The sequence below is a fragment of the Melozone crissalis genome, unplaced genomic scaffold (genome assembly GCF_028551555.1).
Source record: "Melozone crissalis strain CALT ecotype California unplaced genomic scaffold, PUWL_Pcris_2 ptg000007l_1, whole genome shotgun sequence".
Lineage (NCBI taxonomy): Eukaryota > Metazoa > Chordata > Aves > Passeriformes > Passerellidae > Melozone > Melozone crissalis.
The window spans coordinates 8,594,378-8,665,081 of NW_026535785.1; the positions used below are offsets into that span (position 1 = coordinate 8,594,378).

A 70,704-nucleotide genomic window follows, 5' to 3' on the forward strand; every position below is an offset into this window, starting at 1 on the left:
TGTGTGCTAGGTAAGATGTTTAGCTATCAACTTTGGACTTGGCCAAGTCCTCAAAGCTGCACTTTGTTGCCTCTGGAGTTCCTACATCCATCTCTGCATAAAGTGCTTCCACTTTATTTAGTGTTTCCACAGACACGAACTGTTTCTGATGGCTCATGGTCCTTTTCATTGCCCATATCCTTCACTTGGGTTATTTTGGGAGTCCTCAGATAGGAGAAATCTTTATGCTGATGTATGCAAGCTAAACATGAAAGGCTGCTCTGGGGGTGAGCTGCAGTATTTCAGGATGATTTCTGCATGTGCCTGTGGGTCCATGAACTGATCAGCACTGGTGGGGTGACTCCTGTAAAAATATTCTGGCTGGGAGCATCAGTTGTAGTAGCAGGGAAATGAAAATTAGTCTGGGCAAAAGAGCAATTAATTTGCTCAATTCCTCCCCCTTCCCCCCTCTCCCCCCACCAGTTTTGTAGTACCCATAAGCACAGACCTTGCATAAGTGGATTGCATTTCACACCTAATGTGCATAATTATATCTTGCAAGCAGTTTATTAATGGATCTATAATCACAGAGTAGCTTGTACATACATAATGCTGGTGTTTGATTATACTGCAGCTGCCATAGATCAATGGATACACAGGAGTCTGGCTTATTAGTGTCTCACACGTGTGAAGTCTAGAGAACAATATAACACCAGTGTCATGCAGTTGCTCATCAAATGCTGCTACCTAGGGGAAAGCAGAGGCTTTAAAGATGTGGTAAAGAAGGGTTATAGAAAGAAGAGTACATAACAGGACTTGGAATTTGAAGAAAGCTTCCTTTCTCAAAAGCATTCCATCTGTAAATCCTTCAGTGGTGTTCTGCCTCAATTATCAATGCACTGTAAACATGCTAGATCTTATTTTGGAAAGGGATCTGTTCTGAGTATTCACTCAGAGAGCAGCATGTCTACAAGCTTGACCATTTCTGTTTTCTGAAGGTGACTCACCCAGAGGACTGATGAGCAGCCTAAGTTCTTGAGAAGCAACAAACCAGGGATCTGCAGGCTGAGCTAAGCCTACTAAAATCTGAGCAGCCTGAACCAGGGTGAAATGCTTTGTGGAGATATCACCAAGATGCCTTTGGGAAGCAGTTGCATTTGGTTCTGCACAAGGAAAAAGGTTCTAGCTTGTTTTGGTGTGTTGTGCTAAAAGCAAATAAAAAAGTTGGGTGAGCTGCAGAATTCCCATGAGGTTGCATCCCATCTCTCACACATTAACCTCAGCTTTCCTCTCATGTCCCCCAGCTACCACCTGCAAAGCTGCCTCTGATCTGTGTTGACTCTCTGGCTGGGGGCCAGTGACTCTGGCCAAACAGGGTAAATAACTGCAAATTATGCTCTAGACTTTCTTGCAGCAAAGACATTATTAGTTTGTGTGCCTCTCCTCCATCCAGTTAGGAACAAAAAAAATAAGAACTTCACTGTCTTGAAGACTCTAATTGTCTTGTTAAATGTTGGGGGCTGAGAGAGGTAGAGAAAGGAAGAACTGCTGCGATTTTATAGCTTTTCTTGATGACAAAACATGTCTAAAATAATTGTTTTCTTTATATGAACATGAAATAATTGGTTCCCTTTGCTGAGAAGGTATTCATTATTCAGAGCAAAAGCTCTTAGCTAGCTTAGTGTAGAGAAACTGGATGAATTCAGAAGAACAACATGATCCTGTGCCACTGTGCTCTATCTCACCCCCTCCTGCTATCCTGTTTCTGCATCAACTAACTGAGGCAACCAGCATGGGCAGTGTCTGATCTCTCACAGACTTTCTGATAATATTGACTCACTTTATTTAAAAGAAAAACTTTGGAAAGATGAAAACTGCAGGATGACAAATGTTAAACAAAGAGCTGCATGGGGGAAAGCAGTCAAACTTGATATTGCTTCCAAAGTCTTGAAAAATATATGCCAAGGTCAAAACACAAAACTTGCTAAGTGATTTTATCTCCTGTTTCTTATTTTAGGGCTTTACAACCACTCATCTTGCTTTTGACCTTGGGTTTGTTTTTTTTTTTTTTGGTTTGTTTTTTTTTGTTTGTTTTTTTTTTTGTTTGTTTTTTTGGGTTTTTTTGTTTGTTTTTTTTTGCAAACTGTTGTTTGGAAAAAGGCACAGTCAGTTTCGGGGCTGAGGAGGTAGAACTGGGTGGTGAAAGATTGTTGGAGGTCAAGAGAGCAGATTTCTACCTTATGAACTTGGCAGCTCTCCTGCAGGCCTACGCTCCTGGTATTGATCTCGCTGTAAGATGAATAGTGATATGGATTTTTTTTTTAAATGTCTTATTTTGGGACCTTTTAAATGTGGCTGACATTCACGAAAATTTCACTTAAGGGTTGATATTAATCTAAATGAATCAAGACAATACACAATATTTTATGTTTTCCAGCTCAGTGTATTTTCTTTTCAGATTGGAAAAACTCTTCTAAAACAGTTCTTTTAATGCTTTTAACTTCTGAATTTACCTGTATGTCTGCAATACAGTAACACAGGAAAAATCAGAAGAAATAGCCTAAACAATTGTCTTCAGTTTTCCTATTGATCAGAAATGTATTCAGTTTCTCATAGCATATTTTCTACATTTAGAAGAAAAGTCTAAAGTTTTCTTCTGTGAAGTCTGTATACAATAAGTTAAGGATTACAGTAACTTCACTCATTTTTTTATTATTTTGCTCATACTTGATTCAAATTATGTCTTCTGGCTCACCTTAGCATTGCTGGCTTCGATTTACATGACTATGTGTAAAGTTAAGATTATAATACTGAGAGGTTAGAAAACCTCATTTCTTTATCAGGAGATCTAATATACTCTAATATTTTAATGTTGGCAATAGGTTTTGTAATACCTTTTTTGGCTCATGCTGCCATCCTTATGATGCTCCATAGCTCCTAAAAACCTGGAGGAATAGTTGTAAGAAAAAAAATCTCAGAATATTGAGTTGGAAGGGACCCACAAGGAACATAGAATCCAACTCTTGCAACTGCACAGGACATCCCCAAGAGACACTCCATGTGCCTGAGAGCATTGCCCAAATGCTTCTTGAACTCTGTCAGGTTTGGTGCTGTGATCACTTTCTTGGGTTTATGTTCCAATGGTCAACCACCCCGTGGGTGAGGAACCTTTTTCTGACACCCAACCTAAACCTCCCCTGACACAACTTCAGGCCATTTCCTTGGGTCCTGTCATTAATTGCCAGAGACAACACACAGGTGCCTGGCCCTCCACTTTCCCTCATGAGGAAGTTGCAGACAGCAAAGAAGAATCGAGGTATAAAGTAGGTATGTATGAAAAAACAGATTTAGAGGCAGGTGATGTGTGTCCTGCAGTGCTCTTGGACTGAATTAGCTCCTGTAAAATGTGTGCTCATGAAGAATCAAGAGTTCAGGCTGCTGTGTTTCTAGCCTGAAAGTGAACTTCTCAAGCGCTGCTGCAGCGAAGCGCTGGGTTTTGGTTTTGCTCTAGACTGACACCACGACTTCAAAGGCACCGAGCCACATCCTGAGGTGGTGATGGCTGCTCCTGCTCCCCTCGGGAACGGCCCCCGCCCCGGGCAGTGCGGCTGGGCGGGCGGAGGGACTGACCGATGGACGCACCGCGCGTGGGGCGGCAGCCGAACAGCGGGCCGGCTCCGCGACCACCCCTGGGCTCCTCCAGCCTTCACGCTGGCCTCGGGGACGGAGGCAGACGAGGAGGTGCGAGGCCAGCGCTGTCCCTTCCGACCTGCCCCATTCTCACCGCCACCCTCGAGGCGGGGGGACGCGGCGCGGCCACCGCCTGCTGCCCACCCGAGCGGGCCGGCGGAGCAGGTGCTGTGAGGGGAGCGCTCCCCATCGCCACCGGGGCGCGGGGGGCGGCCGCTCCCTGCCCGCCGCACTGCTGGGGCTGCTCCCCTCGCAGCGGGGAGGCGGAAAGCGCCCGAGCCGTGGTGTCGGGGGGAGCGGTGTCGGGGGAGAGAGCGCAGCGGCCCCGCTGCGGGCGAACCAGCGCCCGGCCGAGGGACGCTGAGGGGCTCTGAGTCACCCCTCGCCCGCTTCCCGCCTGGCGCGGCGCATGCGCGGCGGCGGCGGCGGAGTTGTGAATGGCGCGGCTGTTCGGGCCGAGTTTACGAGCCGGGAGGAAGTCGGAGGGGAGGGAGCGGGCTGGGGGCGGGAGCGGGCGGCGGCGGTAGCGGCAGCATCGAGCTCCGGCGGCGGCTGCGGCTGCTCTGCGTGCGCCGCGGGAGGAGGAGGGACGGGAGGAGGGAAGGGGGGGCGCCGCCGGCGGGGGCTAACAAAGGGCGAGGCGAGCGCTGGGGCTGGGACAGCGCGGGGCGGGCGGGAGGAGGGAGGGAAGGAAGGAGGGCAGCCGGCGGCGGCGGCCCCACCACCATGCCGCGGGTTGTCCCCGACCAGCGGAGCAAGTTCGAGAACGAGGAGTTCTTCAGGAAGCTGAGCCGCGAGTGCGAGGTAAGGCGGCGGTGGCGGCGGGGCTCCCCCTTCTCTCCCTCCCTCCCTCCGCCCGCCGTGGGTAAAGTTTCCGCGGGCCGCGGAGGGGCCGGGGCAGCCCCGCACCTCCTCTCAGCTGCGGCGGGAGCCGAGCCGGCGGCGCCGGGAGGCGCAGTCAGTGCACTCCGCTGCCCCCTTATCGCCGGGATTGGCCCCTCCTGATTGCGCGCCCTGTTCCCCGCAGATTAAATACACCGGCTTCAGGGACCGGCCGCACGAGGAGAGGCAGGCCCGCTTTCAGAACGCCTGCCGCGACGGCCGCTCCGAGATCGTAAGTGGCGCCGCGCTCCCCTCGGTGCCCGCCGGCACCGGGCCGCGCTCGGCTCGGGAAATAAAAGTTTGGGGGAAGCCGTCGGGGCAGCGAGCGCTGCGCGGTGCCCAAGCCCGAAAGCTCGGGGCCGGGACGGTGCCGGGACGGTGCCTGGGGCCGGTGGGGGCCGCGCCGTGAAGGAGAGTTTTGCTTAAGGAGGGGAATGACATCGGCTGCCTTTCAAACGCCGAGGGAAAGGAGGTTTTGGTGAGCAGGCGGCATTCCTGTCCGCCGTAGGAATAGCGCTGTTCCAGTCGGAGGTGTCGGCCCGCTCCCGAGCGGGGACAGCGGCTGTCCGGAGCGCCGCGGTGACAGGGGAGGAAGGAAAAGCCCCGGCAGTGAGAACGGGCTGCGCTCCTTCCCTGGGCACGTGCTGCAGCTACGAGCTGCTTGTTTCAGTATTCAGCTTCTTTTTCTTCTTCTTTTTTTTTTTTTTTTTTTCTTTCTTTCCGGAAACAGTAGCTTTGAGAAATGAGTAACATTGTTCAGAAGACGCTTGCCTAAAGTCCTGAGTGAGCTGTTTGATGTATTTGTGAACTAAATCAAACGCTTTTAAAATTAGGCTTTGAAACTTGCAACTTCAGCGCCGTTTTTCTCATTCATTAAGGTTAGTTAGTTACAGACTACTGTCGCCCTCTGAAATTAGAAGTGAGGTGAAGTATGGCTCAGAGTAATCAAGAACTGACTATTTCCTGGTTTGCTTTCTGCTCCAGGTTGCTTCTATAGAATTAGTATTCCATAGCCTTGTTAAGTTTGTAACTCTACTATTGAAACGCAGAAGTAACCTCTTTTTCATTTACAGTATGTAGTGAAAGATAAGGTAAAATAGAAAACAAACCCCACTTCCACCAAGTTTGCTTTTATGAACATTCTTTAATTTCACATGGTAGTCAGTTCACAATGAAATTATTCTTACGCACAATGCAATTACTCTTATGCACATCCAAAAATACTTGAATACCAGTTGCTATAACTGATCTCGTTCTTTTGCTTTTGTCAGTAAAAGGATACACACTCAAGAACGCAGTTACCTTTTACTGAATAACTTTATTTTAGCTAAATCTAATCCCTGCTTGTTATCTCTTGTTTTAGAACCTGTAATATTATTTTACAAGAGGCCTCCTGTAGACAGGTTCTTAATTTTACTATTTATTTTGTATTCATTTTTCTTTGTCCCTGTTTGCTTCCTTTAAGAAAACACCAGGGAAACAATGGGTAGGTAAGGAAGATATAGCTTGCTAGCATTGGAAGTTCCTGTACAGGTGAAAGTCCATAATATACCCAAATCCCTGCCTAAAGAACAAAATGGCCATGTAGCTTATAACTAGCTTTCTAATGCAGCCTGTGCAGTTATTTATGTAAATGGGAAATCACTGTAGTTCCACCTTTGTACTTCTGTGCCTGCTGCTGCCCTTTTTTTGCCAGAACTTCATCCCTTGGAAGCAAGCAGTGATGCATGTTCTACATATTTTCACTCTACTTAATTATAAAACGGGCTCTATATTTCTTCATCTGAAACATCTGGTTTTGTTTTGTGAACAGGGCAAGAGTAGTCAGGTTTATTTAGAAACGTTGTGTATGTAATGACTGATGTTAAAAAGAGCTAGTAATTTTACTTTTTTTTTTTTAGTCTTGAATGTTTTTCCAGACATCAAGGATTTATTCTTTTATCTCCAAAGGGAGCCTTTGCAAATGACCTTGCATATTTTGAAGCAGAAAAAAACCCCAGAGAACAGCTCAGGGATTTAATGTAAAACCGGCAGTAAGTTGTTGGTTATGTGTGTCAAATAGCTCTTGATTGAATAAAGGAAATAATTAGCAATATTACTGAGAAGTAAATGTGAAGTGTATTGAATAAGATTTCACATTTACTGGCAATGCTTTGATAACTTAACCTCACATGTTTGGTTTGCTTTGGAAGGTGCTTGTATTTACGTTGTCTGTGTGTGGGTCAGGCCGCCCTTGTACTACCTGATAAGCTTTTCACAAAATTTGTGGCATAAATGTCTGATAGCTTTTCAGACTGAGCTTTAAAAGGCTCTACAGACAAAACTAAAGATTTCTTACTTTGAAGTTTAAAACCAAACTAGTGGTGTGATTTTTAAAAAAAATAAATATTATTTTTTATTTAGTTTGTTTGTTATTTGGTGGAAATTAATGGCTTCCACGTCGTCTTATGTGGTTATTAGCAGGACTGTTCTTGAGTTTTTCAGTATTGACCTATGATTTGATTTGAGATGCATATGGGTACTTTAACTGGATGGTTTTGTCTCTTCAAAGGGAGGGAACAGGCTTCAAAAATCCAGAGAACAAATATCTACATAGCTTTTCATGGTTTAAATGGTGCCTGCCTGACTGTGTGAGGATGTTGAATTTGTGTACTTTTATCTTCTTCTTTTCTCTGATATTTTCCCCCCCATTTTCATGGCCTCTAGCACACATTGGGGGTGGAAGCAGGAAGGCATGGGCACTTCACTGTCTTGCTGGGTTTCCCAGAAAGCAAGTGCAGTTCCTTTGACTCAGTACCCAGAACTGGACTGGTCCATAGGGCTTCAGTGGTCAGCTGGTTTACTCTCAAAGATCTCACTCCTTGATGTTTGAAATGCATAAATTAAGGAGTATAAAACACATATTTACTAGAGATGCTCGGAGGTAGGAAAACCATTCTTGAGCAGACTAAACGGTGAAGACTCAGAGCCACAAATATTTGAAGATGGGTATATTTTCTTTTGTTGATACTAAATAGCATCCCTTGCTAAAGCAAAGGGATAATAGGAGGTAATGAGCCTGATAATGATGGTCTGTAGCTCTGACAGATTTGATGCCTCTTATTTGTGCAAGTGTATCCTTGATGAAACTTCTGTTGCATCGATTAAAATGTTTGTCTTTGCAAACAAATATTAATGCACCAATACAGTATTCTTCTGCCATTACTAGGACTGGTTTGTTAATTTTAATGAATTTGAGAATGTGCTTACAGGAGACAAAACAAGCAAACAAAAACAACAACAGAATTTTTAAAATCTGTTTTTAAGAATAGCCTGGAACCAAAACTGATTGTGGAGCATTAGTCTCTCTTGGTGGAGGGAGGAAGAGCCAAGACAAAGCACTTCTACTTTCAAAATGGGAGGTATTAATCCTGTGACAGTGGTGCAGTCCATGACTGGAACTATCTTAAATAACATGTAGCTGTAGTGTCACAGGTAGCAGTACAGTTATACCATGAAGTGTCTGAATTCTGGGTTGCTTGAAAGAAATCTGCTCGTCAGGAAATTCCGACTGTTAAAGCAGTAGTTGTATAGCTTTTAAGAAAAACTATATCCTAGATTAATGGCCATTTAAATCTAAGTGGTCATGGTAAGAAATACTGTTGTTTGATTGCAAGAAATTGTGTTTAACCCTGGGATTTTGATAGGAGTGATGTGCTGTGAGCCTGTGTGAGTATGCACATGCTTACAGGACAGCATGCTCACCTGTACCAGAGAAAACTATAAATACTGTGAATCTGACTTCTTGCAAAAATAATTTTTTATTTAATGTCCAGGAATGGCTGTACTCATCATCATTTGGAGTTAAGGTATATTAACAAATACAGGGAGTTTATAAAGAAAACTGAATCCCATTTTCATTTGAAATTGTAGAAAATTGTTTGCTTGAAAGCAACGCGTGCTTTTCCTAATGGGTTTAAGCCAGTCCCTTTAATGATTTTACAAAGGGCTGCAGCCCAGAGGAATTCCTACAGTTGCCTTTTCTCACTGACACAGCATCTGCTGGTCTGGTGTCTTAATGTGGCGTGAGGACTTTGTCCTGTGCAGCTTGATTGAACTGTGTATTGATGCTGCATGCCAGCAGATGATAAAATAGGAATATTTATCCTTCAGTTAAGTGTCTCTCTAGATGTAATTAGATTGTGAAAGGAAACAAATCCTTTTCTTTCAAAAACAGTTGTCCTTAGTAATGGGTCTAAGGAGTTAATTTTCCTTCAGCAGTACTTCTTTTAGAGGTAGGCAGCCTCTTTGAAAAGCACGGGCAGTTTTAAACATTGCAGGTACTAAGTTGGTGCAGGTTATCCAAACAGAACCGAAAGGACAGATTCTAATGTCAGCAAAACTGATTTGAAAGAAGTATTGATTCCGTGTTGTATTTTATATCCAAAGCAACCAATGGCAAATGTCAAAATGGAATCAGATGTTTGTAACTTAATACTTAAGAAAAATGATGAGTGCATGTTTTTGACTTTAAGTATTCTCTATGCTGCCTGGCTTAAGACATAAACTGATGTAAAAATAAATGACTGCCTGCATAATTTATGTAATGTCTTGCTCCCTGATCCTGTTTGTATTGATTTTTCTAAAAGGCTTTTGTGGCCACAGGAACCAATCTGTCTCTCCAGTTTTTTCCGGCCAGCTGGCAGGGGGAGCAGCGACAGACACCGACCCGGGAATATGTTGACTTTGAAAGAGAAGGAGGCAAGGTAAGGAGGAAATTGTTGAAACTGAAAGAAATTTTTTTTATTGTGCTTATGGTCCTACTGGTATGGACTGCAAGTATGATGTGGGATTTGTAATGTTTCACACCTCCATGCAGGTAGGTAGTGATGTGAGTGCAAGTGAAAGATGGTAAGATAAAATATTGCTTTGTTTTAAAGCATGCTGATGTTTAGGCAAATGGAAGAATTGGGAAACATGGGCAGTACTGGTGGCTTTGCATTATTTTGAAAAAGAGAAATGTTTGTGCTGTCATTTTATGGTAAAATTTTGGAGAACAGTCTAAATTTGGTGTTGTGTAGGTGCTTCTAAAGAAATTAGACTTTGGCCAACGAATTGTGGTAGACTAATGAAAATTTGCACTTTCAGCAGGTTATTTCATTGTGTCTTTGGATGCCACTTGGTACAGCAAGCAGTCAGTGTGCTCTAAGTGGAATGAATCTTTTTCTCAGTTTCACCATCAGCTACAATACAGAAGCAGCATCACCACTTTCAGAATTGATTTCTGAATCTCTTTTTTCTGAGGTAGTTGTCCCATAGGCTGATATTGAAAGCTCAAATTCCCTAGTGGCAGTGATGGTTACTGTGAAGTTGTGTTAGATTATAGTCAGAAACCTTGCTTAGTCTCATCAGAATAAAGTTACTGAAATCACCTACAGCTGGTTTGGTTTTACAGGAAAAGCATACCTTTAAAATATAGATGCTGTCTCTTATCTGTGCTCCTGTGGGTGCTTTGGGGCTGATCCAAAGATCACTGAATTCAGTAGCAGACTTTCTTCTGAACTTTCTTCAGTGGGTGTATACCAGCACTTAAGCCCTCATAGTTTCTCTGTTTCAGGCTAATTTTTGTGTATTTTTTTTATTTTTAAAAACTTTTAATGGACTACAAAATCCTTCCTTTTGCCTACATTTTTTCTACCTACTCTTGTAACAAGAAACAGCTAATGCTACCAAACCTACCAGGCTGGAGGAAATACTTGAAGCATATTCAGGTTTAATGGCATATTGGGTCTTTTAAATGCTGCTAGGTGGAAGATAAATATTTCCTATAGTGGGAAAACTTGATTGGAAGAAAAAAAAATTCCTGAGGGCAGTTATGGTATGTGGAATTCAAGTTAATGAGTTTTTTTGGAAAAAATTGTTTTCCATTTAGTCCTGTGAGGCTTGCAGAAGTTTGACAAATTGGGGGTGAAGTGAAGTTGGCTGTCTGGGTACTGACTGCTTTGCTAAGGAAACTGAATTGAATCTGGCTCTTACTGAAAAATATTGATTCTGGCTCACAATTGAATGAGGAATTTTTCTTGTAATGTGTAAGAAGACTGAAGTCTCTCTTCTTGCCAGTTCAAAACTAATTTTATTTACTCCTATGATTTTTTTTTAACTTTGTTTTCTCTGAATGAATTCTTAAAGTACTGAACTACTTCATCCATTTTCTTGTGTTGTCTTAATCATGTAAGAGCATGGTAGGTATGCTGGATATTAAAATAGAACACGAGCCTCATTAATGAATGCCACTCCTTCTTTTATGTGTGTTTACAGTAAATTCTAGACTGCTTCACTGAAATGTTTAGAAGAATTCCTATGAATGAGGCTAGAGGTGGACAGGCAGATAAATGGGAATAATGCTATGCTCTGGTATGAACAAATCACAAATTCACTGTTGTAATCAGCCCTCACTTGTGTAAATCACTGTGCTCTGCACAGAATTAAAGTGCTCTGGAAGTCAGCCACTCCCATGGCTGGAGCAGAGGAATGAGCAGTAGGAGAGTGTTTTATGTTATCAGCGGAAACAGTTCAAGCCTTTCATATGAATTGTCTGAGATTGTTCTCTCTAGATTTTTGTCATTTGGCTTAATTAAGAATTTCTTTCACAGGCTTCAGCAGTCTCTTAAAACCATGTGATTTTTGTAGCTCTGTGCAGCATTGTTTTATGAGCTTTGATTCTTGAGGCAGTGCATAATGTGTGTTTGTTCATCACTGGATTTATGCCAGTAAGGCATGTTTTTAATTATATGAATAAAAAAAGGCTAAGGGGGAAGCTGTCAGTTAATAATTATCTTAAGCATTAGTTTGAGATCTAGAATGGAGATAAACTTACCAACATTAGAATATTTTTATTCTGGAATTCTGCTTCGGTGTTTGGCTAAACAATGATGGCCCAAAATAGTTTCTCCAGATTTGAAGTATGTCACTATTGTGCTAGAGCAGTTTTGTAAAGAGATTGACAAAGCTACCAATGCAGCATCTGCTAGAATTGCTGCTTAAATGATTGAATTTTAGAAAGAGCAGCACTCTTGTGAAAGTTGGGATTCTGCAAATACATACTTCATAGGCTTGAGGTTTTTCAATCTGGTATTTCTTAACTGAAGGGATTTTTTTATATGCTTAATTTGCCTTTTAATTTGATGCATCTGATGTTCACAATGGGTGGGTAGGCCTCTGGTGGATACCCTGTCTTCATTAATCCAAAAATTGGATGGCTCACTGTACACTTAATGTTTCTGCTCATTTTAAACTCAAGCTTAACATTTTTTTTGAGATAGCTTTAACATTCTGTGCTGCCTTTGACCTGCAGCAAATTTAATTGTGTATTTGAGCAATTTTTCAGGTTTGTCATAGCAGAAGAAAAAGCAGCACTAAAAATAGGTCCCTAGATCGTAAAAATGATGGAACATTGTATTTCATTGGGATTGTGGGTGTGTGTGGGGTGTGTTAGATGCTGTGTGTGTCCTGGTTCTGAGGAGTTGAAACATACCAAGGCTGTCTGATCATCTGTGTTGTTAGCTAATTTCCAGAGTGTTTTTATTTGTTTTTTGGTCAAGAATAAATGAATTGGTGTTTAGAATTTGAAAGGTAGGCAGTGTAGTAGTCTAATGTATTGCCTGAAATATTAGTTAATTAAACCTTGCAATTAAGTGGAGGGCTTTATTTTCACCTTGGTTTTCTGGTATCATTTATGACTTAGGCTAGTTTTATTGTGATGAGTGAAGTTCTGTAATTTTTATTTCAGTTTTGTACTGATGACGTACGAACTTAAGGCTGAGCTGTGTATGGACTTCAGCACTTCTTAAAATCGAATATTTTTCAAAGTCCCTTTGTTTTGTTAAGGACTGTCTGATCAACTTTCTTTGCATGATTCGTTTTGCATACTTCTTAGACTAAGATAAGTTTTCATTTCTCATTCAAGATGTTTCTATAGCTCCACTCTTTCTTGCTTGAAAGAACATTAGTTCTCAGATACTTTTTTTCCAGTGTTTAAATACCAGTCACTGATGAAGTCTGTGAAGTTGTTTTACTTCCCCTCCTCTTTATAATAAAATTCTCCATCTCATTCTAGTGCAGCTTTACTTCCTGTCTGTTTTTTGGTGGCAGCTGCTCGTAAACCAGAGTCTTCCACACGGGTTTATTTCACTCTAGTACACTATGAACTCTGCAGCTTTGGAGGAAGGCACATCAGACATGGTTTAAATTGATTCAGATTGCCTGCTGTGCCACATGTGATGTGGCTAGAATTTCTACTCATTAACCATTAACTTTGTTCTAGCCATAACTAAAGATTTGCAGTTTTCTTCCTAAAGATGCTGACTTTCTACTTGCACAGGTTTTTGTCAAAACTAGATTTTATTTTGCTCTAAGTTGCTGTAAACTGCTTGGATGAATATTAAAAAAAAGAAAATCTTTGTTATGCTGCAGGTGTTACAGCAGGAACAGAAGTGTAATGAGAAATGGTTGCTATTAAAATACAACACCTATTCAAATGGCAGCCAATAGTACCAGCTTCCCACTTTTCCTGAGCAGCCTTAAACAGTTGTTACCCTCCTGCTCATATCTTTTTGGGTGTGTGATGACCCCAAAACCTTGTGGCTGGGAGAGGTTCTTCTGTGAGGAGCAGCAGGTGGTCGGGAAGGGGCATCAGCTGCTGGGCTGTCTGTGTGCTCAGAGCCTTCGAGGTGCTTTTGCCTGCTCCAGCCAAGGGAAGTGGTGTTGTCCTGATGAAACCCACATCACTGTTCTTGCTTTTGATCTTTCTCAGGCTTTTCTGTGAGCTTTAAACAAGGAGGTCAGTGTGTGGTTATTCTCACAGCAGACAAATGGGTTTGGTGGTGTATCCAGTTTGTACCCAGCCTGGCTAAACAGCTTGATTTTTTTTTTCTTAATTATTTTTCCCCTTGGAGTTGCTTGGTGAGAGTCCTGTAAAGGCTTTGTGAATGAGAAGAATCCACTTTTCTTGATAATCCCCTTAATCAGTTTTCATCCAGGATCATCTATATGGTTTGAGTAAAATGCTGGTTTTCTATAGATGCTTGTTATTCTATTATTCTAGAATTTTTGTGTTTTTGCTTAAAAGTCCTTTAGCTGGCAGAGACTTCTGTTTCTTTTTCTTTCTAGTATTTTTCCCAGCAACATCCTTTATCTATTCTCCTAAACTCATTTTTGCTTTAGAGGAGAGTGAAACTTTTTCTTTTTTTTTTTGTCTAGATACTTGAAAGTGTTCTTCCTTATGAGCTGCTGTTGCATAGACCAGAGCTGTTTAATCCAAACTCTGTCTGAAGCCACAGTCATAGTGTACCTGTGCTTGCTCACTTTACCTCACAGTTAGGAGATACCTCTATGTGCATACAGTTTATACACTGTGAACAGTTAGAACTTGGATTTTGGGAAGGGAAATCTTTAGAGGACGTAGACTGACTGGACACGTTGTCCTGGCAGGCAGCCCCTGGCTGGGTTTGGACAGTTGTTCCTGCAGAGTGATTTATCCTCAGTGCCCTCTGCCACTGCAGCGTGAGTCACCCCAGGCACCTCTCATGTGACAAGGAGCCACAGCGTTTCCCCTGGAATCCTTTCACCCCCCAGTCCTCCAAAATCCTTTTGGGACTGCCCACAGGCTGGTCCCTGTAACAGTGCAGGCAGTGACGATGCCATTTTGAAACAATGCTTGGGAGCAGTGCTTGCAGCACGGCTGTGCAAGCACTTAAAGGCTGCTGTCAGTAAACCTGCTCCTGCTTAGCCTTTATTGTGTGTTCCAGAAGCAGTTATTCAGTCATACTACCTTGCTTCTGCTTAGCTTTTATTATATATTCTAGAAGCAGTTATTCATCATACTACCTTGAACTCTTTCCAGTGGCTTAAATGCACTCGTTTGAGTTGTATAGACAAGATTTCAAATATACCCATGTCATCATCCTAAAGTTTCCAAGAAGAGGAACAAAATTGGAGTTAGTGAGCTAAATTTTTCATTTGGGAAGCAGCTATATATAAGGACAGATGAGTGGTGTGTGGATGAAAGCAATACTTGAGATTTCTGCAGCATAGATGCTGGAAGAAGTCCAGACATTTGGATTGTTGAATTCTCTTGTTTGCATATCAGTCTCCACTTACTAAGGAAAGTTGCTAATGTTATGCTTCTTTCCTCTTCTTAGAAATGAATGAGAAAAGTAAGAGAGTCATTGTTGAGAATGTCTGCTTCTTTCTGAAAATCACTTAATAATTCATATTAAAAATAAGAAAAATTCAATAAGATGATGAAACATTTGCTTCAAGAAACTGTCATTTTCTGAAAGCTACTGAAATGGTTCTTCAAGCTTTATTGTCCAAAGCACAAGTAATGAAATGAGCTCATTAGCTTGCATAATTGCAAGTTTGATGTTACTCTGTTAAGAATAATTTCCAGTCATTGCTAAGGATGTTCTCTGCAGAAGCTGATAGTTTTCTACAGAATAATTATGACACTGTGAAACTTTATTGAATGATGAAAGCTGAATAGTTGTTATAGTATACAAAAGACAAAAAGCTACTGACATTATTTTAAGCCTTGATGCAGCACTACTTGTTGAGCAAATGTTTGAACAGTTTTTTCCAGACTTGAATCCAGCTTAAGGGGAAGGGTGAGGCTGTTGGAGTGCTCAAGAAGGCAATGGAAGCTAAAGGGTAGAGGAAAGAGCTTTTCTTGCCCCTCTCTTGCTTGGGTCAGGGTCAGTTCCTGGATGTTTTTATTACCGGCTTGCCCATATTGTTAAAATCAGGTAACTTCTTTTTTGTGTAGTTGAGTATATTTGCATTATGTGTTTTGAATTTTCAGTCCAAAAGAGGATTAGCAGGCTGTTTATTTGCACCGAGGCAGCATGGTGGGCAGGTGATGTGTTTTAGATAAACCTTTCTTTCTAATCCTCTGTTGCAGTTGCTAGTTGTAACTGATTTTTGCTCTGTGATTTTCTGAAAGCTTGAAAAGAATAAATTTCACAACCAATTTTGAAATTTCTCTGGAAAATATTCCGTCAGCGTGGCAGAAAACTGCGTATCTGTTAGTTGCGGGGTTTGTGAGCAGAAGCATGCTTGTGTACTTGGAGCAGCAAAAACAGCAGCAATCTCCTGGCAATATTTTGCTGCAAAAGCATTATTCTTTTTAATTGTTGCAAGAAAAAATGGGTCTTTTTTAAATGCATGCCCTCTCCATTAAAAGGGAGTATAGGTTTAAAATCCAACCATCGTTCTGCATTTCATGCAGAATCTAGTGTAAAGATAGGCTGATAAAAGACCCTGTAAAGTTTCACAGGGGAAAACCCCAGCATATATTTGCCTTTCAGATTTTTCTTGTTATGCTTCTTGCATTTTTGTTGATTTTCAGTTCCAGCTCTGTGGTTGATTTTTGTGTTTTGAAGGCAAATGGATAGAGCCTGAGCATGACATGCATTTCTCTTTAGGACTTCTGTAGTGACAATGTGAAAACTAGAAGCTGTCTACTTTTTGCTTTGTACTGGGGCTTTTTTGGTGGTTTTGGTCAAGTCTGGTTCATGTTTTCTGCTTAGTTGAAAAATTGCAGTATTTTGGAATGATGAACTGTATCTGGAGACTTGGTTATTAGATGATGAGTATAATTTCTGTGCAGTAGCATTTTAGTATTTTTTTATCTGAGCTTCTAAGCATATGTACTGACCAGTGATCTTAAGCCAGGAATAAAATGCTCCACAGATTTTAATCACATTTGTTCTGACATCCTTACTGCTTCATATCTGTTCTTAGTTAGAGGCTTGGTTTTTAGTTAAGTGAAATAGCAACCTGCATAATTTAATGAAACATTGATCTGCTTTCGAAAAGGAGTCATGATTACATAGTTGAGCTAACTATGCAGAAAAAACCTAACAAATGCAACCAACCAAAAAACCATAAAAATACCAGGTTTTCTACAAGGGACTTGTAAATTCTGACTCTCCAGTAAGGTTAGGAAAATTCTTCAGCTATTCCTTTTGACGTTTTAGAAACCAAACCCCCCCCCCCCCCACTGTAGTATTTCAGTGCACAAAGCATGTTGAGAGAGGTTTTGTCACAGGTCTGATATTAATTACAAAGATATTTCTAAAATGAGTGTGTACATGGGTATTTCTGCTACATAAAATTGTAAAAATGGACTATGTTGCATCTCAGTGTTTACTGATATTTGTAGTAAAACCTGGTGACTTACATAAGCATATTTGAAAATTGAACAAAGTAGTATCTGACCATCAGATTTTGCTATGAAGTTGAAAATTGTGTTATGTTCTGAGGTGTTTTTCTAGTTCTGAATTGGAGTGCATTCTTTCCCGAGCTGCAAGTGAAATGCCTGTATGTGGTCACAAGGAAGCAGAGCTGGAGGAACAGGTCCCAGGCAGAGAAAGGGTGGTTGGTGCTGGGCCCAAGGAGGTGTCCCAGGGTCCCACCTTGGCAGCTGCTCAGGAAACAGCACGGGCCTGCTGCTGGTGGTGTGGTACAGCTGTGCCATGGGTGCCACCCTTGAGGAACTTGAAGTTCTATTCATCTTGAAAGCCACAATTAGGTCATTTATTCACAAGTGTTTAGGAAAGGCTCTTCTTTGGTCAGAAAGTATAAATTCCCATACTTGGGTTTTTTTGGTTTTTTTTTTTTTTTGTTTTTTTCAGAAGAGTGTAAGTTTTGAATTTTAACAAAACCTCATTCTCATATAATGGAAGAAATGCCAAGATGTGGCTTTTAAAATAGAAGATGTTTTGTTTGTGTGTTTGAAGAAAGAATAATACGTTTTAAAGGAGAAGACTAAGATTGATACAAATTTAAAGCACTAAAAAGTCTTATTTCACTCATAGTCGCTTTCTTAATGGGCTTATTTTCAGCTGTTTCTATTTATGTTTCATCCCAGTTTAAATTATGTTGCAAGGCTAGCGTATGGGAGTCAAACTTTGGAAATCAGATAAATGCTGTAAACTGTGTTCAGGACTTGGTTGCTTGTCATTTGTTTCTTATAAACCAATATCTGAAAGAATAGTGTGAAGTCTTGCATGAAGTTATCAGCTTTTGCTGTGACTTCAGTTGCTGTTATACTAGTGAAGTTACTGTTCTGTTTTGTTCCCCAAATAGTTGAGGATTTTAGTGTGTAGGTCCTGTTGGAAAGTTTTAGAAAAGCTTTTTTTGCCCTTTTCTCCTTTTTTGCATTTAATGGATTCCTTCCTCTCTGATGCTTTGCCCCCTCTTTGAAACCTGGGCTAGAGACCCTTCTCTGTGATATGAAAGTGAATCTTTTTATTTTGGGGGGAACACAGGGATGAGACTGATTCATCTTTACCTTTCAGAGCGGTTGTGCCACATCTCTGTGGCAAGATCACATTTTAATTATGAAACTGTATAAATTATCATATACGTTGCTGTTAAAGGAAACAGTTGAATACATAATTTCTCATGTGAACATTTTGTACAGGTTGTTTCCTTTTACTTGCTAGTGTATACAGATAATGTCAAGAGAAGCTGAAATGATGAGTTTAGCCTTACCCATTTAACACTTTTCTTTTTTGGAGTAAGTGTTCAAAGCTGTTTCTTTCTTAGTGGTCAGTGTTTCCCATATGAAATCACCAGGGAGAATGCAGTTGAAGTGTTTAAAAGTGGGGTATGATTCAGGGGAAGGTGGGATCAGAAGAGGGATGGATGGATGGCTGTGGCTCAGCCCAGGGGGCCAGCCCGTTATGAATGGGCAGATGTGTGCGTGATGAGGCACAGGGTGAGTCAGAGCTGAGCCTCTTCTGAAGAATGCATTCTGCTCCAGTGTGCTGGGAAAATGAAAACAGAAGGGAGGGGACTGCGCCACTTCACTGGGGACTGGTGTTTCCTGGGGGGTGAAGTTGCTCTCCTCGGTGGCACTGGCTGTTGAGAGCCTGCTGATTCATGAGTTGGTGGGTGGTGAGAACTGTGTGCAATCGCTGGGGGAGGAAATGGCTGGGTTGCTGCAGGAGAAGGAGCATTTTCTGTAACTGCAGGATGTGTGGATGGAGCACACAGATAGCATTCCTACAGCAGATCAGTTAAATATCCTGCTGGTGTGAGATAAAGGTTTACTAGATGACTAAAATAGGATGTGAAACCGAGGTTTTTTGTCTTGTGCTAAAATACAGTAGCTTCTTAAAAAGTAATTAGTTTGGATTTTAAAATATGAATGAATGGTGTTAGAGGAGCCATGTCCCTGCCTGTTCTTAACAACAGAGATAACTCCCAGTTAATTGGAGTTGGGGGAGAGGGTTGTTCATTTAAATGCAGATGAAAAGAAACAAAAGATTAGTTAAAAGAACACAAAGGGGAAGGTGAGATACACTAAATGTTGAAGGTGTGGCACGGAGGTCTTTGAGAACGAGCCAGCAGGAGGCCGAGGAAGCACAAACACAGCTCAACAACTTAGAGCCCAGCTAAGCCTATTCATGCAGCACCTTCTCAAGTTTGTGTGTGTTTACGGTGCTGTTTGTCCTCTGTCCAGATAATCTGCCCGGAGATAAGAGCGTTTGCTCTTGCTGCTTGTTCAGTCACCAAGCAGAATATTTGTTCTAATACTAAAAGCCTGTTTCCAATGTAAAAGTAACATGTCCTCATTTAAAAATTCTAATGCCACTTTGATCTGTAGTAGGAATTGGAAATGGAAGATGTCATTTGAGATGAAATTAGTTCTGTAGTAGCCACCTGAACAGAAATTCAGCTGCTATAAACTAGTAAAAGTGGCATTTTTCAGTATGTGGCAGTTTGCTTAGGTCTTCTAGTCCAACAAAGCTTTGGCTGTGCCGGTGTGTGGAAAATGAGGGTACAAAATAAGAGAGAACTTACTGTCATCCTTCAACATGTGTACAAAGATTCTTAACTTACTTACACCACTGTCAGTGGCAGAACAACCATACTTCCTTTGGTTTATAGGATGGACTGTATTCTGAAAAGAGGCTGCTGCATAATTTAGCTTTTCCTCTTTTATGTCCCTATAATGGTGTTTCTTTATATAGCATTAAATTTGTCCACTGAAGACGAATTTGGTAATTGCCTGACTTCCAGCTTCTCCTTCCTTCTGTTCTGTAGTGCTTTTCACCTGTCTCTTGAATTTTACAGCACTGACTGCCAGGCATTATTACAAAAAGTACCCATAGATATGTGGAGGATTTATAAAATGATTTAAATGCAGGTAATCTAGAGTTAGCATAGAACTTGGAAAGAGTTGTTCTAACAAAGACATGTTTTTATCTACTTCTATAATATTAGGAAGGAGGGGAATTTTGGGTCTTTTTAAAAATAATGCGACTTTTCCCTTGGTCTTCTACTATCATAGTCTTGAGGCAATTTTCAGAGCAGACAATTCAGAAATTTTTTAAAGACCACTTTGCTGGATTTTGAGGTGCCATAATAGATAATGTGTTCACAGACAGAGCAGTAATTTATTAATAATTCTGTTAAGTTCAGAAGTTGAAAGGGAACCAACATGGCTTTATCTGAAAAGAAGGAAATATGTGGTTAAACGTTTTTGGCTATAATCTTAGGTGGTTTCCATTTTCCTGAAAGAGGAGAGGGGGGAAAAGGAGTTTAAATTCCTTTCTCTAAAATAAATTTAAAAGTACCAGTATGCATTATTGTGTTTTAATGAGAGAAAAGTTCCTGCATAAGCTCGTGGGGTTTCAGGATGAATGATTCCTACGTTTGAATGATTGTGTGGTAATTTCAAAACTCAGAATATCTTGAGAACGAATTCATGCTTTCAGTAGTGAAAAATGTTTGTTTATCAGAGATTTGAAGACCTCCTGAATCTGGTGGTGTAAGGCTTCCAGGGCTGTGATTCAGGAGCAAGGGCAGACTGCTTCATCTGGAAAGGTCAGGCTACGTGCCAGAGGCTCCCAGGCTGCTGTGTCAGCAGCTCAGCTGCTGGCCGGCGTGCTCAGGGCAGATTGGAGGGATCAGGAATCACATCAGCTCTGTCAACTTGCTTCCCCTTTGACTTCTCAAGGCTTTCATAGCATTTGCAGCACTGCTTGGGCTTCCAGGTGATGCATGAGGCATTGCTGAGCCCTGCAGCTGTCTCTGAGCTACCTGCTCTTGCACTGAGGCTGGAAGTTTGTGTGTCAGGCACTGGCAATGACCAAGGCAGCTGAATGGCCACTGAAATGGGTTAGTGGCACCATAGCATTCCTTATCAAAGAAACAAATAAAAACTATTCCTGGACTTGGAAGGCTGGGTTTTGACACCTGTGGGAAGGCCTGTGTAACTTTTGATGTCCTAGCCTGCTGTTGTGGGGCCAGAAGGATAGGGGAGGTTGAGTGAGAGGTAAACCCTAAATGAAAGTCAGCAAAGTGCTTGTTTGCTCATGTAAAACATAACCAGCATTGGAGTACAGGCTTTTTTTGTCTTTACAGACCTGTGGTTAGCTTATACTGCCCTTTTATTTCCTCTCTTGAATTATTCTTCATTTGTCTTAGAAGAGAATGACAGTTCCAATAGCCTCTTTTAACTGTCTTTCACTTCTCAACTAATTAAATGCATCTATTAAATGGATGCTGCATCCTTCATTTGTTTCTTGTGAGATGAATGGGTGAAGATCATGCTGAAGGGCTGCAGTGTACTTTGTATGTTTGAAATGTTTAATCTTGAAATGAGGGCTGTGGGAGATGGTTTCCTGGTAGTCCACATCTTACTCATGGTGGTTCTGACACCTCTGCTCACAGAGGTTGTTGGCCGGTGGATGTGCCTGGTGTGCTGTCCCCACGCTGTGCTGTCCCCACAATGTGCTGTCCCCATGCAAGGCTGGGCTGTGGTGACTCTCTCAGATGAGCTGTGAGTGCAGGCACAGACAGCCAGGCTGTGCTCTTAGCAGAGAGCCTGCACTAGAAGTGCTGGTGGGAAGGAGAGATGCTCAAACAAATAACATTTATTGCTTCGTTATTGAGCTGCTGAATGTTGTACTAATTAAAAGGTTTAAAGCTGTGTCACTTCGTACCAAATTGTGATAAGTTGTAAAAATCAGGTTTGGAGATCAAATGTTTGTTTTCTTTGGCAAATAACATTACTTGTTTGTCAGTTCAATTCATGTTATTTGCTCCCTGTTTTCCACTCGTGGGTTGCCTTTCATGTTGTTCAGTGCTTAATTCTGCCAGCACAGCCTTTGCATCAGGGGGGCTTCCCTTCCTCTGTGCCTCCTGGAGCCCTCTCTTTTTTCACTTGAGTGACCTTAGCTGGTAAGTGTGGAACTGAGCAGGCAGGCACAGTGGGGGCGCTTTGAAATGCGTTATAGTGCTAAACATCAATTACGCTTTGAGGAGGATTTGCCAGAGGATTAATTTAGAACTGTTAGAGAGGCACTGTCTGAAAGTTCCCTACCTAGCTGAGCCCCAGCTGCTCCTGAAGGCTGAAAAAAACTCAGATGGATTTGGAGTGTCTAAGCAGTCTTGTCAATTACCGAATTCATATTCAGTGGACAAAATCTGAAGTGAGTGCAGGTGTGTGTGCAGCTTTGCCTCTCTGGTGATTCAACATGGATAAACTCCTGTCCCATGAGAGGTTTTGACTTGCCAAGTAGGCTGAAATAACTACTGAAGGTTGATTTTTTTCTAACTTTTTTTTTCTTTTCTGTACAATTCAGGTAATTTTACTGTGACTCTGTTTTGTTTAAGAGGGATATTATGAGGTATAACATGTCAAACTCATGTAGTTTTGTATTTGCTTCTTTTTAAGTTCCTTTGTGACATCACTTTGAGTACTGTTATCTGGATGTAGGACCTTAAGATCACACATTATTCTGTGCTGCAGCACAAGGCACAGTGCACATTGGTGCTGTACTTGGGTTTTCATCAGCTGGTGTTGCTTCTTTTGAAAAGCCTTTCACACATGCTAGAATTGACACAGGAAGACTTTCTTATTTTTAGCACAATGTGTATGTTGTGTATTTTACTGAACTTTGAGTAGCTTGAAAATTTGAGGAGGACTGAAACCAATGCTTGGTCTTTGTTGAAATCACTCATTTATTGGGATAAAATAAAGTGTTTCTTGGGAGTAGGAAGGAGAATGCTCATTTAACTATTTAGATGTGCTGTAGGATCCTCCCTGTCTGGCAGCATGCCACTTCCTTTGTGACACAAAGGTAAGCTGACAAGAAAAACTCCTGGTTTAACTGCAAGCATAAGAATTCTAACTAAATCCTGGTGCATGCCAGTTTATAAAATGAGAACACAGCTTAAATTTATTCCATCCAGTACAGTAGGCAAAAGTTAAAGCACTCAGTTGATTAAAATGAGTTCTTGGAAAGGAAGCAGTAGAAGCTGTTAAATGGAGTCTCATGTTACCAGCTGGTTTGGATGTTCTTCTAAGAATACATATAGAGGCTTCCTGCATCAGTATTTTCATTGTGCAGGCACATGTGTAAGAGCTTGCAAATTCATAGCATGTGTTTTGCTTTTGTTCCAGGTGTACTTGAAGGCACCTATGATTCTCAATGGTGTCTGTGTAATCTGGAAAGGCTGGATAGATCTCCAGAGACTGGATGGTATGGGCTGCCTGGAATTTGATGAAGAGAGAGCGCAGGTAAGGCAGTCTGCCCTGGGCTACTCACATATTTGTTTGTTCTTCTGGAGGGAAACAGTTTTTGCCTTCACTCTGAGTACAAACTCCAAAGAAAACTTGCAGTATGGAAGTTCAGGAACATGTGGTTGTAGCAAAACACTACTTTAGCTGCATTAGGTCAAAATGTTAGGGGCAGGAATAGTTTGTAATTTACAACTTTGAGTGATTTTGCACTGTTACTATGCTACAGAGTAATAAAGTATTTTAAAGCTTTGATTCCTCCAAAATGCCAAGAACACTCCTCTATTGTGCCTTGCCTCTCCCTAACTTAAGAAACTAATTTGCATATTAATGAGGTGATGTTAATGTGACTATGTTTGGGATTAAATAGAAGCACTTTGTGCCAGAGTCCCAGCCCTGAACACTTCCTCCATGATGCCTAGAGAGAGAATAGTCCTGCCATCCTTTGAAAATCCATGAGAAAAGCCACAGACCAAAGCTTTTACTCTAAATCCACTCTTGCTGTGCATTCACCTCTTTCAAAGCTGTGTCAGTGACTTGGGCAAGCTCAGTTCCAGCTGCAGCAGAGTCATTGCTGTGGACTCCATGCATTAGGAGACCTTCAGGCTGTAATGCCTTACACAGCCAGAGAATAGCCCTGAGGAATTAACATAGATCCCAAGGTTCTTGATCTGTAGTTAATAAGTTTGATACATAATTCTGAACTGAGAGTGGGCTGATGGGAACATGCACTCAGGAGGAGATGGTGTCACCCTTTCCAAAGCTGGAGAGTGCCTGAAGAAAGTGGGCACCCTTCCAAAAAGGAGAGGGGCCAGGTGACCAGTGGGTTTAATTTTTCTCCTCTTAATTTCCCAATAAATGCTTTTGTAAGTGCTTGGATTACTTTAGTTTCCCAATGTGTATATGCTGTGTTAACAACACTTAACAATTCCCTTTTGCTTTCTTCAGTAAGCGTTTGTGCGCAGAGGTTGTGATTTACTCCTTGTGTGTGTGAGGGGATGTGTGCATGCTCTCAGGTGTCAGTGCTCTCCTGAGCTGTGAGTGCAGGGTGCTGAGCTGGAGGTGTTGCACTGTGTGGATCTCCAGAGATGTTTGTAGTCAGTTACAGGTGTGTAATTTGTTTTTAGTTTGTGATTCTTGGTGCCTGTGAGGTCATCAATGCTCATTCTCTTTCCTACAGCAGTAGTACCTAAGGGTGCCCAGTGTCATACAGACACAGGAGTAGCTGCACCCTTATATGTGTTAGTATTGTAAGCATTTGGGCAATCTTTTACATTCTTCAGTTTCCTTTTTCCTGTATCTGTCACTGCTTCCGTGTTTAAAACTGTTGTAATATTGCTAATGGCAGTTGACTGAACTGCTGACTTTGATCCCAAAATAACCCTGATGTCAGAAGGGGCTCAAGTGCCTCATGTGGTATTGCCTGTGTACCCACTGTCCTTTGTAAGAGGTCCAGCTGCCCTTCACACCCCCCTCATTTTTTGGAAGCTTGTCTGAAGCAAATATACTGCTCTTGCATTTTCCTGTCTCTTACCACTTCATACTAATGCTGGGGTCAAATAAAATTTTACTTTGCTTTCATACTTTGGAAAACATACTGTCCTTCACTGGGTCAACAAATACTTAGGAAGAGAATCCACATGTGTTAACATAGACATATTTTAATTTTGCCTGTTAAGCTGCTGGTTTTTCCACTTAATCCACAGCCTATCCATGTCTTGCTTTTTGTTACTGAAAGCTCTGGTTCTACTGCTTGCTCAGACTTTGATGGACCAACACACACAAAGCTGTACATACATGCTTGAATATCTTCCCTCTTTGGGGCTGAAATGTCCCTGGGTTTGATCTTTGAATGTCTTTAAGAGACTGTTTCTGTCTTCAGTACTTTAACACTTCTTCTGTCCTAGAGCTATCTCACCAAGTCTTTTCCTACTGGGCTGCTATGAGGATTTGTGTGTAAGTGTGGGTGTGTGTAAGCTTCTCTTCTTTAATATTTTTTAAAATTTTATTTTCTAGACACGGAGGTTTGGTTTTGTTCTGTTGTCATGTTGATTGCTCATGTTTTGCTTATTCTTACTTTTCTTTGTAAATTTATACCAGGAACATTTTAAGAGAATAAAACTAAGATGTATAAGTTATTTGGTCTCATACAGCTGAATTTGCTAGGCTGTTATCAGTAGAATTGAGTGACATTTAAAAAAGCAAAAAAAACCTTTGTTAAATTCCTGTTGTATAAAGTTGGGTTGTTGGTTGATTTGTTATAATGTACCACCAAGAATAGAGCAGAGTTTTATGTTTTACTAAAAAAGTTTTGATGCTTTTATCCCTTTCTCAGACATGAGCAAACCAGTGTTTCAGCTGTCGGCACATCTTCATTCTGGATGTCAACATACTGATTTTTGCCATGCATTTCTAAGTTAGTTTCTTTTGGTTATGACCATTTCTTTAAAATATTCCATCCAAGACTGTATGTCATAACCACTCTAAATGATGGTAAAATGCAAAAACCTTCAATAAAAAAAAATCTTCTTCCATTTAAATCTGATTCAAAATAGAAGGTAATAAAGCCATATATCTCTTTTGTAAGCTAAAACTAAGGCAGCTTTTCTGGAGTCATCTGGGACACGAGCTTATCTGTTCTCTCTAGCCTTCTGCATTATTAAGAACAAACTTATTTTCCACTCTCTAACCCTGGTTTCTATGCCTTGTATGAGCACTAAAATGGGTGTAAAGGGCAAAATTCTAATCTTAAAAAGATCTATGGTGTTAAAGTATGATCTTGTTGGCAGCTTTAAACATTGCCCATGCCTCCCCAGAAGGCAGAGCCTGGGCCTGCAGCTGTTTGTATTTCCCTGCCTTGGGCCACCAGGGAGCCCCTGCACAGAGCAGCTCCAGGGCCACGATTGTGCCCACGGCAAAAAAGGCAATTTAACATTTTCTCAGGCTGGGGATGCTTTATCTTAAATTGAAAAATTTATGCACTTAGTCCCCAGGTATATTAAAACTTAGTTTTGCTCTCTACATGTTTATGTCCTCTAACAGTCAAGGTCAGCTTTTTTAAAAAATTATCAACTTTGAAATAACATTTGCATGTATGTGGGAGTTGTCAGCAGAGTTAGCAGTAATTGCAGTTGAAGAGCTGGAAGGAGGGAGAACCAATTCAGTTTATCCCTTCCTGGTTTGTGGAGCCTCTTCAGATGGGACTCTTCCATTCTGATGGGGAACAGTAAATGTGTTAAAAGGTGTCTTTAAGAAAAATAATTTCCAACCTAATTAATAATGGCTCCACATATTACTAACACTTTATTTAAAACATTTTCTAAAATAAAATACAGTTTGAAGGAGTTTTGAGTGTTAGTTTGTTAAATGCAAACATTTATGTATGCATTTAACAAACTGTGTTTGTTCCTGTGCATAAGCCATTATTGAAAATAAGCAAAAGAGCTGTTGAAGCCCTGCAAGTTTCTCCTCCATTGTATGGGAATGTGTGCAGGTTGGTGGAGGACTAATTTCTGCTTTGCACTTTCCTGTGTATCAAAATTTAAATAATATAAATGACACACAAGTATTAAGAATGTTCATACTGATGCACTTGCAGCAGCTTTTGGTAAAATGAAGGATTTATTTGGTTTGTAACTTTGGTAATACTTATTCTTAAATGCAAGATAATTAAATTACCACTGTTTGTGTAGTGGACTCTGTCTAGCTATACCTGTGAACACTGTCTTCAAAATGGCTTTTATAAGGAGAATAAAATGTATTGCCTTTTACACAGAACTTCTGAGAATTCCTAGGCTTAAAATAAACCCAGCAGCATTTAAACTACTTTGGAACAGGAGCTCTCCTTTGAAAATGTATTTTAGTAGTAGCTGCATTCCAGCTTTGGTTATCTCTACTGCTGTAGTGAAGGTGAGTAATATTTTATTAACCTGTATTGACATTTGCTGGAACCTGCCTGTGTTCTAGCAGGTCCTGCAGGACATACTGGACTTTGCTGCCAAGGGGTAATTAATATTCACAAAAAAAAGTGATGTGGTGGAAATGAGAGTCACCTTTTGTGTCACTCTGTGTCATCTGCTTTGGTAGCAGGAGGATGCATTGGCGCAACAAGCCTTTGAAGAGGCTCGACGAAGAACTCGTGAATTCGAGGATAGAGACAGGTCTCATCGGGAGGAAATGGAGGTGAGGGTTTCACAGCTGCTGTCAGTAACTGGTTAGTACTTTCCCAAAACTTTAGATTGTTTCCATTTTTGTCTGTTTGTACAATGTCGTGTATTGTGCTTGTTTGGTGATGTTATATAAAAATTGCAAAATGCATTGTTTGTTACTCTTGTAAAATGGATTTCAAGTTGTTTAAAGTTTTGATAAGAATTCTCTGACCATGTACTTTTTTCCTTTCTGTAGATGGTCTTTGCTGTGGGTACTTAAGCTGTAAAGACATTTATTCGAAGAGTTGCCATGTCTCTCTGAAATGATACTGAGAGAGGGATCTCTTGCCTCGTGCATTTCTCATGAACACAGAAAAGGCTCTGGGAGCTGCAGGGGCAGAATTTTGGAGCTTGTTATCCCATGTTTTGGGAAAAATTACCAGCCAATTTAATCAGATGCCACAGTCTGCTTTCTTGTACAGGCTAGTTTTATTGTCTTCTCACCTTTTTCTTACTGGTGGGAAGTCTCATTCCTTTTTTTCACTGTTTTAGTTTCCCTGTCTTGTTCTTTGCTTCTTCAGGGCCCCACAGTCCTGAATCTTGTTCTTTCTTGATGAAAGCAGAAATTACTGGGATTGAGAAAAGAAGAGCCAGGAAAGGGAATGGAAACCAGCTGCTCTGAGATGTCAGAAAGGCGAGAGCTGTAAGAGGACAAGTAATAATACATAAGGGGAGTTGGCAAGTTAAGGCAGGCTGCAGGTCAGGAGAGAATAGGGAGAACACAGAAAGGCTTTGAATTTCTTTCCCTTACTAATGCTCTTTCTTACTTCCTGCTTCATCAGTAGAGCCTGATTTAACTCTAATCAAATATGATCAATCTGCTGGTTCTATGGTTTTTAGAAAATTTGATTATTGTTATTGCTAAGCTGCTGTTCTTTTGGCATTCTTTTGGATAATTGGGATGATCAGACAGGCTCTCTTCCCTTCCAGCTACAACTGGAAGGCACTGAGCATGAGAATGAGAGGGAACAGATAGGCACAGAGGATAATATCTCTCTTTGAAGTGGCTGGAGTGTGTCTCCTTGCAAACACTGCTGCAGCCAGGTCAGATGGCAGCTGTAACAAAGGTGAAATCCTTGCCTTGGAGGCCCTGCTACCGCTGGATTCTTGGAGCAGTTGCCGGATTGCCTGAATAATTCTGTCCCAGCATAGCTACAACCGGCTTGTAAGTTCAGAAGGAAGGTAGAATTAGCTTTAAGCTGTTCATGAAGACCTGTGCCAGCCTGCTTTACTGTTAACAACACAGTAGGAACTTTAGGTCCAATCTTATACCTCAATGTACTTAAAACTTTTCTTGATATATTCTCCTTGCACTGTGCCTTCATCCTCACTCCTCTTATTACGCAGAAGCCATGTGCATGCTGAAAGTTAAAAAAGAATGAGGCTTTCTGAAATAACTTCTGGAGTTTTGAGACACTTAATTTTCCTCCAAGTGTAGAAAACACTTACTTGCAGCTAGGCTGTGCAAAAACACTAATTCAATTAACAGTGAGATGGTAATATTGAGCATCTGGGGCTTCATGACAGACATCAAAACTCATGACACTGAGACACAAAAAGCAACATTCTTGGCTGTCTGCAGAGGCTGGATGCAATAACTTCTGAAAACACTCTTGCTTTTAATAAGACAGAAGGCAGTTGCTATCAATTGATGTCCTTATTAGCTGTTGGTACCCATTTTCTCTTGAAACAACAATAGTTGCTGTCCCAGCTCTAAAGCACTGGTATAGATCACCTACAGAAAGGAAGAAAAGAAAAAATTACTGACTTAAAATAAGTTTAAGTAGAATGAAAAGTATTATCAAATGTTGTTTCAAATTTGTGATGTCAAATGTAAGTCTTTAATAATTGTAATACATTGTTTTGCATACTTTCCTGTTTATTTTACTGTGCCTCTCTGATATGTCTAACCAACAGATTTTTTTCCTCCAGTACTTGTAGTTCTATAATTGGTTTTTATATTTCAGTTTTCATTCCTGTGTTTAGAGTAAGATGTCCTGAACTTATATCTGGAAATGTTTACAGACAAGCTTTTTTACTCTTGATCTTAGGACCGTATAAAAATCAGGCTCTTTTGGGACGAGATGGTAGAGAGCAGAAATAGACTTACAATGCATTCCTAAAGAGCAATCAGATTTCTAAGTCATTCATTGTTACCCTTCTTTTCAATCTAAGGCAGCATTTGGGCAGAATCAAATGAACTTCAATCAGTAAGCACTTGATGTTTATGATCCTTGTACCCAGTTCTCAATAGAAAGTGATGCATAAAAGTGCATTCCTGTGTTTGTTGTATTTGTGGCCTGTATTGAATTTTCTGATGCTGACGTGCTCAGTCAGCTTGGAAATGCAGTTTGTCAGTGGCACCCTTCTGATGATTGCATTGCTGACAGCTGCAGAAACTTCAATCCAGACTGCCTTATGCTCTGTTTCTGTAATTTCAGTGGGGCCAGCAGTACCTTTGGTTTCACTACAGAGATGGTACTTGAAGGCTTTTATATGGGAAAGGCCAGTTCTAAGTGTGCTGAGTGAATTTTTATGTGTATTATGCTACACACAAATGAAGATACTTTCCTTATGATCATTTTAATATGATTTCTGTACAGCTTTCATCCTTAAAGTTTTAGATTTTTCTTTTCTGCCATGCTTGGCATGGACAGTAAAACTCAGAATTGGCAGATGTGGAACAGGATCTCATCAGTGTTAATGATGGTTTAAGAATTGCAACACTGTAGAAAATCAGGATATTTCTGACAGTAGAATTACAGTTGAAATGCCTTTAATAGAGACCAGATTCTGCTTCAGTGGGGGAGGGAAGGGGAATCCTGCAATATTCCACCCACTCCTACCCAAAACAGAGGCGCCAGCTCTTCGGAAATATTTATCCATCCAAAGCCTGGCAGCATATGAAAATGATCAGATTAAATTATTTATTTATACAGCTTTCTGGGTAGAAAAGATTCCCTTTTCTAAGTCTTTCTCTAGACTTAACATAGTCTGTAGACTTAAAACTCCCCACATAGGAGTGATCAGTGATAACTCATTGAAAACAATGTTAAAGTTCTTGTGTGTGACAGTTGGATTTTAGAAGGGTGACACTTTGCAAGGGAAAGAATTGCAAGTGCAGTAGCAATTTAGGAATTATCACTTAGCTAGTTTTCATTTTTAGGTACCCTAAAAAAACTCCCAACCAATTAAAACAAATTCTTTCCCCTAAAAAGGCAAAAACTCCTTCAGGGTGTTGTGAGGTTTGTTTGCCATCTTTTCATCATATAGAATCTCTTCCATTCTAGGTTGGCACACCAGACCTTTATTTTAATGAACATATTCTTTGCATCTGAGGGCATCTGAGGTTGGTTGTGCTTGAATTTTCAAAGGTGATCATGTTTTTGTGCACTTACAGCACTCTGATGTAAATAGGGAGTGGATTTAGGAATTTTCATTGAAGTTTTTAAGCACCTCAGAGTTGAACTGCCTTCTGTTGCATTTTTAACATAGTTTGTTTTGAATACAAGATGCTTTTGAGTTTTTATATAAACTTGTATAGCTCAGTTACATCAAATACTGCAAATCCAGCCCCACTCTCCAGGATTCTTCTGTTTCAAAGATGCTTTTGAAGTCAGTGAGTCTTAGTGCCTTCAAAATTAATAAGGTATCCCAATGACTTTTACTTCTACAAAAATGTTGGAATGCTGAGACAGAGAATGTTTAATAATACACATTAAGAAAGGCCTTATCCCCATTTAAAGATTGTTTAAAAAATGAGGTGTATGAACTTGAAGTATTTGTACGCTGCCCTTTGCCAAACTAGAAGAGCATGGAGACTGAAGGGATGTTGGTGAGGCAGATGTTTAATTTTCATGTCTTTATCTCCTTGTGCCGTGGTTGAGAGTCAGTCTGAGTGTCTCTGCTGTGGTTTCAGTATGAATGACCAGAGTTAGTGTCAGGACAAGAAGTGTTCTGCAGAAATTACTGTGAAGTTGCTGTCTAGACGTGAATTTCCAGGAAGAGCTTTTGCTTGTTTTTCAGTCTTCTAGCAGAGTGGCATGATGCAAAAATATGTTACACTGTCCAGAATGGCTTGGGGAGATTTAAACATCCCCAAGTTAGTGAAATTAGAATTTATTGGAAGCAATGGCCTGTGTTCAGTGCAGAAAAGCCACAAGCAGGTGCCTCCTGACAGCTCTTTGCTGGAGCAGATGGCACAAAAGGATGGATTTTTCAAGGGGTGGGTGAGGAGAAAGAGACCCTCTGGTGTGTTGCTGTGTGCAGGTGGGGGTATTTTGTACAAACTGTAATTTCAGACTTGCAGGGATCTCTGTGAGGACACAGTTTGTCCAGCTGTGCTCTCCAGAGCTTGGCTGAGGGTGTCCCCATGGCTTTCCTTGGGGATGGGCTGGATCTGTTCTCAGTCTTCCAATGTAATTTCTTCAACCAGTATTTTTGAAATGTCATATTTTTCTACTTTGTGTTCCTTTCCTATGTTGCTGCCATGCTCTTTATTTTAGCAACACTCTGAGTAAAGAGACAGAGTGGTTTGCTCTCCCTAAAACAGTCTAGTCTAGCAATCTGTCTGTTTGTGGTCTTGTGCTAAATATAAATTACATTAATGGCTAAGCAGAGCCATTTTGGGAAACTGCATGAAATTCCCATTTTAAAAACCTTCAGTTTGCTGAAAAAAACTCCTGTTTTGGAACATGTTTTTCTTCCAGAAGCAATCCCTCTCAATACAAAGCACCAAAAACACCCACCAACCCCACCCTTTAAAGAGTGCTGGAGTAAAAATTTACCTAAATTTTAAATACTGTGGCCTGCCCTAGGTTTTTACATATTATTCTTGTTTGTTGGGAATTGCCAGTTGAAATGGGCAAGATATATTTCATTTAATTTTGCTGAAGTTGGGAACTCTTAAAAAACAAACAGGATTTTGTTACAGACATGTAAACAGTTTAGAGTTAAAAGAAAATAAAGTAGTAGGACTGACTTTCATGTTCTTCCCAAGGTTCTAGACACTGAAATTATTCTCCTTTTCTTAATTTTTTCTAAGATGAAACTGCTGGTGTAAATAAATGCTCTAACTAATTATATTTTTCTCAAATACAACTGGCTTCAGAAGAAAGTGTATAGTATTACAATAAGTATGTGGGGACTTTTTTGGTTTTAATTTTGGCTCGGGGTTTTTTACTGAAAATTTTCTCATCAGATTTTAAAGGGGGTTTTTCCTTATTAATCTGGAATTAATTTAATTAGTGTTTATTGTATGTACTCTCCAAACTGATGATGATAGAAAAATAGCATAACCTTTAACCCAGGTTTTTGGATATGAAAGAAACCCAAACTGTTGATTTTTTCATATGCAGTGGGCAGTGTAGACTTGGTATGTGCTTGTACACAAGCATAAATAATTTGTTCAGAAGCAGGGTGGGTACAACACAACTTGGAAAGAGGTGTTTGGGTGGGAGTGAGTTGCCTGAAGAGGTTCTGCAGTGCCAGCCCAGGACAAGAAGGCCAGTTAAGTTATGACTGGTTTGCTTCACAAGCACTTAAATAGCTGGTGCTTGTGCAAAAGTGCCATAGAATGCATAGATCAGAAAAACAATTTGTGCTGTACAGAATCAATGCTGACTGTGGGACAGAGGAGATCAATCTTGCAAATCAGGGAATTCTGTAATATAAGCGTCTTCTTTCAGTCAATGAAGGTTAGAAAGGGGCTGAGCAACAGAGGAATACTGTCTGGAGGCAATCAATATTAATTATGAATTTATAACCTTTAGACCAGCTTTCAAACAGTGCTTTCTAAAAGAGAGCAGTTTAAGCTTTTTTCCCTTGGAAAAGAACTTTTAATATGAAAGTAAAAATTTCCATCCCTACTCAAAACTCTTCAGAGCTCCTATTCCTGCTGTGCTCTTTCCTTCCTTGGCTTGCAGTGACCTTGGTCCAGTTTGGGGCAGCAGAATCATTACCTTCATAACAGCTTTTAAACAAAGATGCAACCATTGCAAAGATTTCAGGTGAGGGGGTGCAGGGGGGTCAGGAAGCAGCTGTGCTGCTTGGCCTGGTCATGCTCTGCAGGTAACACAGTTCATGTGTGTTTTCACTCTCTTCCTAGGAAATAGATAGTAGTTTGCAATGAAGTCTTGATGGAGGTACGTGCTAAATAACTCTTATCAATGGCCTTTGTCAGGAAAATTTTTTTATTTTGACTTTCAGTGAGCTTGAAAGACAATCAGAATGGAAGTAGGAGTAAAAAAGAGCTTTGGGTATAGAAGTCATGGCATTAATAGTTTTACAGTTACTTCAGTCCAACATCCAGATCTCTTGCCAAGTTTGAGGGCCTGTTTTCCATTATTTGCATAATTTAAGTGGTGCTTGACATTATAATTAAGAAAGATCAAGGCTACTCCTTCCCAGGTTCAATGAAAAGGAGAGCTGATAGCAAAATGAATGTTATGGGCAGCCAACAAAGCAACTGCAGAGACTGGATCCAGGCCATGAAGTCTGAAGCTGATAGCTGTGCCTGCTAGGAATGTGGTAAAGATCATATCCCCTCTGGCTGCCAGTGGCTCAGGGATGCAGTGTGTGGTGGTGCTGCTGTGGCTCAAGTTCTGAGAAATGCAGATTGAGAGTCTGTGCAGGGCCCCCAGAGACTAGGGAGCGCATGGGCTGCTTCATCAAGCTGTGACCAGAGGAGTTGTGTCACGTCTAAGCTGACATTCTCACTGTGCTGTAGGGCCCCAGCTTTGCTGAGTTTCTCCTGCCCTCTGTCCAGTGAAGGTTACTGGAGGCAGGGCCAGCGTTGTGAGCCATGCTCACATCTCCGTGGGAGAGATTATTAACCAGCAACTCAAAGCTTTCAGTTCATTGCTGTGGGTCTGCCTCAGACACCAGGGCTAATGTGAAGGACTGCTTGGGTGTAACTGGTCATTTTTCTGAGTATTGCTCTCTTTATTTCACGGCTGGGTTTTGGTTTTTTTTTTTTTCATTTGGGTGGTTTTTATCCTGTGGTTGTATACTTTTTAGAAAAGTATCTGCAAAGTATTCTCAGTTTTGGTTGGTTGGGGTTTTTTTTTTATCCCTTTTCAGGAGGTTGGCAGTCCTAAGAGAATCCAAATGTTCACTGTTTAGTTTTTCATAGCATAGCCTGATTTTTCACTTATTTAGTAAATTATAGATGGCAGATGCCAAGGCACATAATGCATTTACTCTGTTTCAACAGGACAGAGTTGCCAGAATCCAATTAAAGAATTGCAGTGGAGTTGTCCATGGAGAGACTTTATTTTGGCTATTCTTTTTGTGACAGCCCTTCATCAAATTAGCTTCCCCTTCCTTCCCTCTTCTTCACCAGTGTCCCAAGTCGTATATGCAGTGGATATGGTTGTATTTGTCATTTCACTGTGTGGCATTCAGAGGTCCCAATTTTCCCTGCTGCTGTTTTTTAAGTGATTCATAGAAAGGGAGGGGCCATCTTCCCTGTCCATCCTTACTAAATTTGCTTCCAACTTTCTCAGTTCTGCTTTCTCAGAGCTATCATGTAACCCACACAGTGGGACTGCATTATCTTTTCCTGATGAGCTCATGTGGTAAGAGGAGTTGGTTTCCTTAGGTATGTTTGAGGCCTCAGAACATGCACAGGAGGGGGCTGGTTAGAGATGCTTTCTTAAAGTCAGTTTAAGGAGTTTTGTTAGTACAGATGGAAGCACAATAGGCTGCAGCATTGAGTGGCTGGAGGAGGAGGATGTGTTCTGACTGTCTTGGCTGCTGGAGGAACTGCTTATGTGCCACCTTCCTTATTGCCCATCTGTTTTTCCTTTGTGCCCCAGTAACAGATGTAAAGCCTCCAATGTGGTTCTTGTTCAGAAAAGTAAATGATAAAACTTACTGATTTAATGATTCCAAGCTATCTAGTTTATTGAGAAGAAAAGCAATATGATACAGATATGATACTGCATCTTACTCTTGCTAAGACTTTCAGTCCATTCCCCTTAGCCTGTGTTTAGGCTTGAGAAAAGCTCAGACATCAGAGGTTAAAGCGAGCAGAGGTGTAAGAAGTACTATAGGACAAACTTTTTATCTTTGTTTACTCTCAAAATGCTTTTGTAGTAACTCTGCTCTTTTTTGTCAGCCACTACCCCCATGGTACCAGCATTATGAGTTCAGCATGAATCAGTCTAGAGTGGCATTTGAGAGGAGGCTTTGAAATGGTTTTTTGCCAGATACGTTCCTGCAATTCTTTCAGTTGGTCATCACACCCTCTCCAGGGTTAGAGGTTTTCAATGGCTTGTGGCCAGCTACAATTCCTTCTGTGCAGCACAAGATTTGCATGGCTTCATGTTCTGAAAGCTGAGTGCTAAGTATTTTTCAGTGTTGAAACTCCTGATGTGTCCATCAGGTTAACTCTTCTGTTCCTGGATATTTACAAGAGAATTGGCAATGTTGGTTAAAATACATTCTTTTTTAGGATAATTACAACTCTGGTGGGATCTGTGTATTAATTACCAGTTTCTCACAAGCAAATATTTGTTATCCTTTCACTAAGTAACAGATGAAGAACATGTGAAGTAGTGCTCCTTCAAACTTAAAATCAACGTTTGACTGAAAAAATGAAATATACAGAGAAAAGATGAATAACTGCTGTTTTCTCATGGCTCATTAAGCATGACTCATAGCAGTGTATTCCATTTCCCAATGGCAAAGATAGATGCATCTTTCTTAATTGAAGCAAGTCTCCTTAATCCTTGAGAAGCTGAGCCCATTATTCACTGAGAGTAATACTGCTGCTTTTGTGTGGCAGCAAAAGGTATGCATTTCAAAAATGACAGCAAAAATTGCAATTTAGAGGATTGATTAGCTATGCTGGGGAGTATAGGACCCCCCCAGTGGTGAGAAGTCTGGAGATTGCTGGTTTACATCTATAAAAGGGAAGTTTTAGCTTCCTGTAGCAGACTGAGAAGTAGCAGATACTACCCCACTTGTGTAGGGCACTCGTGTGATACTCACACCACTCCTACAAGGGAGTGTTAAAGACCTCGTGGCACTTCTTATGGAAGTTTTATTTTGCCAATTGTCAGTGAACAAAAATAGCACCCAGTGCTTCTTGCTGCACAGTGCGCTTCCTGTCTTTGTGCAAAGTGATTTTTCTAGTCTTTACCAAGCATCTTTTAATTTTTGCATTTTTCTTTCAGCATGTGAAGCCCAGTTGTAGTTGCTGTGTTGTGCCCTGGCAGAATGGCTGTGACTGCTAGAACAAGCCTGCTTCACACATTTGTGTTTTTGCTCAGTAGTAGCCCAAGGAAAGGAGGGTGCCTGAGTCAGAGCTGTCATTCCAACATGTTGCAGTTGCTTGTGTAAATTCCCACTTACTGAATTGCAAAATTGCACCTTTATCCACATACACTGTTGTAAGATATTGTAATGACTGGTTTTGGTATATTTGAGGGTCATTTGTCATGTCTTTTGCATATCACTTGAAAGGGCAAATCTGGCAGTTGTTCGCTAGTGGCTTCTGCAAACTCTACAAGTAGCAATGAGGTCACGAATCATGCAAATTCCTTCATATGCTTTGAAAGAAAGGACCACTTTAAGCAAAGCATAAATGCAACCATATGCTCATATCTTGGAGCCTTCACTGAAATTTGACAATAAAATTGCTGTGCATATGATTTGTTTTCAGAGGAAGAAACACTGTTGTTTTTAGAGCAGTATTATAGCAGCAATTAACTTGCTGGTCTTTTCTAGTTAAGTATAAAAATGTTTATCGAGTGCAGAATTGGTAGAAGTAAGATTTTGGTAATTGTTAAAGACAGAGCATGTCTTTGTTTCATTTTAGAAGAAAGAGGCAGCAGTAAAACTAGAAGAAATCTTGTTACAGTCTGTTCAATAGAAGGATATGCAAAGTAGAACTGTTGCTGTTTTGTTAATCTTGGTACAACTCTTAAATTAGCCTGGAAGTATCTATTTAGACTTGATGAACAACCATTTCAAATGAAGAAAATATTTACAGCACAGTTGACTTTTCTGTTGAAGGAAAAAGGAAGTCTGGGGTTTCCTTCAGTGATTTTGATAGTCAAAGCTGAATGATTTGGCTTTTGGAAATAATGTAAAAAGCTTAATTAAATGCCATCTTCTAACACTGTGTATCTCTACAAAGAGTACAGTGTGCAGAAGTTGTTTCAAGGGCCTCAAGGAATACACCCTTAAGCACTTACAGTCATCAGTGCTGTGTGGTGATTAGAGCAGCTTGCTTTAATGTGATTCCTCAGAAAGATTACTGAGAAATCTGTGGGTTTGTGCACCAGCACTGGTGTTGGTTCTCACCTTCAGATTTCTTCTGCAAGCAGGAGAAGCAGATTGTTCCTTCAGAGTACAACTAGTGCAGATAGAGCAAAAAGATTGGCTCACTCTTAATTACCTAAAGTACAGCCAACACTGAATACATAAATGTAGTAGGTAGCAATTGTGATATTTAAGTTAGTGGAGATGTTTCCAAAGCAATAGTGGCAGTGTGACCACTAAGGAGAGTGCAGGAGAGGATTGTCTCCTCTGGAAACTTGCTGATCACTAAAGGGATTTATTGAATGAACTCCATGTGCATCAGAAAGGGACCATTGCACATGAAAGGAAAATGTAGCTTTAAATTGGCTTTTAAATAGGAGAAGGAAGCAGCAGTTCTCTGTCTGGGTGCAGCTAACCTAGTGCACTGGGAGCATACAGTTAGGCAGACAAGAAGAATGGTAGATAAGGGGGGAAGAAGTGAACAAAGCAAGGTCTGAGTTGGGAAAGGTGGTGTCAGCAGTGCATGCCAGAGGGTCTGGGGAGAGCAGGCTGTGCTTGCTCACCCTTTGGAATGGGAGTGCAGCAGCAGCACCTGGTGAGCTGCGGCAGCTGCTGGGCAGTGGGGAGGCTTCCTCTCTGTCAGCAACTGGGGATCAGGAGAGCCCAGGGAGCCCCCAAAGCAGCACCTGTGCCCCTGTTTGTCACAGCTCTGTGGGATGGTGCCAACACGGTCACTGCTTGAAGGGTATTGCAGTGGCACAATGCCTATGTTAAGGCTGTTCCCCAACCTTTCAGAAACATAGGAAAAATCTTTCAGAACAGGGAAGTTGTCACTGGTTTGCATTTTTTAAAGCCCTGAATATGGCAGGTTATTGCAGCTGATGGAATAAAGCCTGAGTAGTGACACCTTCCACCAGCTGGGAATGTGGCCTGGGACTGTTTGGGACATGTGGCAGTTACAGGCCACCGTGCCAGCTATTCACTCTATAAACTTAAACAAAAGTGCTGCTACTAAAATGTCTTAAGAGCCAGCTAGCATGTATTAGATGTTCTCAGAGTCAAAGTATGGCTTTAAAATTTTAAGGAAGTCAATGTTTTTAACTAGTTATCTGCAGCACTTGTGTGTGCTGTATAGGTAGAGAAAGTAGATAGCCATGTCTTTTACTGTGATTAACCATACCTAATTACCTCTTTACAATGTCATTAACTCAAACTGTTTAACAGAATAATTTATTTAAAGGAAAACTTACCTTACTTTTGTTTTAATACAGGGGTACAATCATATGTCAGTTTTCTCAGTTTGACTTTGCAGGTTTGCCAAAGAAGAAAGCAGTAAAACATGAGGTGTTAAAATGTGTGTCCATCTATGGATTAAATTGTGCTCATGTGTTACTATAAGTCTCTTGATTCTAGAGGATGCTAAAGTAAATGCTTCCCTCATAAAATTATCTGGAAATGATGTGATGTGTTCTATCTCATATTGTAGCCTTTCTCCCCAAAGCTGACAGGAAAGGTTAACAGAAGGGAATTTCACAGGAAAGAAAATTATTTTTGGAAGAAGAGACAGAAAATTGTTACTTAACTATTGTGGGAGTCTCTTGCTGATTTCTGAAGCAATGTTTGGAGCCTGGCAGTGTGAGTGTGCACATGTGTGAGCACGAGCACACAGTCCCTGCTGGGGAGGCACAGCAGGCTCTGAGCCCCCCAGGGACAGGGGCTGCCAGACCCACTGCCCTCCTGAGAGCCTGGGGGCAAACTGAACTGAGGGGAAAGAATTATTTTGATGCTAAAAAGTATTGTTTTGCTCACTGCTGGAATTGTAAAATTTCTTTACAATTAACGTTGCTATCTCTGTGTAAATATTGAACTGTCCCGATCATCATTTAACATTCTGCTGCTTTCCATATCTTAATGCTGGCATTAAGATCACAGACCTTACCCTCTGCTGCTTAGTGCAGACTTTTTAAAGTGCACTTCAAGTTATTGATACAATTTGGTATTTTTCATAATTTCTATTTAAACTGAAGTTGCATCATCTTTCTTGAACTCATCTCCTGTAAGAGTTGCCTTAAGCTACAGGATTGCTTTGCTACTTTTTGTGTTGTATGTTTGTATGTTTAACTTGTATTGTTTATGGTCTTATTTGTGTTAATATACTGAGTAAGAGAGCTGATAATTTCCTGGTTGCTGATGCTCAGAGTGTGTTTGTCCATGCAGGCAAGAAGACAGCAAGACCCTAGTCCTGGCTCCAACCTGGGCAGCAGCGATGATCTCAAACTGCGTTAACCAGCGGCAGCAGCGTCCCCCGCTCTGCACACGTGCATTGCTTCTACTTGGCAAAGGATTGAATAAAAGACCAGAAACTGTGAGAACTGGGTATATTATGGTCTGTTTCCTGACCTGCGGCAGTCAGAGTCACCAGAACTGCCATGGTTTGCACTATGTTTATGTTACAATACCTGCATTTCCCATTTTAAGCATGTAGCCAGTGGCAATTCGAAATTTTGTTTTTCTATGCAAACTTATTTTTGTTGGCACTATTTTAGTGAAATGGAAACTTATGCAGCTATAAAACCATTTTTCTCAACTGTAATAAAAATTGTCACTTAAAAATAGGTCAAGATATTACAGATTTAGAACAACTTTTGGTTTTGTTTTTGGGTTTTTTTGTTTGTTTTTTTTTTTTTTTTGTAAACTGCTGGAAGCCAATGCATTCCAAGCTTAATTTTTTAATATGGGCTTTTGGAACTTTGATTGTCCTTATTGTGTTCCTGCTTTATTTTAGATAATGCATTCTTATCTTTCTTTCAGTTTTCTTTTTTCTAAATTTGCAAGACCTTATTAAAACTGCTGACATTATTTTGCATTATTTCCAAGCTAAACCCAGTGAATCAGAGCTGTTGGAATCAGTGTTCAAACTTTGTGGGTTTATAAACATTACAGTTGCAGTATTCATTTAACTGCTTACAGTTCATTGGTTCCACTTTTAAAATTATGAAAATCTTAAAATGTATATTCTTATGCATTAATGCATTCTACCCCATTATGTGTCTCAGATTTTATTCTGTTCCAAGTGAGTTTGGGTGGCTGTTATACCCTGTATATAGTGCTTTACTGAAACTCAGAGGAAGTCGCAGGCTGGCTTCTGTTTTATTCAGGGATTTTTTTAACTAGTTCTTCAAAGGGATACTGCAACTCCACAATCAGATTCAACAGCATTTAAACTGGGAACAAAAGTGATCAGCTGCCAAGGTGATATATATGAAATCATGTTTAAGATAACTGCTTTAAGTATATTTTATATCTTAGGCTTTTTGTAAAGTTGTGCTGAATGGTGAAAAGCTGAGATGAGCTTGTGTGCAGGAGCTTGATACTGCACATAGGCCCCTTCTATTAAATCTTATGCAAATTAAGACTGTTGCAGTATATATTGCATTTTCTAACAGGGTAAGATTTGGGATTAATTAATGTATGAATTAATCTTGTTTTATTTGGGGTGATGGTGAATGGACTTACTCCAAAGATTTCATTGCATCCAATATTTGAAGAAAATTTATTAGAAATGTGATGTCATTTGGCTTTGTTAAAATGTGGTGCTTCCTGTACAGCCTGATTAAAATGTCACTTAAATACCTTTTTAAAATAAGGGATCTGAATCCTGTATTTTAAGAATTATTTGAAAGATAGAAACTCAATATGGTTAGAAGAGTTAAATCTTAATTAAATTCTATAATTAAGACAATTTTACATTCCTCATTAATGGCAAAACAATTGATGCAAAAGAGGTCTTGCAAAAATGTAAGCAGATGTCAATGTGAAGGAGAATCTTTGTATGTTAATAATATGAATATTTAACATTCACTTAAAAATGTCATTAACTGTAAACTGTGAGAATGTCATCGAATAGAAATATTTTGATACTTCAATTTAAATGTGATTCACCTGAAAGATAATCTTTTTCACTCTTTGGCCACATTCTTCTTGCTCTTCTTCCCCCAAAGAAATAATTTTTCTAAAGTGTTTCTGCAAAGAGTTATTTAAGGGACACACGCATGCATCCGCACGCATCCCTGGCCTTGGATCTTCTCTGCCATCTGTGTATTTTTGATGGAATAGTCTGAAGATTTATTTTAAAGGGTTTTCCTAACGTTTCAGACAGTGGTTTTAAACCATAAGTACACAGGAAATGACGCTATCAGATATTAACATTGCTATCTCTGTGTAAATACTGAACTTTCCCTATCATCATTTAGCATTCTGCTGCTTTCCATATCTTAATGCTGGCATTAAGATCACAGCCCTTACCCTCTGCTGGTTAGTGCAGACTTTTTAAAGTGCATTTTAAGTTATTGATGCAATTTGATATTTTTCATAATTTCTATTTAAACTGAAGTTGCATCATCTTTCTTGAACTCATCTCCTGTAAGAGTTGCCTTAAGCTACAGGATTGCTTTTGCTACTTTTTGTGTTGTATGTTTAACTTTCATAATAAACTTCTGTGTAGTGAAAACAAGGTGCTGTAAGTTTGTTTGACTCCCTGGTAGTCCCTGCTGACATATTTTGTTTAGGTGCAAGGCTGCCTTGATGTCTGTGGCTAAAGCAGTGGTGACATCCAGTGGTCACTTATTTAACTGACCCCTCTGCTGTGTTCAGCTGCTGGCTGGGAGCAGCCTTTAATAGAAGGGTCTGCACTGGGGAAAACGTGGATTTTGCTGCCCTAAAACTCTTGTTTCTTAAAACTGATATGCCCTTCTTACTCTGAAAACATGAATCTGCTCCAGGGGCCCCAGGCAAGGGGCTGTGTGAGCTTACAGAGTGCTGTTTGTGGGCACGTTGTGAGAGCAGCCACCAAACCTTGTTAATTGTGCTGCTTTGGGCGAGGGGGGAAGCAGGGGGATTACATGTGTAAGTGCAGGAAATGTGGTAAAGTTCTGTGGGGAAAATATGAATGTTGTATGCTACACCTGAAAACTTTCTGGAGCTGCTAGAATTTTACATGGTGTAACTTCAAATAGCTAGGACTGACTGACTGACAGTGCTAAGTCCTGAAATCAGACAGAGGATTGCTTGTTTCATAACAATGCTTTAGGAATATTTACAATCAAAAGGATAAGAAGTAACCTTATTTTAGACTTCTCCCACCTGGCTGTGAACAGACCAGAGAGCACCGAAGAAAAGCAGCACTGCTGTGACCTGTGGCTTTCCTGGAGATGTTCTGCAGTGTGAAAGGGAGGTAGCTTTACAAAAGACAAACAGCAAACCACATTGCTCTGCTTCTCTTGCTGAGGGCAGATGGTGTTTGCCAGCCCTGCTGTCCAGGCAGTGTTTTAAAGTCAAACAGCTGTTCAAAAGCCATTGGGTAATTTGTCCATTTACCTGCAGGCTGATGGAAGGGTTCACTTTTCTGCCCAGGGCACACCACAAGTGGCTGAGTCCAGTACTTGTCCAGCCTTTTCTTGGCTGAAGGTGAAGGACAGAGGCACTTTGTCCTCTGGCTCTTCCTAGATGGAATTTGCCTCTCAAGTGTGTCAAGCAAAGGGAATTGAAAATCTCCCTGCATGGGGTACATATGGCAGAAAAGAATTTTAAAAGTATTACAATCCAGTGCCTTAACTAGCATGGCTTAGGGATGGCTGTCCTTGATGTGGGAGTGAGAGACCACTGGAAATGCTGGAACTTACTGGAATTGAGAAGGATGTCAGGACCTGGAGCCCAACAACAGCAGGTGAGATATGGTCACTTCCAGCTGAGATTTTTAACCTCCTGCTCCTACATGATATCTTCTAAGAACAGAGTATTAACTGTTTCTCAGAATTCTGAAATAATTTGCGATCTAGTTCCAACCTCCCACTAGACCGTGTTGCTCAGAGCCCCCATCCAATTTGGCCTTGAATGCTTCCAGGGATGGGGCATCCACAGCTGCTCTGGGCAACCTGTGCCAGGGCCTTGCCACTCTCACAGGGAAGAATTTCTTCCTGAAAACTAATTTAAACCTCTCCTCAGTCAGTTTGAAGGCATTCCCCCTTGTCCTGCCAGCCCATACCCTTGTCAAAAGTCTCTCTCCAGCCTCTTTGCCCACTGGGAGGGCTCTGAGGTCTCTTTGGAGCTGTCTCCAGGCTGAACTCCTGTCTACAGAGGAGAGATGCTCCAGCCCTCAGAGCTGCTTTGTTGTCTCCTCTGGGCTTGCTCCAGTAGGTTCATGTCCTTTTGTTAAGGACCCCAGGGCTGGAGGCAGCATTGCAGCTGGGGTTCTCAATGTTTTGTCCCTTTACTGAAGTCCTCAAAATGTGGATAAGCAGGTTTCCTCGTTTCTCTGGAGCTGTCCTGGGCTCATGCTCCCCTTTCTGAAAGCAGAAAACTGAGAAAATGAACTGTGAGTGAAAACAGCAGCTTTTCTGTTCCTGCAGACCTCTGCTGGTTTGTCTAATAACCAGCCTTGTTCGGGTGAGGGCTGGGAAGTTGGATGAAGATGTGGTTTGAGAGAGTTCCACAACTGCATGGCCTGGGATGACCTTGGCAGGACTTTATATATATATTTTCTTTGTTTGCTGTTAGTTCAAGACTCCAGTCTGTCATAGATGTATTAAAGAATCCATCCTGTCTGCATAGAACTAGGACCAGTTTCTGTGAAGTTGCATTATTTTGTTACTACATTTCCAATGCAAATAAGAGAATGACAGAAATGGCTTCAAGGATGGGAATTGCAGTGAGAACTTAGAGCAGAGTGAACATTTGCATGGGCAACATTTCTCATAGCTCATTTGCCTGACATCCTGTCTTCACACTGCCACCAAATGTAAATCCCAGGCCATGCATATTCATCAACTGCTGCAGCTCAGAGCTGCTCAGGGTTTAAGTAACTATTAAATAGGTTTCTCAATTACAGCTTGAGATAAGTGAATTTTCAGAATTGCCTTGGGCTCATTTCTTAAAGCTCGGGAGTGAGAGGAGGGGAAAGTAGCACAGAAGAGCTGAGTGCTGCCTCCCTGTGCTGTCACCTGGCACAGGGGATGGCTGGGGGAAGGAGTGGGAAACCAGAACAGTTCTTGCTCAGTTTTGTGCCTCTCCCTGGGCCTGGTCCACAGTTTACCACAGCTGGGGAGACTTCTGCCAAGTCTTTGTTGCTTCCCACAACTCTTCTGAGATGTAACTGCTTTCTACCCTGTTGATTGATGATGGGGGCTTGGAGGACCCCAGAATGGGTTTTCCTGGGGCTCCACTTTCTTGTGTTCCACAGGCTGTGATTCTCTGCTTTTCATGGGAGCTGGTGGCTCTGCCACCTTTCCCTCTTTGCAATCTTCTTTCTTCCCTGGAGCAGGTCATGAGTTTAACTTGAAAAGAGACAGACCTTCTAGGGATGGAGCACAATTTACACCTGAAACCTCCTGGCTTTTCCAGCTGTTATCCACTGGCTTGCTGGGAGAGCCTTTCCCTCTGAGCCTTTCCCACCTGCATGTCCAACCCTTTCACTTTTTGTTATTCATACCTCACAGAACCCCAGCACAGTCTAGGCATAGAGAAACAGCAGTGTAAGGAACCAAAGCTCTGTCTGTGGGATGCACTTGTCCCTGATCACTTCCCATGTGACTGTTGCTGAAGCAGATGACTTGAGGTGGTTCTGCTGCTACTGCAGGATTTTGGAAGAATTTCAGGGCTTTGGTCCCTCACAGCAGTGGTTCACAGGGGCAGTGACATCCTGATGAAACCCCAGGAGCTCTGAGCTTGGAGGAGAGCAGAGAGGTTGGTGGGGAGAATGTGGGTTTGCTGCTGGATTGCAAACACAGCTGGGGGGTGACAACTCTTACCAGAAGACAATTCTTAATAAAGAGGCAGCTTTACCCAGAAACACCAGACTTGCCATCACCTCAGGGCCAGGAAGGCTGCTGAGTATCTCACTTCCCAGCATTATGTGCCACCTGCCCAGAGGAAGCACCAGGGTCCCTCCCACCCCACCAAGAACAGCCCGTCCTTCACTCCAGCCCCTGCACGGGGCAGCACCACAGTGAGGCACCTGCTCTGGAGGTGAGACACTGCAACCCCTTCCAGCACCATCCAGCTCCTCACTGCCCTTCCCCAGCTGCCCCAGCCAACCTGAGGGTAGCCACCAGCCTGCAGACACCTGTAGCATGTCCATGGAGCCAGCAGCCTGTGCCCACCATGGGCAGCCTGTCCATGGAGCCAGGAGCCTGTGCCCACAGCTGCTGTGGCCCAGGAGGATGAGGATGGCTGGGGATGCTCAGACCTGCATGTGATCCAGGTCACAGAATCACACAATGCAAGAAATCTTAGAGAGCACTTAGCCCACCCTCTGCGATGGGCAGGGAGGATTCCAGGTCATTTGCTCTGTGTGTGTTTGAGGTTTGGGGCCAGGGCAAGGAGGGAAGGGAGGGCCAGGCAGAGCTGCAAGCACAGCCTGTGTCTGAGCTGCCTGGTGATTTCCTCCTGCTCAGGTCAGGGCTGCAAGCACAGCCTGTCCCTGTCCCTGAGCTGCCCGGTGATTTCCTCCTGCTCAGGTCAGAGCTGCTGCTGAGGAACACCCAGACACTTCCCTGGCAGTGACAGCCCCGGCCCAGAGCCCCTTGGCGGGTGCTCCCACACAGATGAGAGGACAGATCCTCTTTTTGGTTCTGCTTTCAGTTCTGCTCTGCAGAGCACATCTGGCGTGTGACTGCCGGGACCTGGGGCCGGTGGTCCCGGCGGCTGCGTGACTTTCTGAAACCACCAGCCCCAGCAAAGAGCCTCAGCACCAGCTCCTGCAAACCCTCTCCACATCCGCAGCTCTGCCTGAGGGGCAGGATGTGCCAGTGGGACCACGGACACTGCCCTGGGAGGAGGCTCAGGGAGCATCTCTGCTGCTGGCTCTGTCCACCACAGCCCGTGAGTAACACCCGAGTCACACCCTTGCTGTTGGTTCACCAGAAGACAGTGACAAAATGGGCACAGATCTTCAGGGGCTCTGAGAGGGCCCTGCAGCTCTGACTCATCTCCTTTTAAATGATGGAACCCCAACCACCAGGGCTGGAGCAGGCTGGTGTAGGGGGCTGACACCCCTCTCTCTTTCTCATACCATGCCCCATGGCCCTTCCTCATCATCAGCTGTGACAATCAAAAATCCCTTTTGGAAAGATACCTGGAGGTGAAACTGAGCCCAGGTGAAAGCCCTGCTACATGTGCAGCACCCCTGGATCCATAAACCCTTGCAATAAGGGGTTTGGGAATTCTGTAGAATCCTCGGATCCATCTTTTACCCTTTTTTTCCCCACAAAACCTGTCCTTTAAATATTTTTTTTTACAGAATCCCTGTGCTTTTCCCCAGGGTAAATTTCCCCACCAGTTTTCAACGTGTGATTAAAACCCCAAGTGCTGGGCAACACCCGAAGGCAGGATGCAGCAGTTGAAGGCAGGATGCTGCGGCCAGAGGCTCCTGGAAGGACTGACGGTCCCTCGCAGCAGCTGCTGAGGCCGCTGGCTCCGCTCCGAGCCACCCGGGCAGGAGCGGTGCCCATCCCCGGTGCCCATCTCCTGTGCCCATCCCCAGTGCCCATCCCTGGTGTCCATCCCCGGTGTCCATTACCTGTGCCCATCCCCGGTGTTCATCCCCGGTGCCCGCCCCCGGTGCCCATCCTCGCTGCCCATGCCCGGTGCCCCGGTCCCGCCCTACCCCGGCTCCGCACCCTGCCCGCGCCTGGCGGAGAGAGAAACCAGCGCATCTGTTTCTAATGAAGCCAAAGCCAGTTTAGCTCCAGCCCTGCACGAATCAGAGCTTTTGAAATAGATCTGGAGTTCTGTGAAATGCACATGTAGCGCTGCCCTGGGGCGATGCAGGGGAGCCGCTGCCTGTGGTGAGCAGCCCCTCCCGAGGCCAGCCTGAGCTGCCGCTCCCTGCCCATCCCTCTCAGCCCCTGCCCTGTGAAATGCCCTGTGTGGTGGGGCAAGGGCTGTCCCTCTGCCTGGTCGGTGTTTAAGGTGTTTTATCTCATCAGCACCCTCGGGTCAGCGCTGGCACCTCCCGTTCCTGCCCATCTCCAGACGCCAAGCACGGTGCAGAAGCTCTCCTGAATTTCCATCCAAATCTGGGATGTGAGGAGTGATGCTGGCGATCACCGCGGTGCTGGCTGAGCACAAGCTGTGCCTTGCCCTGCTCCCCACAGCCCGTGCCAGGCACACATCACCTCCCTACCCCTGGCCAAGCACGGAATCACCTCCAAAATCTTTATTGTGGGTGTGCTGCACGGTCCAGCACGCAGCAGGGAGGAGGATGCTGGCCTGGAGCAGCCGGGGGAGGCTCCGGACAGGGCTCGGGACAGGCTGGAGGCTCCTTGGGAAAGGTGGAAAAGGCACCTTGTGCCCCTCGGCCCTGCACGGCAGCGCCTCGCAGCACCAAAATTTCTGGTTTCGAGCGCAAAATTTTTGGATCCTGCGCATCCCGCCCGTGTCAGTCTCCGGAGGGTGCCAGGGGCACTGAAAACCACCCGGGCACGGCAGGGCAGAGCAGGCTTAGCCCAGACGAGCAGGGGAAAAGCGCTGAGCAAGGGAAGGACAGAGCCGGGGGTCTCCTTGGGAAGGTTCGGGTTCGGTGCTGCAGCAGCCCCTGCCTGCCCAGGAACCCCAGCCTGGCACTGCCCAGCTCCAAACCCTTGGCTGCGGGATAAATCCCCCTGAGGAGGTGGGATAATCCCCCATTGGAGAGTGCAAGGTTCCCTCTTGGAGCTGCCAGCCCCGTCTGGATCCATTCTCGAGTGCCAAAAAAGCACCTCCAATAAATCAGAGCAACTTCAGAGCTTTACAGTGAATATCTTTCGTCCAGCTGAATCAGCGCTGCCAAGGCTGGGATCGGCTTCCAGGCCGTTTTTCCGGCAGCCACGGGCAGGTTTCCCTGCAGGAATGTGTGCTGCTCTGGGATCCATCGGGAGAGGGCAGCTCGCCTCCGCCTGACAGCTGCGCTTGTCCCTCCGGGTGCCTTCTGCAATTTTCTGCTTGCTTTTCACCGACTTAGTTCAAAAGCCCAGCTCTCCTCACCCAACATCTCCCTGTAGACATGTAGGATTTAGGAAAAAAAAAAAAAACCCTCAAGTTTACAAAATTCTGAAAAATTTTAGAAAAAATAGGTAAAAATCCGATTTTTACTGATTTAGGGATTCATTAATCCCCTATAGCTGCTGATCTCACCCCGAGGCTTTGGTAGAAGCATCTCTGATGGATGCACCCACTGCCATTCACTCAGTCAGAAACGTCAACAACAGAGCCAGGCTTAAAAATTGATTTTGGTTTTCAGAAAGCTGCGCATTGCTTCCTGAGCCCTGGGGCTGAATTTCCCAAGAAGTGCTCCATGATCTGGAGAGTAAAAAGGGTAATTTTATCCCTTTAAAATTTAAGTTTTTCCTGTCATGAGCAGTTGCCAAAATGATGGTGCTTTGCCCAATCTGCCCCAAAAGTGGCAGATTTGGCAGTGCCCAGCCCTTCTCCACTTAGCCTGGGGTTTGGGTTGGTGTGTGAAAATGGGTGTTAGTAGAGAGGCACACTCAGAAATAATTCCTTTTTTTCTGCCATTGTATTTGGCCTTTATTCTCCTTGGTGAATTGGGCTCGTACTCGTGATACTCTCCTACAAAGGAGGCTGAACCTTTGTGAGTGAAAGCCCAGAGTGCTGCATCCCCCAGTTTGCAGCACTGGGCGTTCAAAGGGCATCACCAAACACAGGAATGAGGTGGAGAAGGGTTTCTGCAAAGCCCAGCTGCTCTGCAGCCTCCTGCTTTCCACCAGCACCTCAGCCTGAGGGCTGCACTGCCATGGACCTGCTCAAAAGCAGGTGCTGTGTTTGTATTCTTTAAATGAATGAGGCATGCAAAGCTTCTAGCTGCATATTTATTCTCCCAAGTACATTCCTTATGGGTGTCACAATATGAACTTACATATAAAAACATACAAATACTGTATATATACATATATATATATATATTTCATGCATGTACAGTGAGCGGGAGAGAGGCAAGTGGCTCATAAGGATTAGCTCTGCTCCCAGGAGAGGAAAGGCTAATTTCTGGTTTTGAGCCAATGAAGGTGTGTCAGAGGGCTGGAGTGAAGGGGAAACATTGGCAGCACCTCTCTGATTTTCAGCATATTAAGATGTCACCATGCTTGGATTGAAAAAAAAAAAAAAAAAGCAAAAGCAAGCAAGGCATGAATAATAAATAGAGCAACATGCAGCTGACTTCAAGGGAAAACTAATTTCCCTGGGGCTTGCTCCACTCCATATACATTAAAATCTCACCTGCTTTGACAGCTCTGTGACCTGAAGAGAGATGCTGAGAAATTGGTGTTCAGAGCAGAGCCTGGCCAGGGTCCTGCTTCCAAGCATGTCTGGGATTTCTTTTCAATGCTTTGATCCCCCCTGCCAGCCATGGCTTGCTCTGCCTGTGGAAGGAGCCACAGCACAAACCTAGCTGAAATAGCTGAAATTATGTTTGACAATTAAAAAAAAAATAATATGCAGGCCTCAAATTTCTGTGTTGGGCAGGCTGAAGGGTATGCTGCTTTCCTGATGTTTTCTGTCCTGCTGTGGGACAGTCCATGTGATGGGGCTGCCATCACCTTGCTGCAGACCTTGCTGGGACGTGGTGGGCACAGGGGTGGGGTGTGAGCTCAGGCTAGCATTGCTACTACCCTCAAATAAATATGGAAAAAATGCATCTCCCCCCACTCTGCTCCCACTTGGAGCCTCAGCCTGCCAGCAGCAGGAGTTACAGCTGTTTCCACGCCCTCTGCACCCTCTTGAGTTTCCATCTCTGGTGCTGCCCTACTCCAGAAGAGCTGTCACTTTGTGTGAGCATGGCACGGGTCCATATTCTTGATTTTTCTCTTTGAGTTCTTTGCTTATTTAGGCAATGCTTGACCTGGTGCCTTTTATCTTGGATCCAGTTTCCACCATTGAAAGGAGGGCTGCTCTGATGTGGGCTGTCCCAGGTGGTGGCACATCCTGGCAGATGGGGAGGGTTCCGTTTCCTCCTCGTTCTGGGGATGTTTCTGGCACTGGGGGCTTTGTTTGTAACCAGAGCAGGTTCCTGTGCTGAGCCCCATCCCAAGGGAAATGGGGCCGTTCCTGGGCTCAGCACTCTTGGGTGGCACTATTTGTTTGCTCAGACAGCACAGCAAAGCCACTGACCTCGTTACTCCTCTCTTCTTCCTCACTGAGTCACTCCCGAGCTCATTCCGAACTTTGCTCGTGCCCCTGACTAATTTATCCCTAGCACTTCTTTCCTGCACTCTGACCTTTCAACTGGAAGAGCGGGCTGGCCGTGGGCAGTGGTTTGTGTGGGTTACTTTGTTTTGGATCCCGAGGTTATCCGGGTGTGTCTGGGGCTGTACAGCTGAGCCTCATCGGCCGTCAGTGCCAGGGCGGGACTCGAACCCGGATCTCCCGCTCTCCAAGCCGACTCCTTCCCCGCTCGCAAGGCGGGGCTCACCCCGGCCCCGCCCTCTCCCCGCCCCAGCGCGGGCGCGCCTGACGACAGCTGCAAAGCACTTTTTCAGCAGCCGCAAGTGAGGTGAGTCGCGGCCCCGCGGCGCGGGGGGGGTCGGAGCCCCCCCGGCCCCTCAGGCCGGGCCGGGCCCAGCGGCGGCGCCGCGCCCGCTCCCCCGCCCCGCCGGGACCGCGCCGGGGTCGCAACGCCCGCGCTCCGGCACCGGGCGGGGCGGGGGGCGCGGGCGGCGGGGCCGCGGGGCGGGGAGGGGCGGCCGGCGGCGGCGGCGGCGGAGCCGCGCCTCCCCCGGAGCCCGGCGCGGTGCCGGCGCCGCCCCGGGGCTGGGGGCGGCCGGTCGGTGCCCTCCGGGGGCGGGGGCGGTGGCGGGGCCGGGCTCGGGCTGCCCGCTGCCCCGGCGCTTCCCTCCCGCGTCCCTCCGCAGGGGTCCGGCGCCGCGCCCCGGTGACCGCCGTGCCAGCCCGCGGCCTCCGCGCTACCGGAGCCAATGCTCGATCTGGAGGTGGTGCCCGAGCGCTCTCTGGGGAACGAGCAATGGGAGTTCACCTTAGGTAAGTGTGCTCTACCCCCGGCCTGCGCTCTGCGGGTCCCGGGGGGCTCTCCCAGCGCTCTCGGGGGGTTGGGGAGAAAAAGGGAGCGAGAGGCACAGCTCGCCTTTCGCTGTGGCTAAAAATACTAAAGTACGGGCTGTAAGCATTTCCTTGTTGTTCATAGTTTCACCTTTAGCTTTGGCGTGCCAACTTGTGCTTTGTTTATCTGATTGTGTGCTTTCATCTGCTCGTTTGCTTTCTTTTGTCTTGCCGTGTCAGACTAGTCATTCTTTTAAATAACTCCGAAAAGGGGAAGCATGAATGTGCTGATTGTCACCTGAATATGTGTCAGGTGATACTTGCTCCAAGTGCTGCGCTTTTCTGTACAAACCCTTCATAAACATGAGTCGAGTTTCACAATTTCTTTGTGTCGCTGTTGGGTTGCGAAATAGCGGAGAAAGTAAACTTTGGAGATATTTTCTCAGGGTTGGATAACAAGTATTTTTCCCCCCAAACACTTGTATTTTTTCATCTTGCTGAGTAGTCCTTCCCTGCCAGTTATTGCTGTAGTTACTGTGATGAAGAAGAACTTTCCCTCACCTGATGCAGATTTGTTTGGTGCTCAGGCAGGACATTTAAATGGGATGATGTGGATTCTCTGGGGCAACCTGTGTTTTCAAGCAGATATTGGTAGTCCTTAAAACTCTCAGAAAGTGCTGTAGATGTCACCTTTGCTGGGTGGCTGTGTGACAGATCAGTGTTGGCCTCTTTCATTTCCGTTTTTCATCATTGCTGCAGCTCTGTGTGAAGTTGATGGTGGTGAGGGTTTGGTGGGTGTAAAGGAGCCCTGGTGTCACCCTCTGTGCCTGCTCGGAGTTTCACTGGGGCTGCTGCTCCTGTCACCTGTGGCAGGCAGGGCACAGACTGTTCCTAAAGACACTGTTACACAGTTGCCCTGAACTAGGCTGATCCTGAGGAGTGGTGCTGTGCCTTGGGGTTGTTTATGTGAAACCCATCAAACACAAAGGGCTGTTTGTGCTGCCGTGCCTTCAGTCAAGTACAACTTGATGGTACAGACAGGGCTCAGTGGCTTTTGGAGGCTAATTATAGCACCTCAGGTCCCACCCTTGGAAATCTGGGGAACTCCTTGTACCCTAAATGTCCTGTGCTCTCAGCTTGTGTCACCTTCTGCCATCCTTTAGTGCCTGTGTTACCTGGGGAAGGGCAACCTCCAGCTGCCTACCCTGTCAGCATAAATACAGAGTGCCAGCTCCCCTCCATTCTCCATATCAAAACAAGAAAAGGAAAGAGAAAATGCTCTTCCTTACCCCAAGGAAAGCCTGTCAGTGCAGTCTCATGGTTAAAGTTTTCCAGTGTCTCTGTGTGTATGCACAAACACACATATGCATAGATGTGAGAGGAGGAAACTCAGCTGTATTTCTTGGAGTAAACATAGCCCCCACGTGATGTGTCTAATATATAATTAGCCTGACCTGCTGGTGCAGAGCAGGAGGCTGCCTGGCTCTGAGGATCCTTGACTGTCCTGCAGCAGCAGCAGCAGCAGCAGTGGGGTGTGAGGGTTGTCCCTGCTGACAGAGCTGCTGCAGCTGAGGCAGGGCTGCTGTCACTGGGGCTCTCACTGCCAGCCCTGCTCCACTCGTTGTTTGTTTAGCTCTGCTCTTAGCAGAACTAATGGCAGTATTCCTGAACTGCTGCTGACTCTGGCTTCCAGCTCTGTGCCCACAATGGAGATGACTGAGGGGAAATGCCAGGAAAATTTTGTACATGACTTTTTGGATTCTGTTTCTGGCTCCGGTGTTGACTCACTGTGTGACTGGAGCATGAAAAATTTAACTGAGATTGAGTTTAGGTACCTGTGCCACTGCACCTCTTGGGCTGCATTCCTGCTCTTTTAAAGGAGAACAATTAAATACTTACTCTGTAGAGCCTATAGCTGTATTATTAGTGTTTCAGATGTATAATTTCTAAGGCTTACTTGCAGTTCTCTCGGGATTTATACTTTCTTTTCCCACTGAGTTTCATGTATCTTTATTTAATGCATTATGATTAATCTTAGATTTTATTGTATTTTTCTCCTAATCTTTATTCACTTCTCTATCCCCATCCCTTCAAGCCCCACACTCTTAGCATAGGCTGATGCTTCAGGCCATGATGTTCCTGACCAGTGTATGTGAGAGAACTGCCTGTAGCACTCCAGCATTTAGAAGAGGGAAGGTCTGTGACAGAGGAGCCCCAGCACTGGTCTTTGTGGCCATTGCTGCCATGGCTCAGTTTGGTTGGGTGTCTGATGTGCTGGAAACCATGTTTGCTTCCCCATTCCCCTGACTGGTGAGCAAGGGAAAAAGAATTCTTTGTTTTCCTCCTTGACTGCAAAGGCTGACGAATGTTGAGGAAAAAGGGGATGTTGTGTATGAGAAGACTGGAGAAAAATAACCCATTTTTATATTCCTCCTTTGACTTTCTAGAGGCAAATGGAGGCAGAGGGAGGATACTGGCTGTTCAACACATTTTGGGTCCTGTAAACTGTTCCTGGAGAATTTGGGTTGCTCACTGTAGCTCTGCTAAGCAGCTGCATGGCCAAATCTGATTCTCAGTGGCTGAAAACTGAACCAAGCCAGTCTATGTCCATTTGCTTGCAGCCTGAGAAAGCTGTGAGTAAGAGAGTCACATGAGCCATCTGTTTGCACACTTAGCAGCCCAGGATTGCATCAGTTTACGTGAACTCGGTGTTTCTGCACTTCTTGGGCCGGGTGCTTTGTGACTGAATCCCCACAGGCTGCTGTCACCATTGGCCCCTGGGTCCTGTCAGCCTGTGCCACTGCTTTATGTTTTAACTGAGCCCATGCTCTTAGCTCTTCAGGTATTTTATGAATACTGACTTAGAACATGGCATTTGTATTCTTCAGTCAACCTTAGTTTTGTTTCTGGATTCATACTTTATGCTAGGCTGAGAAATGTGGAACTTCCACAGCAGCATCTTTGATCTTAGCTTCTTGCTGCTATTCATGTTTCTATTCCATTTTGAAAATATTTTCTAATACATAATAACTGTCAGCTTCAAACTCTGCTGCCTAGACTGCAAGGCAACTGCTATTTCCTAGATAATAGGAAACAGTGCTGCTTTATTGTGTGGCTCTGCATTTTAATTTCATTATTGTTATTAAACTAATAACTCTTTTTTATTTAATATCATCTACTGATGTATAATTCCTAGCTGCAAACCAAATTGTCCCCAAGATTATGGGCTAAGGTGAAAACCAGTTTGGCAGACAGGTTTGTAGGTGGTATTTGCAAATTGAATCACTGTAGTTGTAATCTGTACATCTGTTTTACCAAAACTTGATTTCATCATTTCAGCAAAGCTGCAATAAATGGGCACAACAATGAAAATTATATTTTTGGGGTTTTTTCTTTGTTATGCCATTATTACTTTAAAGCAGTACCCATGGTGAGCTAGGTGTGTATGTTATAAATAGATATATATGAAAAGAGAGTTTTCTCACTTTAATACTGTAGATAATGTTTAAAAGGACAACATATTGTCTGAGTTTGGTTGGTGTAGCAAGTAACTAAAAGTTTTGAATGTAATAAATGTAGATTCTGAGGTAAATTATGCCTAATCAGGCCAACTTTCTTAACATTTAAAAATTAGAAATAGAAAAGGACAGGGCAAGGAATGGAAATAAAATGTCAGATAAGAAATCTAAATTGACTTGCAGCAGTTAGTAGGAAAATTAAACTTCACAGTTATGAGCCCATAACCTCACTTTATAAATGCCTGCTTTGAACCCAGGAATGTGATCACATTTCATTTGGAAAGGCAACAAAGGTTTTTAGTGTGATAAATGATGAGATGATGTGGTGCTATTTTTTCTGCAGAATCAGCTGTTCCATTCTGCTTTCAAAAATATATAATTGTAAAGATAAGATACACACTAAGGAAAGAAAAAGAGCCCTTGGAATTGTATGAGGGGCTGAGTGACTGTAAGTGCATTGCCTCAATTGAACCAAGTTTTTAGTATGTATATCCTGTCTGTAAAGTGAGAAGATAAAGTTTCTTCCTTGACACAAGTAGAGCCATATCAGCAGCTAATGTGGCCTCTTAGGTTTGAGGGGAATCATTGCTCTGAGTTAGTGTTTGTGTGTGTCTGGTGTGAGTGCCCAGTGCTCCACCAGGGTTGATAAAGTGTAATGGAAGGTGTTTCAGGAGCTGTTGGATGTGTAGGAGTGCCCTAGCCAGCTCTAGTGCAGTTTGATATAGGTTATTTTATCAGTTATTGGACTGATGACCCCACAAGGCAGAAAACTTTGTGCACAGGCTGTGGCAAGCTCCTTGCTTTTACTGCTTGAACTTTGCTGTTTAACTTTGTGTCTAGAGAGCCTTTTTTTCATATATGCCTAACAACTGCTGGATAAACAATGACTTTTCTGTTTCCAAACACCAGCTCTGTGCTGATACCATGAGTCAGGTCAGCATGTTTGTTGACCACATACCTTTCTTTTGTAACTCAGTGTTTGCTGATGGTGGCTTGGTTACCTCATGTGTAACCTTGCTGTTAAAACCTTTGTTAACTGCTGTCTGCACTGAAGAAAACCTGTTTTTATTTCCAGGAATGCCGTTGGCTCAGGCTGTAGCAATTCTTCAGAAACACTGTCGCATTATCAAAAACGTCCAGGTTCTCTACAGCGAGCAGGTGAGCAGGCATGGGCTGCCCAGGAAAGGCTCCTCATGCTCCATCAAGACATCCTTTGTGCTCTTGTACATTTTGGGAGAGTTGTGGGGCTGCTTGAAATTGAGCTACACCAAATTATTGCCACCCTGTGAGAGATGCAGCTTTTATAAGTTTCTTGTCAGATGGAATAACCCTCAGCACAGCAGTACAGTGATTTAATGACTGTCCGTTTTGTACATGCAATGGAGGAGTGGCATTGTTTTCCCTTTAAAAAATGAAATGTTATGTAATTAGCTGGACAATTTAATTCTAGTCTATTTACTTTATCGTTGTGAAGTGGTGCTGCAATTTTAACTGAATCACTCATTACTTTCTGCTCTTGTGTTTGGTCCAGTGGTGATGAGCCCCTTGAAAAGCCTTTTGCACCTTTTCTCTGCATCTGCAAATTTGTCTGCAGAAAGTGGGTGCAGTGATTTAAGCTAGCTATAAATGTTTAAATCATTCTTCATAACTCAGCAGTAAGTTCCTGGTATGTTTGACTTCCATCAAGAAGTAAAACCCTTCTGCTAGATCAAGTAAAATGTGTTAATGTGATGGAAGTGTAAGGGGAGATAGGACAAAGGAGTCTCAGATGTCTCAAGGGACTCTCCAGATGTTTTATGTGCAATGCATATTAATAAGAAGATATTCATATGTTGCAAATTACAGCTCTTTGCATCAGGAAAAAGGCAGAGTCTGTACAATGTTAGTTTGTATCAAAATAAGGACTCAGGCCTTGTGCATTTGCAGTGAGTACTGAGTGGCTAAGAACAACCTTGACTCTGCTGTTAAGTGCTGGATACATATTTCATGTTACTAAATGATTTTTTTTTCACTTCATGTGGATTTATGGGTTTTCTGATGACTGAATTGCAAATCTGGCTCCTTGTGATTAATGCATGGGAGCATCTGTCTGGCAGTGAGCATGTTTCTTGTGTTTTGTATTCTTTGGAGAGTTTTAGTTTTTCTTACCACAGTGCATTTGAATTATTCTAGAGTTGTTTAGATAAATGATGGGATCCCTGTTCCACTCAGATTGTAGAATCACAGAAGGATTAGTGGTTCAGTGCTAGTAAGCAGAGGTGTACCACTCCTTGGTTTTTTGCACCTCTTGGAAAGTTAAAATGTTCTTGACTGTGTGCGCTAAACTTCTATTCTGGCTGCAGAGGGCAGGTTTAGTGGTTTAGGGTTTATTCCCAAAATGTAATAAGTGTAAAGATGTTTTAGCACCTGCATAGTCTAACAAAATATTTCTTCCCATCTCTCTGGAATAGTTCTGATGATTATTTTTTTCCCTGTATATTATTGCAATTCAGTGCCTGCTGGTTTTTTTCACACACCACTCAGGGCCTGCATTTGACTGTCTGGCTCTGTCCTCACCCTTGTGCACAGTGTCATGCATTTCATTAACAGCTGAGCACAAAGAGCTCAGTTCTTATAAGGTTCAAAGCCTTAAATTAACTTTGCCATGCACAGCTTCTATCTCAGAAAAACTACCTGAATAGCCTTCATGTTTTTCTTCTTTGCCTTGTAAAAGAATACCTTTGAGCACTGTGATCAAATGTTATTTAAAGCTGTTGCATCTCTAAATTTGAATTTCTGATCCTGGAACTCCAGCAGTGAGTATTTCCTTTCAAAAATTTATATGGCAATTAAATGCAATTAGATCTGCCCATGGTGCTCTCTTTAACTTGACATAAATGGGATGCCCAAACTGTGCCAAAAAAGCTTGATGAATCCTTTTCTGTGAATAAAAGAATTTTAACTCATTTTTGGTAAGTTTAAGTGGGGTTGCCTAATTGCCTAAAATAATTGCCTTTATTTTCCTGAGCTTCTTTCTCTGGATTGTGGCTGATGGCATTGTTCAGTGATAAGATTTTCCTGCATCTTTGTGTAGATCAGCAATATAACTGCAGATCTGTGGTGCTTCCTTCAGGAAGATTCTTCCTGTTGCTTCTTGGCATCATCTTTCATGCTTGAGGTTCTGTTTTGTGTATTGAAAGTCACATGAACTAAATTTGTGCCCTTGAATCTTTCCATATATTAGAAAATATGCCAGCATAGAACAGAAGCTATTTGCTGTACTAATTATCAAGCTTTTCCTCGGATGTTTGGGGTTTTTTTTTTCCATCCACTCAAAAGTACTTGTAATGCTCTCATTAATTTTGGAATAACCTTATGGAAACTATTTAGAAACCAATGAAATGCAGAGCATATCCCATAGCAGAGCAACTCAGCTGGTGTATTTGAATGCCAGATTACAAGGTTGTTTTGCTCTATCTGTAGCCTTTCTAAATTAGGTTTATAAGGGATTAGAAAATGACTGCCATGATCAACATTAGGCCTTTTCATCTCATGCTTATAGTTTTGTTGCAATGCTGCTTCAGTTCTGCACAGAGCCATAAAGGTTTGTCAGCAGGAGTGAGGTGCCATCAGTTGATGGCAGTGTGTGAAGTGTTGTGGAAGTTTCATTTAGGACAGAGTTGGCACAGCAGCTCACTGGTGTTCAGGAAAGATGGACTCAAACTGGACCAGCTTCAGGAAAAGCTGCTGCAGTGACCCAGGGGAACAGGAAATCTGCATCACAGGGGATGGAAAGCCCCATGGCTTTTTTTAACTTAGTGATGTGAGGTCTAGGAACTGATTACTTGGCTGTATGGTTTGGGAAGGGGTGGGACATGCACATGAAAATGCTCAGAAAATATCAAGGCTAGAAGACAGTGGTGATGTGAGAAAATTGAAGATGAGAATTGGGCTTTTGACAAACCCCAGAGCTCCTCTGAGTAGAGCAAAGTTTATGGTTTATTCATGAAAGGGCTGTATGGTGTGGCTGTCCACTTTAGGAGCCTTTATTTGCCCCAGTTGTCCATCCCCATTCTGTTTTTTAGCTAGCAAACTGCCTGGTGCGGTTCTAGGGCATGAATCTTGCTGCCTGCCTGGCATTCAACCTTTTCTCTCCTCTGAGACAGCTGTGGGGGATAGAGCATTTTGAAGCAAATGTGCTTTAGATGGTACATGATCAAAAAGCTGAACTGGGGCCAAGTGGCTGTGTCTGTGTGCACTGCCCTGGTGGAGCAGGAGCAGCTTCCCCAGCAGAGCCTATACAGACACCAGCAAAGCCAGAGGAATGTCTCCTATTGACTCCAGCAGACTGCAAATTAAGCCTTTAGTTGTTATGATTCACAGTAACTAAGGAAACCTAAATTCACAACATGAGAGTCTGAAGCCTTCCTTTTGAGGCCTAAAAAAGACTGTGACAGTTTGGTTTTTGAAGTGGAAAGCCATCTCTTTGTCAAGCACATCCCTGGCTCTGATGTGAGCCTTGGTATTGTTGTGCACCAAGAATGAAAGAGAGGCTGTCCCTGGATGATGAAATCTCTGATGCTAAACTGGGAATGTTAATTTTCAAGGTGGGGTTTTGTTTGTTTTTCATTTTTTTAAATGGGGTTGGGAGTTACATTGTTTTCAGTTTTGTTGGGTTTTTTTCCCCACTTACAGTAGTGGACAAAGCACTCTTAGGAGTTTTTGCAGGGCACAGATATTATACAGGGACTTCTATTTCTTTTCATAAGGAAATGGAAGGTTTGAGAGATCTGGTCAAATGTATTTTAGTTATGCTTATTCATTGAACAAGTGATTGTTTTCTGAGGTAGTTTTGTTTTTCTAAAGTAACCAATTTATACTTTTACAGTGATGTATATCTTAACAAAGAAGTCTTGAAATTAGAAGCCTAACAGCTTTTTTCTTTGCTTTTACAGTCACCTCTTAGCCATGACCTCATCCTTAACCTGACTCAGGATGGAATCAAACTGCTGTTTGATGCTTTCAATCAGAGACTTAAGGTAATGAAACACCCCTCCTGCAAGCAGACAATGCACACCAAAACCCTGGGATGTATTGACACTTGACAGAGCGTAAGTGGCTCCTGTAGACATTTAATTTGTCTTAAGTAGAGTGCTCTCCTGTGATTATGAACTGCATTTCTTCAGTTTGGGATTTAAATCTTTGTTTCTGGAAGTAAGGCACCTTAGCTGTGCTCTGGGATGTACAAGTGCCACAGAAATGTGATGGTGCAGTGGGGCCTCACCCATCTTGTCTTGCGTGGCACAGAAATGCACAAGGCCCTTACTAAAGCTGAGCCTTGGGTTTGAAATCACATCATCATTAATGCAAACCAGACAATGTTGTTTCCTGCCCAGGTTGTTCCTTTATCTAGGCTGCCATTTTATTTATGAAGTTCAACTTCCTCCTATTCACAGTTTTCATTTAAGGTAGTTTTGCAGAGTGCTTGTGTGGCTGTGAGTGTGTGATTCCCCCAGAAAACCACATCCAGGCCTCTGGTGAGCAGCTGGCTCCTGCACTGACTTCAGTTTGTTCTGGATGGGTTTTGATTCTTGCAATTGATGTCTTCAGTTCTGCTTTTGTGCTTTTAGGTGAGCAAGAGTTGATGTGCATCTCTCAAGGATGCTTGGTGTAGTTAAGATGCAAAACAAAAGGCAGGCTGGTCACTGCCTTCCCATGGCATTTATCCTTGCAAGGTGTCTGTAATGGAAGGGGTTTTGTTTATCCATACAAAGTGGGCAACTGTAGAGCTATGACTACATGGGTAGAAAATTTTGAAAACCTCTCAACTGAAGCCTTTAAAATATCTATGTGTAACACCTTAGATATTCAGAGTGGTTCTTTCAGCCAGACCAGCTGTGCTGAATAATTGTCACTGGTTCTCACCTGGTGGGTGTAAATTTCTCTGTGACAGAAGTGTTTAGGTGTTGATTTGGCTAATTGGGTGAGAGTGAGCTGCTCTAACTCCTGTGCTGCTCCACACGTGAAAGCAGAAGTGTGGAGTTAAGTGTGATACTGAAAAATGGAATGCTTACAGTTTAGGTAAGTCTGGAATATGGTGCTCACATCCATACTTGCAGGGTTTGGAACAGTGGGAGGTGGTGCCCTCTGCCCTTTGCTCACATCTAAAATAAAATCAGCAGAAAAATACCCCTCTCCAAAGTTCAGCCATTGCTTTATCCTAAAAATTGCTGTAGGAGAGAAACATGTGCTATCAGCTGAAACTCAGGCTCTTTATATATATATATATATATATATCAAATTGTTGAATAGCAACCCAGATTAGTACTTACTTCTCTAAGAATAGGCTGTAACACCATGGTGTGCTTGTATTTTTCTAAAAAGTTTATAATATAAAAATTTTATATTATTATATTATTTATACTATAAATATATTATAATATAATATATTTATATTATAAAAATATATTATAAAAATATGCATTTTGAAGAAAATTTTTGGTTCAAATTGAGCTCAGCTGAGGGACAACTGAGCACTTTCCCCCCCCCAAATTTCTGTTTGTAATTATAATTGCCTTATGGTAGTTTCTGTTCATGAAATCTTTCTAAAATAAAGGTATTCTCTTTTTTAACAAGTTTTTGAATTTACTTATTCAGACTGTGTATGTGGGCTCACAGTTTTTAAGAAAATATCTTGAAAATTCTTTGTCAGCTGCACAGAATCTTTCTAACTGGATGTAATTCTGCAGGAGACTGAATTAAAAGTTGGCTTAGTGATTTCAAGTACATGGCTTGCTGGTTGGCTTTTCTGGGCAATGTTGCAATCCTGTAGTGTTTTTGAGGTGCTGTAAGTAATGTATACCATGTATCTTCATCTCCAGTTTCTGAGGGTCTGATTTTGTCACACCCAGTGTGCTAAGAACCAAGCAGGAGCTTTTCTTGCCTTTCTGCATTTCTTGCTTTTTTTTCCATGCTTGTCTGTATTTAAAAAGTAGTTTTAAAGAAAAAAAAATAGAAACCCCACACTCTTCTGGTATGTGTTTCTAGGTTTGTTTTTCCTGTATTATTTTTATTTTTGAAACAATCTCTTCTATTTTGTTGTGGTTCAGTGGTCTAGTGATACTTCTGTTTGTTTGTTTGAACTATGAATAGTCAAGCTGTGTAAATGCATACAGGGCTATGAAAACTCATACTTGTAAAAGTGTCCAGAAAGCTTTCTAGAAGAAATCCAATGGGATCAGTTCAGAAGGGAGCAACAGCACTTGTAAAAAGATACAGTAGGTGTAAAGTAAGTAATGCCTGTTTTTAAGATGATGTGACTGTGTTTTCAGTGTTGCTCAGCAGCAGCAAAACTGGAAAAATCAGGAGGCCTTTATTCTTTGTGTATTTTTTTTTAGTACACACTTGCTAATAAATTTGACTGTGAAAGAGATTGAAATATAGGCTACTAAGATGGAAAATCTTGGCAATTCCAAGGAAGCTGGTGCAGGAATAAAGTCAGCAATTTTCCTGAGAAGTTTTTCCCTTTTTTCAGGGAGAAGGGGGAAAGACTCATCTTCAGTAGCCAAAGCATTGCAGGAGATGTTGCTGATGTGAATTGGTAGATCCAGGACCAGGTTCTGAGAGGAATTTTAGCATTAAGGTCTCTCCTGTGTCCTTCCCCTGAGGTGGAGACAGAGTTGGCTTTCATAGCATTGGTCTGTTATTGCTGGTAACAGACACCTGAACATTTTTCTACATCTTTGTAGTAATTATCAAAAAGTGAGTGTGAGGAAACATCAACTTTTACTCATTTAAAGCAACTGTCTTCTGACTTGTAGTAAACCCTTCACTGAGCAGTCCTTGGTCTTCTCAGTGAATGTTCTCTGCACATAGAATCACACTGGTCTTTTTGGCAGTTAATTTCAAGAATTTTTTTTCAAGTGCTCTGGCCTATTCTTCATTATGACTTTCATGACTTACGAGATCCTTTGCCATTAAATTTTCCTAAGTTTTACTCATTTATTCCTCTGCTGTTGGTAAAAAAAATGTTGATTTGAGTTGATCTTTTTGAGTCTCTTAGCAAACTGGTGCCTGTTGGCTGCTGTCAGGGTGTTCCCTTGGGGGGAACCACATTTGTGCCCCTGCAGTTCTTTGTGCACTGCTCCTGGTGTTTCAACTCATCCTTCTGTCCTGCACTCTGCAGTTTTGGTAGAACTTCAGGAGGGTGCCCAGTGCACACAGCTGCAAAACAAGATCTGGGGTGGGGCTGGTTCTCTCTATTTTCAGAAAAAATTTTGTGGAGGGAAAAGATGTGCAAGAGCACTAAAAAAACCAGTAAAATCAGTCCTAGCTTTTCATAAAAGTAGCCTTTGTTTTTTAATAGGCTTTAACAGTAAAGGATATCTGGACATGTCAACTGCACTTGAATTAAAATACTAGATAACTAGGTTTTTCCAAGAAGCATAATTCCAAGTGTATTTTATTATGAAGAAGGATGTTTGTTGTCTTGTTGGTTCTGCCAGAATGTTAATTTGTTACTTGCTTTGTGCCCTACTTGTTGCTTATATTTTGAAATGCCATTAAATGTTGATTTATTTTTTTTTCTAAATATATATAGAGGTAGTGGTTTAAACATGGCAAGTTGTTTTATTTAGGGTTATTTGCTGGGCATCTCCCAAAACCAAGACTTCCTTCTCAGCTGGTGATATTTTTAGGCTTTAAAGCCACACTTGGTATAAGCTCCCTGGGAAATTCTGCTTTATTCTCATGCTGAAGAGTGTGTCCTGTCAGAATCTGCCAGTTATTTGTTGGAGGATTATACAAAACAAAAAACAAAAAAGCAAGTTTTACCTTTGCTTTATGGTGGTTATGAGCTGTGTGTGTTTTCTTTTCCTGCTGACATAGGAACACATATGTAGAGTGGAAGAAGCTTGTGTTTTTCCGTGGCTCCTTGCCAAAAATCATCTGCTTAAAGCCCAGTATAGCCTCAAAATCCAGTGGCAGTCATAAAAATCATATGACATCAGTCTCAGATGCATGTTTGCAGTAATTATTCAGAGCAAAGGATCCATATCTTATATTTTCTGCAGAGAGGAAATCTCCTTGGAATATTCAGTGAGGTTTAAAGCATTTTCTGAATATCAGAACTGGATATATTGCTTGCCCTGATTCCTCATGGACTGTTCTTCTGATTGTCTTCTGTAATGCTTGGTGAGGTTGCAAGATATCTTAAATATAATTGAAATGGGATATTACTGCTAAGCCTTGCTGTGTTCATCTTTTACTTTAGAAGAGCTGGAGGGTTACAGCAGTGCAGTCAGTGTGAGGCCTTTGTGCCCTCACAGGCATTCTTCAGGGTCATGGGAGCAACCCAGGGAATGGCCCACTGACATTCATCAGAGGATTCCCTAATTAGCTAATCCTTGGTGTTGCTTTCCTTTCAATTTGTTTGAGTAAACTTTGTAGAAATCAAGGTCCTGATGTGTCAGTGACAGGATTTCTTCCTGCAGGCAGTGCTGATGTACATGGGACATGGGGGTTCTCTCCTGAACCCAGGGGTGTTCAGGCCTTATTTCAGATGTGCAGTTGTTGAGTCAGTTTTTGAGTTTGATCTCTGACACTGTGGTTTATCATGGCAGAGTTCTGTAAGAAGGAGAGCAAGCAGCACTAGCTAGTCTTGCCCTTTGACAAGGATTTATCTCTGTAATTTGCAAGTATCTGAACTGTAGCAATGTTTCTGTTTCCTGTGTTTCAGGTGATTGAAGTTTATGACTTGACTAAGGTGAAGTTAAAATATTGGTAAGTGGTTTAAGACCTCCCATGCTTTCCTCTTGGTTAGAGTGGCTGGTTTTACTCACTTTTTTAAAGTCCTGAATTCATTTTTTCAATTATTCATTTTAAAAATCAAAAATAGCTGTCATGAGGGAGTGTGCATAATCATCCTTTCTTGAACATGGCACTCAGTTAAATTACTGGTTTATTCTTCAGTCTTGGAGACTTCTTAAAATTTAGATGTGGTATTGCCATTATAAATGTTTGTAGCATCTGTTTGGCTTCCTTCAGGCAGATTAATTCTGTTTTGTTTTTCAGTGGTGTCCATTTTAACTCTCAGGCAATTGCTCCAACCATAGAACAAATTGATCAGTCATTTGGAGCAACACATCCAGGAGGTAAGCCAAAAACTTTCTGAGAAGCACACCTAGCCTGACAGGCTTCTTTCTAGGAATCCTTTCCAGTGTGTCTGCCTTGAGCAATGTGTAGGCAGTTCTGTTGTCATATGATCTGGAGCTGTGTTCCAGAATGGTCATATCCTTACAGCTGGTAAATCATCTAAAATGTAGTGTCAGTTAAGTTGTGGTTCTCTTGTAAAAGGGAAATGGTGAGGCAGAGAGTCACTGGCACAGAGTTTGTATTCAGATGTCATTGATGATCTGTTTTGAAGTGCCAGTACCAGAAAACTGTGATCTTTGTTATTGTTACACATCCCTGTGCACAGTCAGCTCTCCAGCATCCTTAGGGATTGTGTGTGCCATGAGCACAGCCCCTTGAGCAGCTCTCTGTGCAGGGGCAGCCAGGGCTGTTTGCTCAGTCCCCATGCTCTGTAATGTGTTATTCCCCTGCTGGGCAGGAGCAAGCATGAGCTGTGTGTGACTGGCTTACACCTCCTGAGCCCCCTCCTCTGCTGGGCCACTGGGGAGGTGGGCACTCAGTCAATGTGCAGCAGGAGCAGAACCAGAACAAGTTTGTTTCACCTGGCTGAGCCCACTCTGACTCTTGCACAGCCCCTTGGCTGTTCCCCCTCTCTGCAGCTTCCAGACCATCTGGAAGCTCCTGGTTTATGTATGAAAATGAGGAGTGGATTTCAGGGAGTTCCTAGGCCATGAAAATAAGGTGCTGGAGAAGCTTTTGAACTTCATAATTAAATTGCCTGTGAACTTTCAAGAAATGAAGCCACAAACTGGCACAACAAGGAAGAACTTCACCTCCATATAGTCAAGATACCATTTTCAGAGCCTCATTTTCTATTTTTAGCTGAAGCCAGTCCATTTGCAGTAGTCAGGCTGATCCCAAACAGGCGAATGTTCTTTGTGATGGATGGTGATTGCATATCCAGCCTTTGTCTCTCTCTGCAGACAATCTCTTGCACATTACAGAAGAGGATTTATTAACTGGGGAGGGTCATGTGGGTAGAGCAGTATTATTGCATAAAAGCCTGCAGTAGTAGATGAATATCAGATTGAGATAAATGAAGCTTGGAACATTTCTAGCTGTAATACTCCAAGGACCAAAATTAAGCTTTCTAAATTTTGGTCCTGACATTAACAGTTCCTCTTAGATGGAAGCTCTGAAATCTATGGTTAGATCTGTTATGGAAATGGTATGTACAAGAAACTGTAGAAATAAAGAAGGGTAAAAGTGGTTCCATGTCCTGGGTGGGTTATAATTTTTATTTGTTCTGTGATTGTGGTTTATTTGCAAATATGTGGAAGTGGAGCACTTCCAAAATTGTGGTATTATGAACTGTAAAAATACATATCTAGCCATAAACTTTGCCTGTGATAGTGATAGCATATTTTATTACTGCATAAAATTGTATGCAAGCACTTAAAAACATAGTTTGGCACCACGTGTCCTTGTGCTGAATTTGCAGATCTTGTGCATCTGTCATACTCAATTAAGAAGACTTGCATGCTTGCTTCATCTGGTGATAGTTTTTCATAAAATCTTTTCATCTAGTGACATGTAGATAAGCAAATGTATTTATTAAAATGCTGGCCTCTATTACCATTTCACTAGTGCTTTTGCTTGTTCAAGTTTCCTCATTGGAAAAATACTTCTTCCATTAACAGCCTACTTAGCAGAAGTAAATGCTCTGTATTAAGCTGCCTGTCACAAACAGTTTGAACTGGATTATGCAACCCAAGTTTTTGATAACTCTCTTTTTCCTTTGGCTTTTCTGAAACAGAAAGGGTGAAGAAGGAGAATGGTTTTCAGCATGGGGGAAGGATGGTGATGGTGTTTTCATGTCCCACAAAAATTGGAGCTGGGATGGGAGGAGAAACCTTCCTCTTAATGTGACCAAAGCACTAAATACTAGGTTTCATGAATGAGAGGAATATAGCAATCCCTTTACTCCTCTGTGCTAATGCTCCTCCAAACCCCCAATGCAAGCACTTCAAACTTACTTTGTTTTTTATCTCTGTTAACTAACCTCCACTAGAATTTCACTCAAAATGTTGTCTTTCACTTAAAACCAAGGTGGTTGCAGCAGAACTTTCCTGCAACAGGATACAGTGCTAGTTTCAAAATAAATTTCAAAAGGTTAGCAACAGTTTTGTGTTGAAACCAACCTTCAGTGAGCATTTTTGGTTTTGCCAGATCAGTGGTTTTAAAAAAGAAGAGTCATCAGAAAAATCAATCAGCTTCATTACTTTTTGGCTAATGGTAGTTTGAAACATTGCAGTACCTTTGTCATGGGGCTTATTGAAATACAACCACTTTGGAGGTCAACAGCTTCATCAAAGCCAAGATTTTTATCCCACATTTCCATGATTCTCTGACCTGACCTCCTGCTGGGAAGGGCTTGCTTTTGCCAGTGGCTCTATTGAAACCACATCCTGTCCTGAGTGCTCATGGATGTGGCTTTGTGCCAAAGTGCCATTCAGCAAGGACCAGGGCTGTGGGCTTGGGCTCAAGTCATAAGGTAGAAAAAAAGTCCTTCCCACCTACCAAAGGCCTTGCAGGGATGGAGGGGTTGCTGTGTTCTGGCTCTCTAACTCTGACTTCACCTTCCCCTGAGGCGCCAGAAAAGTCCTGTGCTTGATACCAGTAAGAATTGACTTTTGGATCTGCTTCTGCTTTTAGTAAAGCTGTGTCCATTTTGCAGCCTTGCTCCTGTTGGTGGTTTTGTCCTGTCAGCTCTACAGAAATATTTCCCAGCTGGTCACACTCTGCTGCCTTCCTGGAAGGCAAACCTCCTCCCTATCCCCCACCCAGAGTGCAGTAGCAAAGAAGCAGTCTTTTTGCTTCTGTCAGCAATTTTGAATGGAATTAGCAGAGTACCTGTGTGATTTAAAAAAAAAAATTAAAATAATAATACAAAAAAATCCTTACCTTGTTCAGTCATGTGGTTGTGATCTGTGGTTTTGAGGGAGATGTGAGAGAACTTCCCAAAAATAAAAAAATTCCTTGCCCTTTAAACCCAAGCATCAACAAACATTGCAGGGGATGGGAACTGATGCAATTTGTATAATCAGATATCACACTTGGCATGACTAGGGGAAAAATAGTTCTCCAGCTGGCTGTGGGCTTTGGAAAAGATGTATCATAGTTTATCACATGAGAGAGATTTGTATAATTTTCCTGCCGATCAAAACATTTCCCTCTCTCCACACGTTTTCCTTTCAGTGACAAGCGTGGAAAAGACTCTTAGCCAGCACATTCTGTAGAAAAGGCAAATGATAACTTTTGAAAGTTTAATGCTTATTGCTCAACTATTATTTTTCTATCCTGGGTGGCCTGGCATTGTCCAGATACCCTGTGATATGTCTTTTAAGTTGAACATTTGAAAGACATTGTGGGAGGGATGGAATAAAATATTTCTTTATATGCGTTTTCTCTCTATGCTATGTCATTTTAAATATAACATTTTAAGAAAAAAGGGAATTTTGAGCCTTTGGTATTCCTTTGGTAAAGTGGAAGAAAGCAGCTTCTCTTTCAGAGGGTTTCTTTATTGTTTTAAGCCTCTGGTGTTTTCAAGCTGTCAGATCCTGTGTGTTACTAGAACACTCTGTTCCCCTAGTGGCTACTGGGCACAGGTTGGAGTTTATAAAATCAATCCTAAAACAGTTCCCAAGCTCTCAGTCTTCTGGGATTGTTTTTTAATCTTTCCACAGTCTCGGAAAACTGTGTGTCTTGTTAGAGTAAGTACTGGGATGACATTTATTGTTTTCATAGTTGATGTTGTGCAATTGATTGCAGTGAATCAGGACATCTCGTGATGTGGTGACAGCTGGAAGTCTGTGCGTGCTCTAATTTATTGGTGCTCTTTGTGGGAGCTGACTGGCTGGCTGCTGTTTCTGGTGATGCTATTTTTAATTATCATTGTAAATGGCCTAGGACCTGTGTGTCTGAAGCATTTCCTCCTTGGGCTGTGTCAGTGTTACCCGGGAATGCAGGAGCTGACTGGGGCATGGGAGCTCCTCCTGGGAGGAGAGGTGGAAATGCAGGTCACAGGGTGAGCTCTCCTTTGAACTCCCCATGTGTGAAAGAGGAAGTTATCAGTGTTTGTGCACATCTCTCTCAAAGCCTTTCTGGTTAACACTGTACAATGTTTTACATAACAATGAACAGAAGTGTTTTGTACCAGTAGTGGCTATTTAAACTACTTTAGAGATATTAAGGTATAATTGATTGTGTCATGTTGTATAATTGTATTGTTAGGGATAGGTTAGTGCCTGCAGGCTTGCAGAAGCAACTGCAATGAATCTATGGTTTCTCTTATTGCTGTATTTTTACTGCATGAAATTAAAAGCAAACTGTTACTGTCCAGTGTAATTGTGTTCCTCCTGCATTCTGAGATTCGTTGAGGTGATAAAGGTGCTGTTAGATGTGAACTGGAGAAGTCTTAGATTATTTTGGTAACTCTGGTTTTACTTTCTTTTCCTTTCTAGTGTATAACTCAGCTGAGCAACTCTTTCACCTCAATTTCAGAGGACTGTCGTTTTCTTTTCAGTTGGACTCCTGGACTGAAACCCCGAAATACGAGGTCAGCAATCATTCTTAGTTAATGGATGGTGGTTTTGCCTCCGTGGTACTTGCAGAGTATCACCTACATTGTGTCTTGCTGTCTTTTGCAAACAAAAGAAACCAGTAATTTGGAAGGAATTGAACTCTTCTGTTGTGTTCTTATTAATGCTATGTAACCATCTCAAAGTTAAAAATTTACTTCCTGTTGACAAAAGGCGTGTGATTAGGGGTTTTGCTTGCATCATGAACTGGGACTAGCAATTCTGTTGGTAAAAGGAGTTATCTAAAAATATGAGTGCTGTCTATGCAAATACATAAATATTAAGCAATCTACTGGGAGGCTGTTCTTTTATCAGATATTTTTGAATCTCATTGAAGTGATTATGCAACTAAAGTAGGATAGACTTCATAAAATATATTTTCTTCTTTAAGTGTCCTTCAGTATGAGTGCTTCTAGCAAGCCAAATGAATGAGTTTTATTTGTAATGCCTGTTTGCATATTCACCAAATGTTTGGGCGAGTTACTGAATAATTAAATGCATTACTGCATTCTCTGAAATCTTTGGAAATTCCCATCTAAAATGGAAACAAGATCAAGTCCTCTGTGGTTTCCTTCTGTACTAATGAAAATATATGTGTAACTTGGTTTGTGTGAAGATGGAAATGCTCTCAGTTGTATAATCTGCACTGACCAGTTAAAAAGCATTAAAATAAAGGAGCATATAAAGAGCCAAAACAAAGAAGAAATCAACCCACATAATGACACATGCTCTTTGTCACAGCTTAGTGCTTTAGTGGCTGTGGTTGACATGTCACAGGGGGTAACCAG

At 42.3% G+C, this 70,704-nt stretch overlaps 2 protein-coding genes across 4 annotated transcripts in view; both read left to right on the top strand.

The window, feature by feature from the left end:
* The first annotated feature begins 4,384 nt into the window (after positions 1 to 4,384).
* On the top strand, positions 4,385 to 42,095 carry CBFB (core-binding factor subunit beta). 2 transcript variants are annotated; one of them, XM_054296371.1, is made up of 6 exons: positions 4,385 to 4,473; positions 4,697 to 4,783; positions 9,180 to 9,296; positions 23,009 to 23,125; positions 27,212 to 27,338; positions 39,820 to 42,095. In XM_054296371.1, the coding sequence occupies exons 1-6, from the start codon at positions 4,396 to 4,398 to the stop codon at positions 39,840 to 39,842; spliced, it is 549 nt and encodes a 182-aa protein (XP_054152346.1). In that variant the 5' UTR covers positions 4,385 to 4,395; the 3' UTR covers positions 39,843 to 42,095. The 2 variants fall into 2 exon arrangements, with proteins under 2 accessions (XP_054152346.1, XP_054152345.1); XM_054296370.1 differs by having other exon boundaries at positions 27,212 to 27,307.
* Positions 42,096 to 51,077: 8,982 nt separating this feature from the next.
* The window catches only part of PHAF1 (phagosome assembly factor 1), a 36,582-nt gene continuing 16,955 nt past the window's right edge, over positions 51,078 to 70,704 (top strand). For both annotated transcript variants that reach the window (XR_008482722.1, XM_054269482.1), the window contains exons 1-7: positions 51,078 to 51,145; positions 51,504 to 51,630; positions 56,242 to 56,324; positions 60,101 to 60,184; positions 64,882 to 64,925; positions 65,217 to 65,296; positions 69,800 to 69,894. Coding sequence is in view for 1 of the 2 variants with exons in the window: in XM_054269482.1 (XP_054125457.1) it covers positions 51,567 to 51,630; positions 56,242 to 56,324; positions 60,101 to 60,184; positions 64,882 to 64,925; positions 65,217 to 65,296; positions 69,800 to 69,894 (450 nt within the window). In the remaining variant the exon portion in view is untranslated. The remainder of the gene's footprint in view (positions 51,146 to 51,503; positions 51,631 to 56,241; positions 56,325 to 60,100; positions 60,185 to 64,881; positions 64,926 to 65,216; positions 65,297 to 69,799; positions 69,895 to 70,704) is intronic.

What these genes read in the sequence shown, in the direction of transcription:
- CBFB (XM_054296370.1), top strand. Translation starts at nt 4,396, where the DNA reads ATGCCGCGGGTTGTCCCCGACCAGCGGAGCAAGTTCGAGAACGAGGAG. An exon ending in TTGATGAAGAGAGAGCGCAG is followed by an intron (nt 23,126 to 27,211) that starts GTAAGGCAGTCT and finishes CTGCTTTGGTAG; the next exon opens with CAGGAGGATGCATTGGCGCA. An exon ending in CTCATCGGGAGGAAATGGAG is followed by an intron (nt 27,308 to 39,819) that starts GTGAGGGTTTCA and finishes TTGTCCATGCAG; the next exon opens with GCAAGAAGACAGCAAGACCC.